Below are 68,140 nucleotides of genomic sequence, written 5' to 3' on the forward strand. Positions count from 1 at the left end.
AAAAAATGCAGTTTTGGTACCTAAACTTTGACGCACGAGCGGTTTTAGTTCCCAAATTTTGGACGAAAATAAATTTGGTACCCGAACTTTATTGTTGCATGGACTTTCAAATATAGCCTGACCTTTTCTACTGGTTGATTTTATGGATGTAGAGTTATTGTATTGTAACTTAAGTACATCCTACTATTTTAATTTTTTTCAGAGTGATAAGATAAAAAAAATTGTGTAAAACTTTACAGTGAACAGTGGCCCAATGTTCTTAGATATTGCCCACATGCTTCCTCCTTTTGGCAAAGCCTCAACATTCCCACTTCCTTTGATGTGGATTTTACAGTTTGGCTTAAAAATGGCTGTCTGTCCAAGCATATTTCTCCATTTTATGGAATCCCCTGGGGTACTGTTATCTCTTTTGCCTGCTGGAATCTTTGGATTGCCAGAAACAAGGCTATTTTTGAACCATCTAATCTCTTCTCCATTCTGCACAATACTCTAGCAATGGTGGCTGAATACTCCTTTTTAGGACCTATTCAGAACATAGTACATCCTAGAACAGAAGTGCTCATTAACTGGATTCCCCCTGAACCTTCCTCTTTCAAAATCAATACTGATGGATCTTCCATAGGGAATTCGGGTCCAGCTGGATCAGGTGGCTTGATCAGAAATCACCTAGGACACTGGATAGCTGGATTTAGCAGAAAACTGGGATACACTACCAATATTCTTGCTGAGTTGTGGGGGATAAGGGATGGACTATCCTTAGCTTCCTCTCTAAACTTGCAAAATGTTGATTAGAAGTTGATGCTAAAACTGCTCTACACTTGCTTAAATCTGCAGATACCTCAACTCATGAGTATGCTTCAATTATCTCTAATTGCAGGTTCCTGATCTCTGCTCTGCCGAAAGTCACACTTAGACATTTTTATCGAGAAGCAAACCAGTGTGCTGACAGATTGGCAAAACTGGGTGCTCAACAAGACGGGAATTTTGTATGCTATGAAAGTATCCCTTATGCTTTAAGAGGTCTAGTAGATGCAAATCTTAAGAGAATTTATTTCCTGCGTTTTGTACCTATACCTTAAGTTTGTTTAATACATAGTCCCTTTTATTACCAAAAAAAAAAAAAACAGTGGCCCAGTAAACTATACAGAATGTTTAGACAATGAACTAACAAACTGCGATTCCCTCTTTGGACTTTTGCCTCGTAAAATAATATCCGCCTGCACCGTGGGCCTTCCTGTCCGCTGTAAATGACGGTCCACCGTCCTTCCATGCCCCACACAATGGCTCACATCTCACATGTCACTCTCGTCTTATGCGGTGGCGTCTCATAAACCATAACAACTTTAATATATTAATATTTTTCATGTAATTAAACAATATGCTCCTAATCTTGTGCACAGGAATGCACCACACAATAAAATATTTAATGAGAACAAAAAAAAGTCACTTATTGAATAACTAATTATGTCCTAAAAATAATTCTAACATATTACCAATTAATTTTAGTTTGGCTTGAAAGATCTAAAGATGAATAGAAGAAGATGTAAACTGAAAATTTAATTATAACGGGCATGAATTGGTACTCCAACATTTGAGAGATGGGATGCTATATTAATACAGTTAGTGACATTTTTTAAGTTTAACAGTACTGATTTTTTTTTTCCTTTTGTAGCTTAGATTGAGAATTTAGAATTTAAGAATTGATGGTAGCAGTGGTTATTATGATAATGGTACTAATTTGAGATGTAGAAATATAAAAAATTTAAAATAGTAGAGATGAGGATTGAAAATGAGTTTGAGATTTTGAGCATATTTTATATTTTTTTAATAAAATTTCATAAGAAAGTAAAATAAACTTCACAATTTCATGAGGGCAATTTGGATTATTCATTCAAAATTTTGACCACTGAATAGTTTTTATTACCAAAATGGTAAATTCAAAGGAGATATGTGTAATTTTCAAAACTTCAAACATACTAATAAGTGAAATTATTAAAAACCTCAAGAGAGGTTTCTGAAATTATCCCCATACACTAATAATCCCTCCATCCTGTCGTATCCTACAGAAGGTGTTGTACTTTTTCTTTTGCTGTCCCAACATTGGTATCACCTTGTGTATATGTGGCAAATTATTTTTCCTTGAATTTTCATTTCTAACCTTTGTTGAAGGCCTATTAACTTAGCGTTTAACTTTTGCTAGTTTATAATGTAATATATCTCATATTAGTGCGTCTATTCCACAAGCTGCAACATGTAACTGAGCATCTGCTGCTTTTGAAAGTACAACAAAACAATAGTAGTCTTGTTGTCCCACTTGGTTGTTTAAACAAAGGGGCAATCAAGAGGTGTCGGATTAAAGTTTACAAAAGTTATTCAATTGTTATTCTTTTTTTTTTTTTCGCAACGACAGGACATTTTCATTGCTTTAACGAGAAAGAATACATATACGAGCAACGGCTCGAGAGAAGCTATACAAGAAGTGTTCTAAGAACACTGAGGAAACGGTCTTTCCTCATCAACAATAACGCCTAAAGCATCATCACTTAGTTATTCGAAAACACACTTTCCAAAGAGTAACCTGCTGAGTTTTTGGGAACCGGGGAGTATTACTGCTATTATCTACCTAGTACTATGATCTTCACCAAAGATCAGAAAAGAGAAATTGGTCATCGACCCATCATTGGGAACCCGAGGGACGTTGAACCAGTCCTCCATCATTCATCTTCTTCATCAACCTGCCTACCTCCTTTTCCTCGGTTCTAATCAATATATCATTCATCATTTCCAATCACTCAACATCATCAGAAGCGTTAAACTCCACCAATCATCCATTCCATAAACTTTTCGGGCAAAGCAGAGCAAAAAGGAAGGGGGAACGCACGAGGAGTTGAGACCACCGGAGTTGCTGCTGTAGAAGTCGCTGGAATGCCGCCGCCACCACCACCACAATATACCTGAGAAGGACGGTAAAATCCCTTATTTCCTTATCCAAATTTAAATTGAGTTTGGTGCTTGAGTCTTGTTTTTGAATTGATGTAACCTTGGATTTTTTTTTTTTTAATGTTAATTAAGTGCATGTTAGTTTTAGAGCTAAAATTTGCTCATTTTGACATTAAAATGGTGTCCTTCGTCTGATACAAATGTAATTCCTGAATTCATTTCTGTGACTTTGAAACAGTTGTAGCTGTCTAGTTAAAAGATTTCCCACCTGTTTGATTGGAGGAATGACCATTGTAGAACGAGTTTAAAGTTGTCAAATCCTTTACCTAATCTTTGATTGGTCCCTATAGGTATGGATCTGTCATTCTAGATTAGATGACCCAAAATTGGACGAACTTCATTCCTGAGTCCTGAGCAATTGGCACTTTTGCTCCCATTCCGGAATTTAGCATACAAAACCAAAAAAAAAAAAAGATAGAAATTGAAAAGGAACAAAGCTCCACGTCCAGAGCAGCAGACTAACAAACTTGACTGTTCATCATCTTCTTGACCTTCATCTTTCTCTTCCTCCTTTGGCCCCTCTCCCTTCTCTTCTTTCTCTCTCCTCTCCTTCCACCATGTACTCTTCACTCCCCTCTCTCTCTCCATCACTGCTCTTGCTCTTCTCTCAATCCATTTTCGAAACAGAAGAAGGCAAATCTGCTGCCATGATGGATTTCTTTTTTCTTTTTTTTTTTTTTCTAGTGATTTGCATTCAAAATTGTAGTAGATCCAAAACACTTGCAGTCAACTATGTCTAATTCTGGCTGCCATGATTTTTTTTTTTTTTTTAATGGCTAAGAAAGATTTGCACTTAGGGGGGCTTCTTTTGTTATGCTGATTGACCATGAATTCAGGTGCATAATATGAAGAGAAATGTTTCGATAATATTGAATCATTGAGGTTTTGATGTTGATTTGTTGCGATTTGCTACTGGTTCTGGTTTGTTTAATTTGTTATATCACATGAAATCAGATAAGAAATTCGAGTTATGATCATGGAATTTCTTGAGAAAGAGACCTAGAAATTCTCTTGAAGCAGCAGGACACGAAGAAAATGCAGGAAAATTTTTATAAAAAATTGATTCCTACAACAAAGCAATCACTACCAAACACGTGTTTACACCAAAACCAAAGGAGATCCCTCAAAAGTCCATTGTCATTGCGGGGGTTATAGTTATTGCCATTCCTGTGCTTGAGCCAAACAGGTGGTCAAATTACATTCCAAAAATTGAAAATTATTATTTTTATCATAGGTGATTTGGTACCTCTAAATTCAATATTAAGAGTAAACTCTAATTTAAATGGAGCGCGACATTAACCAATTCTTTATTCCGTCCTTGTATACACCATATATTATTTTGAACCATATATTATTTTTATTTCTTTTTTCGGATCGACGGGCTTTTTTTTTCCTAGTTAATCTGTCCAACACTAATTTTGGGCGTGACAAAGACTTGATGGAATTGGATGGATGCATCTCTTATTCTAAAAACAAAACTATATACACAATTAAACAGAATAATGGCCTCTAGTGCATGAACCACTAAAACTCAAAAAGTATAAATAACACCTTTCTTGTTATATTTATATACATTTGCATCCAGAGAAGGAAAGAAAGGAAGATGGGGGACCGGAAAGGAGGGTTTTGGTATAAAGAGCTATTTCCATTCACAGCCATGGTTGCAACACAATGCATCAATGTCGGTGTGAGCATCATCTTCAAAGCAGCCACATTGAAGGGCTTGGACTTTCGTGTCTTCATGCTGTATTCCTATTGCATTTCAGCTCTTCTTTTCCTCCCTCTTTGCTACTTCTCCCACAGGTAATTTAAGATTCTAAATAACAGGCCTTCTTCTTAATTTCCCTCTTCCTATATAATAATCAAACTAGCACCTTTGTTCATTCCTCTTTTTTTTTTTTTTTTTTTTTTGCCGTTAATTAACAGGAAATCACAGCTTCCTCCATTAACTATTGGTCTCCTTGGTAGATTTCTCTTCCTCGGGTTTCTTGGGTATACGTGGATACACACTTTTATCAAGCTTAGTAATATCAACCATGATAATTTATTTACTTCTTTGTTTTAAAGGAGCTTACCAAAATTTTGTTTTGGAATTGTAATTTCAGCTTTTCCGGTCAATATCTTGGATACATCGGAATCGAGTATAGTAATCCAACACTGGCTTCCGCCATGACCAACCTTACCCCGGCTTCCACATTTATCCTGGCCGTCCTCTTCAGGTCCTCTCTTATTTTTCTTCTTAATCCATTTAGCCATTGATTTTAGCAAAACATCATGATCACCTATAAAGCAAACGAGGCATGATGATCAATTTTCTATGCTAATTAAAGTCACCAATGATTATTCCATCAAGAGTTTTTTCTAATTGGGATTAATGCACCTAATTTTCTATTTAAATGTAAATGCTCAAACTTTATTTCCTCTACTGTTGTAGTAATAACCAGAACCAGAGGTCTCAGGTTCGAATCCTCCCGTTTACACTAAAAAAAAAATCTATTTAAAAAAACTAAAAAAAAAAAAAAAGAACTAGAGTGGATTTAGTGAACTAAATTGGGGAAACTCAAATCAACTCCATTAATAGATCAAAATTACAAGAGATTAGTGATGATTAAATGGGAAAAAAGAAGGTGACAAAGGAAGAAGAAGAAGGAAAACTTGAGGGGAAAGAAATAATGAGCTCGGAGAGCAAATCAATCTCTGCAAATTTGGTTAAACAATTCAGGCCTAACAAATGAGTTCCCAAATAGATTCTTCAGCTAACAAGCTACAAAAACAACAAATAGGTTGAAAGCGTGGTTGCCAAGAGGAAAGCGTGACTCCAGTAGCTTGAAAGCGTGCTTCTGCCTTCATGACCCAACCTAATTTCTGCTACAGTTCCTCAAAAACTCAGCTTCATGACACCTACTTTTAGACACTTTCCTGATGCAACTGTACTTTTTCTAACCCATGATTTAAAAGTATAATAACACTTGAAACTCTTTTCTTTTTTGTTTTCCAAATTATAGATGAGGAACTTGACCAATATTCATTGTCATGATCAGGATGGAAAAGCTAGAAATGAAGAGCTGGACCACCCAGGTTAAGATAATTGGGAGTGTAATAACGATTGCAGGAGCCCTGCTGGTGGTTCTGTACAATGGCCCAGTGCTGATAAGGAGCTCTACATCTTCAGCTTCTGTTCTTGCACAACACCCAGCACTTGTTACCATCGCCGGCGGAACCAAACACTCGGATTGGGTCAAAGGTGGTGCCCTTCTCGCTGTTGAATATGTAATTGTCGGCTTATGGTGTATTTCTCAGGTAACATATTGAAAACACAAAATTGGCTTGTACATTTTGAAAGGTCATTAGTTTTTTCAACAATTGCACCCACTTGAATCGCTCTCTCTCTCTCTCTCGGTTTCCTTCATATTGCCTAGGGGTGTCAATTGAACTTTTTGAACTGAACCTCATAAATTATACCCGATTTTTGGATTTTGGCCTTTTAAGTTTCAGGTTCCAACAAAAAAGCTCAAGCTGAACTAATTGAGCTTGGCCCGAGTTCATAATTATATGCATAATTATATATATTTTATATTTTATAAATTACTATAAATTTATATAAATTTTATTATAATTTATGTCATAATATGTATAATTATAAATTATACATGTTATTATCTATATATATATATATATATAGGGTCTTAATCGAACCTTAGTCTAACATGACACAAACTTGACTCACATTTAGCTGCGACCTAATACTTAGATACAAACTCTATTTGACCTAATTAAAACTTAGGCTCTACAAGCTGTATTCGGCCAAATGAGTCGGGCTCAAGCTAGCCCAACCTCATCAATAGCCCTATCATCGCCCCTTTATATTCTTGAACCATTTGCTTTTATTTTCCTACTTCTTGAAAAAGATAAAAATTTCAAAACAAAATAAGATTTTGTACTACTTTTCCTACATGAGTATAATATTCAATTCAAACTCATCTTTTTATTACTACATTAGTCTATATTGCAAAGAAAAGAGTTCTTATGCAGTTATTTCTATAAACTCCTTATAATTTTGTAAAATTAATGCAACCGTCACTCTAGTTTGTTATACTTTTCGATGGAGCTTTTAATTACATAAAAGAATTATCTCATTTGGTTATTGTGTATTGCAATAAAAACATTCCCCTATTAATTTTAGGGTCCTGACTCTGCCACTGTTTCTAGGCCAAGGTCATCGCAGATTACCCAGCAGAGCTAGCTGTGGTCTTCTTCTACAACTTATCATGTCTGATCCTAGCAGCTCCTGCTTGTTTAATGGGGGTAACAAATTCAAGTGCTTGGAATATACTAAAACCTGATGTCCGGCTGTACTCAGTAGTGTATTCCGTAAGCATGTAGACCTAATTTATGCTCAGTACTTCTGGAATTTCAAACTATATCTATTACCCACTGCTCATATAGCTAGGGAGTAATCTATGCACTGAATAATTTTTCTTTTTTTCTAGGGAGTAATGGGATCAGGCTTTGGTATCCTTATTCAAACATGGGGCGTACATATAAAAGGACCTGTATATATAGCTTCATTCATGCCATTATCAATTGCCATTGCTGCAATTATGGGCTTCATATTTCTTGGGGATGACCTCTACCTTGGAAGGTAGGTATCAATTGATCATGAATTTAGATTTTGGTGCTATTGTGCAATTGTTGTATTTCTTTTCAAACATATTTTGCTGTACACTCGTATATGAGAACAACAATAGATACAAGTATACATCATATTTTAAAAGATTTACATCAACCATATAATACTTGACCCCCTAACCTCACTTGACCCATTCCCACCCCCATTCCCCAAACCATTCATATACATAATACTTCCTTGTTTTATACACACACACATATGATATACACATATATAAGGTTGCTTACCAAATGTTTTTCTGATTTGCAGTGTGATCGGATCCTTGATCATATCTTTAGGGTTTTATGCTCTAATATGGGCAAAAGCAAAAGAAGACTGTGAAAAGGGTGATGAGTTTGGGGCATCTTCCAGCCAAAATGCTCCATTACTAGGCCAATATGATGATTCAACAAATGAAGGACGTGCATCTGCCATTGCTTGAATAATAGAAAACGATTACTTTCTCAACCACTCATAATTTTTACCTTGTTCAGAAATTTGTATTGTGTCGATAATGTTTCAAAAATTTTAAAATATGGGAGGCAATTAATATTTTTTAAATTTCAGTGGTGCTATGAGTAATAATGTGAAGATTCTCAAGGGAGGCTTTTGAAATTAACCCTTTTCAATGCTTGGGGCATGGCCCACGCTAGGAACGGCAATTAATATTTGCTTTTCAGTTTCTTTTACAAAAGTTAATTTTCGAATTCTTGAGAGCTGAGTACAAAAGTTTTTTTTAGGGATAATTTCACAAACCTCCCCTGAGATTTCTCACAATTACAAAAAGCTCCACTCAAATTTTAAAAATTACATATACCTCCCCTATTTTTACTGTTTAGTAACATTGTAGATCCAAGAATTTAGATTTTCTTTCAAAAATCCAAAATTGCCTCTTTGTACAAAACTAGGAAAGAAAAATATATACACCCAATCATTTTCTTCCACACTTTGCATAAATCAACAAGCCAAATACCTAACAACCGTCCAAGTATAAGTTCTAAAATCAAGTAGCCATTTAAAAGATTCCAAATTACATATATAATATCAATACTTGTCACAATAAAAAAACACATACACAAAATCCCGTTGACAACCAATTTTATACTCCCAAATTAAATATTAATGCTCAAATATCTTTTCAATATAAACTAATTTGATCTAGAACCACCATTACAACTCTCCTATAGTCTTAAAAATATTAATATCTCAAAAGTAGAGAATAAATTCTATCTCCACAATAAAATCATAATAAAAAATTTCAAATCCAATGAAAGAAATCATTATGTAATTATTGACATTTTATAAAAGTTTTTATTAACAACAAACAATGACAAATTGACATATAATCTACTGCAATCATCAATTTCCTATTTCAATCATCAATTTCATTATTTTTTTTCTATCACTACAATTCTCTTCATTTCCTTCTAATTTGACATATAATCTACCCCCTTTGTAGATTTTGTAATTTCAATTTACTAATATCAACAAAACTGAAGATAATAAAAAGAGATTAAAAATTAACTAGAAAATAGACAAGAGACAAAAAAAATAGAATTTTTTTTAGGTTTTGTAAATTTATTGCCTTAAATTTAAAATTGTCTACTAAGTGGAGGACATTATAGGTATTTTACTGTATCAAGGGAGATAAGTATAATTTCTTAAATCTGAGGGAAGTCGAATGAAATTGTTAGAAATCTCAATGGAGGTTTCTAAAATTATCGCTTCTTTAAATGTGCGAGTAAGGTTGTATTATTCAAAGACATAAGGTTACAAAATTGATAATAAAAGGTAATGGTTGTTGAAAGCCACATAATTTTATTGGTTTTCTCACGTCTTTTCGTGATAATTGTGGTGTCTTGTAGTTCATAAAAGGACTAGATGGTAAAGACATAAGGAGATTTGTATTTCATAAAAGTTTTTTGGTAGTTCAATTACTAAAGGTGCTGGACAAGTCATGATTGTACAAATAGGGACCTTATTAAACTAAGGAAGTGCTATGACACAATTCTTGAATTTTTTTTATTACGGGTGGAATTTAAATCCTAATCTATAGTCCAAAGAGGGACTTAAGACCTTCCTGATGGCCACTGTCTCAGTGTTTTACAAACAGAGGGACCTGAGATCAACAATAATAAACTATTTAGTCAATTTACAAATAGAAGGAAAATATCGATACAGAAGAAAGAGAAAATGGTGATAAGTACTGACGCAGCAAGAGGGACCTGAGATCAACAAAGTCAAAATCAGCGGCTAAGATTAGAGTCTCAGGAATTAGAGGTGATCAGTTCCATTTTCTCATTTTTCTCCTGCTTCTTAAATTCAACTATTCTCTTGCTTAAAAAAGAATTTTTTAAAAGATCAAGATTCAAGCTAAATAATAATATAACTACAAGATTAGGTAGAATTTGATAACTACACGTCTTTAGACCTTTTCATAGATAGAGAAATCTAAAAGATGGCCCTTCAATCTTTTTTAAAGATCAAGCTAGAGAATATAACTACAAGATTAGGTAGAATTTGATAACTATACATCTTTAGACCTTTTCATAGATAGAAAATTCTAAAAGATAGCCCTTCAAAGAAATTTTGCTAGGACTATAAACTACTTGTATTTTGTGTTCTTTATAAATTCAAATTTTCGTCCCTGCAAAAATTTGAAATTGCTATCTGATGTATTCGCAACTTTAGATATGCTGAACCTCGTTTCCTTAAATTAAATTTTCTAAATTCTATCTATGGTTGTATGCAGGATGGACATAAAGCCATTTATATGACGCTTTTACAGCTTCCATTGCTAATTTTTCCTTCCCAAGTACAACTGCATTCAAACTGATGTTACACAAAGATTAAGCTAAAGACGCTCAAAGAGAAAGTATGGTGCATTTGGAACATGAGCTTTTGGGCGGTGGTATACACAGACTGATCACAGTCGTTTTAATCATCATATAAATCTTCATGGGTTCCCTTAACATACCAAGTCCACCCTTGTAGTAAACCTGCTGGATAGGGTACGTGATCCAAGGGTTGGAGTGGGCCTTTTGGTCAAGGTTCAAATTTATGTGTCAGATTTGTAAGGCTTGATGATGGGAAAGCAAAGCAAGCAAGTTCAACCTGGTTTGACAAGTTGTGGAGTTGCCATGCCCAAGTTCACATGATAAAGGTTTGGCTTTAAATTATTTGATTGCATCGCAAACATAATTTCTAATATATTTTTTTATCTTACGAACATTATATAACAACAAGTGTTACACTAATTATTTCAAATAATTTTTCAAATAATCTCCTCTCCCGTCCAAACACAATGTCATTTTTCATCAGAAAAAAAAAAAAAAACATGAAAGGTACTCCAAGTGGGAGTAATCTGAAATCCCATTGGGTTACAATACCTCCTAAACTACAGCCCCACCATACACAACACTTGTGGGGACAAGGGGAAGGAACTGTTGTAGGTGCAATTGTTCCTGACGATTTTATGCATTTTGCACACCGTGTAATTTTATTTACATACGGCATAATTTTAGTACAAAATTTTATGAACCCCACATATATTATGAAAATCGAGATACAAAAAGTGATTTGAATCGCATATTTTTTTTTTTTTATCAAAATCTGGCCTTGAACAGCTCAGGAGCGGTCCTTCTTATGACCACTCCTGCCCCTCATCCCACTTGTGGTGTCACTCTTTTCACCGAACGCACGTACGTGTGTCAACATCAAACTTAATTGCTTTTTTACCAAGTTAGGTGCACCTTCATTCTCCCTAGCCGCCATCAGGGTCTCTTTCAAATTCTCAACTACTCTAAACAGCAAATCGAGTTCTGCAATGAATTGACGCATATCCATTTTCAGAGCTGCATAAATCCCCAAAAATACGATTTGCTTCATGCCACAGTCCCTTATGATTCTGAAAAATCCTGCCATATATCTTATGTTTGCCATTTTTTGATGGTACACTTGACTCAACATTGCACGCTTATATTTCTACAAAACGTAGCTTGGTGAGCCCTACAAGTGTTATATACTATAGGTAGAGGTGGCAAATCAACTCATTTAATTAAATTATTCATACCCGTCCATGAATAGATGGGTATGGATATCTTAAATTTTTGTATATGGGTATAAATGGGTTACCCAATAATACCTATTTAATAAATGGGTATTATTGGATAACCCATCAAACCCATTTAAAATTCTCTTCCCCCAAGTTTCTTCTTTTCCCCCACCCATTTTTTTTTTCAAATTTTTTATTTTGTCATGATGTTAACTACTTTTGTTTCATTATTATTATTATTATTATTTGTTGGTTTTATCTTATTATTTTATTTTCTCTTAGTTTGTTAACTTGCTCATTTTTCAGCATTACTAATTTATGATAAATTTTAGCCTATTTTCTTATCTTTCTAAAATGAAATTTTAAATTTATTATGAAAAAAATGTTAGGGGTTCAAAATTTTTGGATTAAGTTTTTATATTAATTTTTATAGTACTTAGTTCAAATTTTTATATTCTTATTATTCAATTATTAAATAATATGTAATTTTGTGACATAGAGTATAAATGAAAAAAATTGATAATTAAGTTTATTGAACATTATAAATAAATATTTAAAACTAATGATGGGTACAAAGAGTGGTATAAATTGATAACTTAGTTTGCAAAAATGAATTTAAATGAGTTTACAAAAAGTTAAAATAAATGGGTTATAAATGGGTAATTGGGTTACCCAATTCATTTTTTGACTTGTCCATTTATACCCATCTAATTAAATGGGTATAAATGAGTTGACTCACTTATACCCATTATCCATTTTACCCAACCCAAACCCGCCCAAGTCACCCATTTTGACACCTCTAACTATAGGGCTGTAGTTTATGAGGTATATGTAATGCACTTATACGTATATAAAAATTCAATGTAGCAATTTCACGTGTATGCAACATTCAATATTTGAATAAAAACTAGGTGGGGAATATCGTGCATCAAACGGGTGTTTGGTGCTTCTGGTTAAAGAAGATTTTTCATTAAACAAATAATTATACATTCTGAAAAGAAACAGTCATCAAATATGACAAATTTAATAATAATACATTCTGATTGCAACACACACTTGCATATTTTATTTTATCAATACTTTTACAATTTTACTATTCCCAAAAGGCCTCTACAGATATCAGTTGAAAATCATCCAAAATGAGATATAAGTTGTTTCAGACAAAGAAATACCCTTCCTACGGCTAGTTATAGTAACGTGTTAATTGCACAGCATGTTAATATATCTTTGTGTTAATTGTACAATAAAAACCACACTTCAATTAATTATGTCGATAACATCATTTGAATAATCATACCAACATATAAGTTTATATGAGTTGTATTCAATGCAAAAATGGTTGCAAAATAATTCCATATTTCAAAAATATCTAGATGTTTTCATAAACCAAAACTATAAATGTATCAAAATGAGGACATTTTGGTAAATAAATCTAAGCACATACTGCCTTCAATTGTACCAAAAGATTTTAAAAAAATTACACAACAATTCACATTTTCAAAAAATTCATATTCATGCGGTTGAAATTTAAACCCCCATTTAACCACAACTTATTCTTATATTATATAAGAATATATTAATCCATTTCATCTTCAAATCCAATATATACAAATTCGAAAGGTACATCCTTACAATTAAAGTCATGCAGTGGGTAGTGAATTTTTCTGAGTCAATTCCTGACATGTTCAGCCGTGTGAGGTTCATACGTCTTAAAAGTGGCCAGTGACCTCCGACCACGTGGTAATAAGCTAGCAGCGCATGTGCCTGTCTTCAAAAAATCCTGATGGACGATTTAGACCACATGGCAAAAGGGTGTAGCGGCTCACGTGGGACAATGGGGGGACAACACATAACCCTCCCATCCACCATCCACGTATTCGCTTTTAGCATCTTGGACTGCTAGACCCTTTTTGCCACGTGGCCGAATTTTTAGACGTATGGATCCAAATGATTGAGCATGTTAGATGGATGACACGTGACTCTCTATCTACCATCCACGTGTCCATCTCGAGCACCTTCAATCATTGTATGTGGATGGCTGAGTCGGTGAGAGATTCTAGTGAAATAATGAAGATAAGAAGTTGCAGCTAAACAAGATTCCATGAATGAGAAAGAAGGAATTAGGTTTTTATTATTTAATAGCTTTTAAGGACCAAACATGTTTGATATTTTTATTTCAGCCCCTTGGTTTTAAGGAATTGTAAATCAAACCATAAAAATTTTTCACATTATCTTTACTCCATTATTTCGATCCCAACTTTTCCTATTATGTAAGGCCACTCTTTTCTCTAAAATTGCCACACAAAGGGGGGAGGGATCATTTGATGTAAACAAAAACAAAATTTTGTCACTTTATATTTTTTTCAAATTACCCTTACTAACTATCTAATATAATCAATTATCAATTATGGTTATGAATTATTTTTAAATAATTATCTATTTATACACTTTGTTTTGGTTAATTTTTTAATATCTATTGTCGAAAACATAAAGCCAAGTTTTCTGAAAATGATACTAATAATGTTTTCCTATTCATTGCACGGACACAAGTATAGTTTTGTGAAAGGGAGTCTTTGTATTATGGGTAAAAAAATAAAAAAAAGTCCCTTGTGGTTAATCTAATATACAGAAAAGCCTCACATGGTTTCAAAATATACAACACGACCCCTCATGCTTTGAACTAAATTGTAAAGGTGACAGAATCCGTTAAACTTAACGGAAATGCACGAAATGACCAAAATGCACTGATTAATTAAGCAAAAGACAGCTCAAAAAAATCATTTATTTTATTCTCTAAGTAGAGAGAATTGAGGGTTAAGGGGAAGAATAGGTATATTTGATAAAAATTAGGCATAAAAAATTATTTTTAGGTTTCAATAAGTCATTTCCATTAAGTTTAACGGATTCCGTCACCTTTATAATTTAGTTCAAAGCATGAGGTGTCGTATTGTATATTTTAAAATCATAAGGAACTTTTCTGTGTATTAGACTTATCACAGGGGAATTTTTTGTTTTTTACCCTTGTATTATTTGCAAACTCACAAGCTTACCAAGTCTAGGGGTATATTTTCTTACCATTTTATTTTTATATACAATTAAAATATAATTACGACACAAATATGACATTACTTTATTGGACCTCATTTAATCTATCTAATACATTGACTCCTAACTCTTGAATTCGATCGAATTCACTCTCTGATCCAAGTTTGAAGACACCAAGACGTGCTGTCAGGAAGATGGGTCTGCGAATCACAAAAAGGCTATAAAAAAAAAATGCATTTGTATAATAGAGAAAATACCGGTTGTTAGAGGCAGGGGACTTAAATGAGAAGACATGAGCAAGATTGGGGACCCCAATGAAATTAAGGAGGAACGGATTATGAGAGCCAAATGATGATATTCGTCAACTGTCTGCCACAACATTGACGCCATGTTTTTGCTATTGTCCAGTTTTACTTCTACGTTAATCATTTTTAGTTGCCCAGTTATGAGAGCCAAACGATAAAAAAAAAAAAAAAAAAAAAAAAGAAGCTCCATCTGCTTTACTTTTCTCATTATTATTAAAAATAATAATATAAACACTCATAATTTAGACTATTGAACAATTTAAATGCTGAAAGTACCCTTAGGGCATATTTAATAATAAATTTTTTATTACTTTTTAGGGATACCTTTGTACTATTAATTATAATTTTTTTAAATTTTTTCGAAGAAGAAGAGAACAACATTAATTTAAAGTTGTACACTTCCATTTAAAAAAAATTGAATAAACCCAAAAGTTATACACAACCCTAAAACAAAAGGTCTAGCACTTTAGTCAAGGACTAATGAACAATTGATCATCGCTTTTAAAAATTTCATCCGTTATTAGTTATACAAAAATTTAAATCATTATTATCAGGTTCAGGGATCGAATTTTATACTTGACAATTAGAGGTAGGAATGTTGTAGAGAGGGACGGGAGGGATTAAAAAAAAAAAAAAACTTACTAGTAAATATCAAGATGGGCAATTTCGTCTCTCCAAGTATTTTGTAGTTGTTTTCTCATCTCATTAAGAAAAAAAGAGCCGTGGAGTACTTGGAACATTTTTAGACTTACGCATGCACTTTTGGACTACGAACTTAGTGAGTTTGCTAATTAACCCCTTATTTTCGAACTATTACAACACCCTTAAACATTCTGCCATTTACAAACGTGATTCCTCATTCACGAGTTTTTGGCCACAATAACTCTGTTCTCGAAAATTATTCCCATTGTAACATAACATGAAATCAAATATCCATGCTGATTTATTTGTTGCGCCACGTGGACTTTTGATACAAATATACAATCTTGAATTTTCCCCATCTTTACTGTTTCTTTTTTCATGGCATTATAGTGTAAGCCTTTTTTCCTAGATTTTATTTTGAGCAAGGAAGAGTTGGAACTTAAACAGCGCAGAAGAGTTAGGAAATTTTGAATGTAAAACTTTTAATTCTTAAAATCTCAACCTTAGCTACTAGTGAAAATTTTCATTACATGAGATACATCATAAAAACTATCTCAAACTCTATAGTCTCGATTTTTTAAGAATTTAGTAGGTAACAAATATTATTTTCATTTTGCTGTTGATTATCGTATGATCAATATATAATTTTTTTTCAAATTTTTTTAATTGTTGGCATCTATTTTCCTCTTTTTTTTTTTAAAAAAAAAAAACTAAAGACGGCACTTCATACTATATAATCATGTGAATTTAGGTATCTTGGAATATTTTCTTAAATTTCAATGTGTTAGTTGATCAAGTAATTAATCCTTGATTTTTAAAAAAAATTACAAAAATATATGCCATAGAATTTTAATGTTTTGATTTCTAACTTATCTTTTTCCCTTATATTCTTTTGCAATATAATTTTTTTGATAAATTCTTACGTTAACTTATTCTAATAATGTTTTGAATAATAGATATAGTTATTTATTTATGCGTAGAAGTAATTTAACAAGAAAAAAAAGTATTATTGAGATGCGTATTTTTTTTTTGGAAAAGAAAAAAAGGAAGGAAATATTAGTAGTTTTTTTTGGCAAAAAGAAGAAAATAGGAAACCTGAGTAGGGATGGCACGGGCACCTGCCCCATGGCCCGCCAACCGTTAGAAAAATTAAATGTGTGTGTGTGTGTGTGTATATATATATATAAATGGGTATATTAAATGTGTGTGTGTATATATATATATATTAGGTTATTAGTATATTAAATGCATATTAGTATATATAATATTAATAATTATACATGTATACTGATAGAAATTATTAATTAGTTATACTAAATTTACTAATACATTTATATTAAATACCTAGTGGTAATTGAAGAAGGAAATTGAAAACTTGATGACTAACAGCATGTTTTGGCAGGATGATTCTTAAAATTCAAAATTGATAATTTGACTACTTTAATTGTATTTATCTCGTCATGTTGGATTGTATTTAAATAAATTTTGTTTAATTATTTTTATGAGTTTTAATTGTCAAATTATAATGGATAATGACTTGGTTATGTGCTAATATTTTAAGTAATTGATTTTTGACAAAATTTTGATTGCAATACAAGTATAGGACAAATTTTTAAGAGCCCTTATGAGTGCCCTAACGGGGGAGGCGGGGTGGGGGACCCCTCCCCACCCCACCCACCTCGCCCTATTGCCATTCCGGAACCTGAGAGTCTTATAGGGTCAAATAGGTTATAGAGGAAATATGAATTAAAATTGTATTATTATGAGAATTCTTTAGTAAACAAGGTTGTTTTAAAAGAAAAACTCCTTCATAAATTTCAACCCTAATCTTAATTTTATTTATGCTTCCATCCTCCTGACACCCTACCTAACAATTAACATTTTTTAATTTAGCCAAGATGTGTGTATAAATAGCAAATTATGTACACAAATTTATCTACTTATATCATAAAATTTTTTTTAACCACTTCTTTAATTTATATATATATCACATAAAAAAAGTGTTAAAATTATTTTCATAAAATTATGGTATAATTTTATAAACCTCCCAAGAGGTTTCTGACAATTTTACTAGCCTCTCCTGAATTTTGCAAAATTACATAAACCTCCCATGAAGTTAAGGTTTTGATAACAAAATTTGTCTAATTAGAAAAAGTAACATTCAAAAAGTACTTTAAGGAGAGAGATGAAATTTTTATTCCATAAATACCCCTTATGCATGTATATAAGTTGTATTAGTAAAAGAATATAAATAATTTAAAGTTAAAAATAATTAATACATATATTTCACCACTCAAAAAGTTCATATTTAATAAATTAAACAACATAAATAAACAACAAAACTACACTAATGATCACAAGATTTAACAAAATAAACTAGTCATCTCTTTTGATATGATGTCTGCAATGATTCTTGTGATTTTGAATAGAAAAATTTTTGAATTTTCTTTTCCCTCCATTCTCCTTTACTAATATCTAATGATTAAGTAATTAGAACATAATTAACTATTAGTAACTAATTAATGAAAATAACTATTGAATTTTTTTTAATGATGAACAATGACTTGTATTTACAAAATAACATCAATTGATATACTTAATGGAGGAAGGAGGGAAAAAAGACAAAATTTGAAAATTTTTTCTATTACAAGATTCATAGCAAACATCATGTTGAAAGAAATAACTATTCTATTTTGTTGAATATTGTGATCACTAGTGTAGTTTTATTGCTTATTTTTATTATCTAACTTATTAAATGTGAACTTTTTGAATAGTGAAATGTGTTGTTTAATTCCTTCAAAAAAAATGTGTGTATTAATTGTTTCTAACTTTTAATTATTTTTATTCTTTTACTAATACAATTTATATATATGCATAAAGGATATCTATGGAATAAAAGTTTTATCCCTCTCCTTAAAATACTTTTTTAATATTATTTTTTCTAATTGGACTAATTTTGTTATCAAACCTTAATCTTAGGGAAGGTCTATGTAATTTTATAAATTTTAAAGGAGGCTAATGAAATTATCAGAAACCTTGGGGGAAATTATCCCTAAAATTATTCCAAATAATCTTTTATCTAAACACGTGGGTTTGTTTGGATTGAAGATTGTTTGAAATATTTATTTGTGATAATTACTGTAACACTTTTTATGATGTGATATATATGAGATAAAAAGATGATTGAAAATTATGTATATGATGCAAGCAAAACAAAATTTTAAATTTTTTTTTGAAAACCTCTTAATCCAAACAGACCCACTTATTTAACCTCTTTCTCTTTTAAGTGTGGGATCCGCTTGTCCCAAGTCCCAACTTGACAAGGACCGGTTAGCCCCCACACGTTTGCAGTTTGCACCCACCACCTTGATTGACTTAAGAATTTGAACATTTACCTTGTTAGAAAGGGATAATTGCAGAAACCTCCCCTGAGGTTTCTGACACTTGCACTGACCTCCCCTCTAGATTTAGAAATAGCATTCAGCACCCCTAAACAGGAACAATTCGTTGCAGAAACCTCCCCTGAGGCTTGATGTCCCATTAGAAAATTATTTGTAGAAGTGATATTAGAAATTTCTTCCAATTTTGCCTTGATCTTGCTTGACAATTAGTATTAACAAGGGAAGGGCGTAGGCATTAAGGATCAAGCAAGTTCAGGAGGTATAAATGCAACATATTTTTCATTCCAATATCTAGCTTGGTTTGACGAGTGTTTCGGAATTAAATGCAATTAAATTTTAAATTTACCCCTAATATAACAATTCTTATAAAACAAAAGAATTACACATACAACAAATTAACATCTCCATAATTATAACTACAATAGTTATTAACTTTTTTGATAAAATATAAGAAAATCATAAACCATAACAAAAATTAATACTAGAAAAGAAATATAGTGGTTGTATTAATAAGGAGTAAATTCCCAAAAAGAGAGTTTTTAAACTAACTTTCTAAAGGGTAGCGATTTTTGAGTCTCTTCCCAAAGGGTGAAAAACGCATCAATGGAATGCGTTCTTCTAAATAAAAATGCAACTTTCAAATACGTTATTTTAATTTTCATAAATTTGTTTAAATATGAAAAATTGGTTAAATAACGCATAACATACCAGCTCTTTATGGAAAAAATTGGTTAAATAGCGCCCAAAGGAAAACTAGTATGTTTTGTATTTAACATAAATTAAATATGTGAAAGTTAAAAAAAAATTGCCCATAATATACCAGTTCTTTATGGGAAGCTGGCAGATTTTATATTTAATACGCTATTTAACCAATTTCGTTGGCCTGTGGAGCTAATTAACCAATTAGCGCATTAACTAATTAGTTAATTAGTTAAACAGAAATTAGTTAATTAGTTAATTAATTAATTAGATAATTAGTTAGTAAATTAGTTAAGCAGTTAATTAGTTTATTAGTTTAACATGCAAATAGTTTGTTAGTTTCGGACAGACAACAGCTTTAGTTAATTAGATAAATAGAAATTAGTTAATTAGTTAATTAGTTAATTAATTAATTAGATAAGTAGTTAATTAGTTAATAGTTAATTAGATAATTAGTTAATAGTTAATTAGTTTAACTATGCAGAAATAGTTTGATTTGTTAATTAGTTAATTAGATAAATAGAAATTAGTTCATTAGTTAATTAATTTAACTATGCAGAAATAGTTTGATTAGTTTAATTTGTTTAACAAATTAAACGTTGGTTTTGATGAAAGTACTCAAACCTTTCACCTGGTAAAGTCAAATACAATTGGGGGTATTCTAGTAAATTTATACACTTTTACCTTTTAAATTGGCCCCAACTTTTTCTAGGGGAGGTTAATGCTATTTCAAAATTGATAGAGGAGGTCAATGCAAATGTCAGAAATCTCAGGAGAGGTTTCTGCAATTTTCCCTGTTAGAAAAATATGGACCGTAGACCTTGAGGTGCGAGTTGTAACTTAATAACACTGCCGGTAATTACTGACGAGTCACGTCCGTTCGTGCCTTTAGGACCACACAAAGGCACGTGCTCAGAGCGCAAGAGTCAGGCCACTCCCATCCACCTACCCCAAGTGTGTGCCATCACACAAAAAGGCACGTATCATATTCTTGTACTATATAAGATTGAGTTTTGATCAAAAAATAGGTTGAATTTCAACCGCATAGGTGGAGGATTTCTGGAAATGTGAAATATTATGTATTAGTTTAAAAACTTTAAGTACAAATTAAAGAACCATGTATTTGGGTATGTTTACTGAAATGATCCCATTTTAATACATTTAAAGTTGTCATTGATGAGTCATCTGGGTATTGATGGAATGTTTAATTATGTGCAACCATTTTTGCATTTTGTACAACCCATATATGCTTGTGTGTTGGTGTAATTACCGAAATATTCCTTAACTACCAATAATTCCCCTTTTCAGCTGCAAATAACCGTTTGAGATGTTGCTTTGTCTGAAGCGTTTGAATGGCAATCGAATTTAGGAAATGAGCCAACGATTTCTCTATCAATGGTAGGAACCCATTTCTCTATCATTTATAATCTGCATTTATGAGCCACAAACGTTGGTCAGTTTATCCCCTTTCAGTTTCAGGAGTTAAGTTTTCCCTTTTTGTCTTTATCTACAACGATTTGCCTCATCGTTTTCTCTTCCATCCAAGATCAACTCTGAAATTATCTATTATTTCGTCATTAATTACACCCAATTCAATTGCCCAACCGTTGGTATGTTAATTAGGGGTGGCAATCGGATCCGTTTCGGGTTGGCAGGTCGGGTTAAGACTCGGGTATAACAGAAAAACCCACTAACCTGAACCTAACCCGCCAACCAGAAACGGATCAGAATACTAGACACAAACCCAAAAATTTTGAATTGGCGGGTTGACGAGTCGACCCAAAATGATTCGAAACTTAATTTTAATTTATTAATTTATCACTGTAATTTCTAATAAAATCAATTTTGTACAAGACTAATTAAATAATCAAGTAATAAAAATTTAAATAAATAATCCCAAACCAAATCTAAAATAAATTAAAACACTGTAAAAGTGTTTTATCCCAAACCAAATATAAAATAAATTAAAACAGTATAAAAGTAAAAAATAATATAATACATTATTTGTCCAAATATAATAATTTCAACTTCACATAAGTTAAATAAATTTATTTAAGACTAAGTGATTAATGCCTTTGAAAAAAAAGAATAACTTAGTTTAGTTAAATAAAATAATTTTTATGTTTGTTGAATTATTTTTAATTCATAAAACCGGTTATCGGGTCATATCATGTCACCCACGGGTTAATCCGAATTCGACCTATTTTCTTTTTGGACCCATCGGGGTTCGATCCGATTCTGACCCGAACCCGCGAAACCTCAACCCAAATCCATTAATTTTGTGTTAGGTTCGTGTCATGTTTTCAGGTCGTATCGGAAATTGCCACCCCTAATGTCAATGCCTAAATGGTTGATTATCAGTTTCTCCCTATTCGCATTCTAGGATTGGAATAATTCTATCTGGCTTCATACTAATCAGCTTAAAATGCTCTTCAGTTCCAGCTACTCCTGGTGGTTCAACGTGAGGTTAGATTTCACCCTCCCCCAATTTTTCAGCTCCTCCCTTAATTATGTCGGTGTGTTCTTAGTACCTACAATTAGCGACTCTTATTGCGTTGTCTAACCTCAAATGGTCTGGGTTGGTTATAATCTTATAGGTTTGCAGCAATAGCAAGCAAGAGCTCTCAATGGAGATTCTGCAATAAGGTTAACTTTCTGTGTTGCTCTGCCTTTCTGCATTACCAACGACCTTCAATTTGACACAGTTTTATTGTAACGCTGTGTGAATTGATTGATTATATCGTTTACCTTTTCATACTAAGTTTTATTTTTTTCTCACCATATACTATTGTTTGTTCAACAAAAAAACCTCCTTCCCCCCTAATATTCGGTAGAAAATTGAGGTCGATGTTCAGAATTGCGACGGCATCAACCTCTTGGACGATTGGTACCATCAAAACATTTAAGTCTTGCTAGGATGTCTCGACGCTTAATTATTATTGTCACTTAATTATGATTTCCAACGAAATTCCTGGCTTTTCTTTTTTTAGATTATGTTAAAATAAATTATACAAATATTATTATTATGATAAAAAAATTTCAAAATTGCGATGCATTTACCAAAAAAAGAGCGTTCAAGTGCTAAAGTATTTTTAGATTCGTTTAAGGGTGCGGTGTTTTTGATTAAAAAAAAAACTTTTGAGTATTAAAGGTACTTTTAAAACTTTTGATGAATATCATCTTATAAAATTATAAGCAAAACTTTTGATGCTAAAAGCACCTTTAGTAAAAAATTCAAATTTGATACTCTTTTGTATCTTAAAAATAAATATTAAATTTAATTATTTTATCCTATATTATGAACTAAATAAAGAGATAAATATATTTAAAAATTTTTAAATTATACATTATTTAATATAATAAATATTTATTGAACTATGTATTTAAACAATGTACTTAAAATCACTCAAACATTTGATAAGCACTTTTTATTAAGGGATAATTTGAGAAACCTCTCATGAAGTTTTGACTATTCACTAGCCTCCCTTTAAATTTTAAAAATTATACTAATCTCCTTTGACGGTAATTATTTTATAACATTCAGACCCAATTGCTAATGAAAAAGTAATATTAGAAGAGAAAAGATAATATGATTCTATCATTGCCCTTCATCTATGACATTATTTAATTAATTTAATATCAATCCACATATTAAAGAAAAACACTTAAATTTGTTATTTATCATTAAAGATCAAATCATCTATAATATCAAAAATAGTATATTATATTATATTTTTCACTTAATACAAGATTCAAATTACTCTTTTCAGTTACATACCCATTGTCAAACATGATTAACAATAAATAATAAAAAAATTTACACCCAAAATATTAAAGAGAAACAAACATTAACATCATAAATAATCTTGTCAATATATTTAGGTTGGTTGTTGAGAATCTTATGGTATTAAAGTTCATTTTTTGTAATATTTTGAATACATAATTTTTGGATTATTTGTTAAAGATAAACAAAATTCAATTTATTATAACTTACAAATAAAAAATTGCATAATCATCCAAAAAATGAGTAAGAGAGAATGTTGGAGAAAAAGAAAAGAGAAAAAAAATGACTTCTGTTTCTTTTTTTTTTAAAAAAAATTTAAGTTTCATTTATTTGATATATCAATTATGTATCAAGTGAAAATTAATATAGTTTTTTTGCAATTACTAAGGGAAGTAAGTGATATTTTTAAAACTTTTGGGTGTCAGCTGATATTAGGAGAAACCTCAAAGGAGGCTTTGACTGATATTATCCGAATGGAAATTGATCATCGACCCTCCATGAGGGAACCATCCATCATTCGTCTTCATCAAGCAGTCCTTCTTTCCCCTTGCTCTAATCAACGTATCATTCACGTTCTTCATCGTCTCCGCTCAGTCATCATCATCAGAAGCATTCAACTCTACCAGTCCAAAAACCATTTTTTTTCCTTCCTCTTGAAAGTTTTCTTTCGAAAAGTGCCCATTAAGACTTCAGTCAAGAGAAATATATGTATATAAAAAAGGGACAAAGCAGAACAAAATAAACGGGGAACACAGGAGGAGTTGAGACTACTGGAGTTGCTGCCGTGGAAGCCGCTGGAATGCCACCACCACCACCACAATACACCTGACAAGCACGGTGAAATCCCTGATATCCTTTTCGTTTTGCTTTTTACAGCTGTAAATTGAATTAGGCACTTGAATTTTCTTTCTGACTTGAAGTAACCTTATGGGACATAGAATTCTTCTATTTTTTTTTAATTTTGTAATTTATTTTTCTCCTTCCTTTTTTACGTACTATTTTTTTTTTTATTGTTATGGAATGTGATTGAGTAAGTCAAGAGCGCATTATTCTATGATTTTTCTGAAAGAAGCTTTGGAATTAAACATCTCCTTATTTTATTTGACTTTTATGTGTGTAGATTTTTTTATGTTAATTAAATGCATGTTAGTTGTGCAGCTAAAATTAGCTCATTTTGACATTGAGATTAGAAGAGTGAAACTAATCTCACTACTGATTTTACTGGATGTAGGGAGGTGTTTGAGGGAAAATTCCTGATCTTCCTCCATCACAAATGTAATTCTCGAATTCATTTCTTAGACTTCGAAAAACCTGCAATTGTTTAGTTAAAAGGTTTAATTTGCATTTCAAAAAGAGATAATTGGACAAACCTCCCCTGAGGTTTGCCTTAATATCACTTAGCTCTCTCGTGGTTTCAAAAATCTCTCCTATACCTCCCCTTGATTGACATATTTTGTAGCATCATCAACTCTTGTGCGTTTAAATATTCATAAAAGATGAGAGATAACGATTTTCTTCCATTTGTACCCATTTGTTGTCCTTTTTATATATATTAGAGCAGCATTTAAGACCAAAATAAACCTAATGGGGAAAACTCAAATTGCAAGTGAAGTAAGTGCAATAAAGAGAGGTTGAAGCATATAAGTAGTTTTACAAGTTTGCAATGACTAGTACTCCAACTCTAAGATTATAAAGGCAGCAAGACAACAAAATAAGAAATACAAGTTAACGCAAAATGAGCAATTTCAAAAAGAGGAAATTAGTAGAAGATATTGTAACAAATCGTAACAAGTTCTAACATTCAAAGGGGCTCTTATAATTCACCAACATCATTTAATATAAAGAATTTATATTATGGTTACAACAGGAAAGCGACAACCAAGATTTCAGAGAATGAAAGAAATCCAAATGAGCTATATTTGCCTCCAATGTCTGTTTTATGTGTTAGGTAATAGTAACGTCAGAAATTCTTTGTCTTTTATTGCTACAAGGAAAAAAAAGTCGTTATTATAATTAGTTTTGTTAATTGTGTCTTGATTTTTTTACTCTCCAAATTCGTTTTCTTTTGTGCAAATTTTAATTAATCAATTAGGGGTTTCTAGTAGAGTAATGTGGTCAGTTTACCACCCGTGATGGAGACATCTTGTCTAGTCAATCTGATAGGGGAGGTAAGAGAGATTTTTAAAAATACAAAGATGTTAAGTGACATTTAGGTGAACCTCAGAGGAGGTTTGTGAAATTATCCCATTCTAAAAACGAAAATTACTTTTTTCATAGGTGACTCAGTACACTTAAATTCAATACTAAGTGGAAATTTTAATTTTCTTTTAAAAAACCCTTTTTCTAGACTTTTACTCGGCCGGACCTTTACCAAGTCGGATATTAGTTCCTTTTCTTTACCTACCTTTTCTTTTTCTTTACTTTTATTTTTTAAAAAGTCCACAAAAAAATCATTTTCAAATTAGGTTATTATATTTATTTGTATTTTCATGTTTAGTTAAAAAATAGGGCGCAACATTAACCTATTCTTAATTCCATCCTTGTATATACTATATGTTCATTTGAACCAAAATAAAAATTGCACTTGATTCATGTACCATATTTACTAAATGTACCCTATTCAACAAGATTGCAAGATGATCCTATGACATTATTTTCAGCATTAAAGTAGTGTGAATTAGTTCTGATCTAATCGAATCTTGTAGGCTCTTTTTTTTTTTTGGGGATCTATGAGCTTTTTTCCTCAGCTAATCTGTTCGACACTAATCTTGATTGGTTTTGGGTGTGACAAAGGCTTGATGGAATTGGATGCATGCATCTCTTCTTCTAAAAACAAAAATTCATATATAACCAATTAGAATAATGGCCTCTAGTGCATGAACCACTAAAACTTAAAAGCATAAATAGGAGCGATAATATACATTTGCATCCAAAGAAGGAAAGAACGGAAGATGGGGAGCTGGAAACGAACTTGTTGGTATGGAGAGGTTTTTCCTTTCACAGCCATGGTTACAATGGAGTGCATCAATGTTGGTATGAACACCATCTTCAAAGCGGCCACAGTGAAGGGTCTGAACTATCACGTTTTCATGCTTTATTCCTATGGGATAGCAGCTCTTCTTCTCCTCCCTCTTTGCTACTTCTTCCACAGGTAATCTACAATCCTAAATCACAAGCCTTCATAATTTTCCTCTCCCTGTAATAATCAAACTAGCAAGTAGTAACTTATGCATTCTTTTCTTATTTCTTAATGTTAACAGGAATTCTCGGCTTCCTCCATTTACCTTTGGCCTCCTTGCTAGATTTTTCTCCCTCGGGCTTCTTGGGTCTGTGTGTTTGTGTCTATATATCAGGGTTCATATCAGAAAGCATTACACACACATAAAGCAGAATGCTTTCTGATATGAACCCTGGTAATTTGTTTAAATGTTTGTTCTAAAGGAGCTTATCAGACTTTTGTTTTGAAATGTAATTTTAGCTTTGTAGCTCAATATCTTGGAAATACAGGAATCGAGTATAGTACACCAACATTGGCTTCCGCCATGAGCAATATTGCACCGGCTTCCACATTTGTCCTGGCCGTCCTCTTCAGGTCCTATTTTGCTTTTCTTTCTAAAGTGATTAGCCATTTTCGCTACTCTTCATGCCTGTTTTGGAGCAAGCGAGATGTAATAATGGATTTTCAACACTAAGTCATAAATGATTGTTCCATCATGAGTTTTTCTAATCATTGTTAATTCAACTAATTTGCTATCTAAATGTAAATACTAAAAATTATTTCCCCACTTTTATTTGCTTTCAATGGTTGCCTTTGTTTTTTCAAAATAATGAGGGAATACTTGGGCCAATCGATATTTCTTGTCATGATCAGGATGGAAAAGCTAGAAATGAAGAGCTTGAGTAGCCAAGTTAAGATAATAGGGTGTGCAATAACGATTGCAGGAGCCCTTGTGGTGGTTCTGTACAAAGGCCCAGTGCTACTAAGGAGCCCTGCATCTTCAGCTTCTGTTTTTGCACAGGCAGCACTAGTTACACTCACCACTGGCACCAAACAGTCGAATTGGGTCAAAGGGGGTGCCATCCTCGCTGCTGAATATGTAGTAGCCTCCCTTTGGTATATTTATCAGGTAACATGTTAAAAGCCAAAATTGTCCGTTTCAATTTTAAATTTTATTAAATTTGTCCTACTATTGCACCCCCTTGAATTTCGATAGAATCTTTTTTTTTTTTCTCTTCACATTGCCCCGTTATATTCTCGAAGCCTTTGCTATTATCTCCCACTTTTCGAAAAAATAAGAATTTCGACACGAAATAAGAATTACATGAGAATGAAAGCTTAATATTCATTTGGAACTCTCATTTTTTTGTACCAGATTGCTTAATATTCTTATGGTGCAGTTGTTTCTGATATTGTTATTGTCTTAAAACTCTTTACAATTTTGTAAAATTGTTGCAATCATCATGCTGGCTGGCTATTGTTTCTTCATAGAGCAACTTGTTTTATTAAAAAAATTATAGCCTTTGTGTAGTGCACTTAGAGCATTCACCTACTAATCTTGGGGTCTTGAGTCCACCACTTTCAGGCCAAGGCTATTGGGGAGTACCCGGCAGAACTGGTTGTGGTCTTCTTCTACAACTTATCATGTATGATCATAGCAGCACCCGTTTGTTTAATCGAGGTACCAATTTCAAGTGCTTGGAATATATTCAAACTGGATGTGCAGTTGTACGCGGTTTTGTATGCGGTGAGCACATAAACCTAAATTTTTTTGAGTTACTACTAGAATTTCAAAATAGAAATGTATCTCCCAGGCTAGTTACATCTGCTACTTACTGCTCATGCAGCTAGTTGGAATGGAAATCATATCGAATCGATGCACTGAAAATTTTTCTTTTTTCTCTTTGGCTTAGGGAGTATTGGGGACAGGCTTCGTTATTCTTGTTCATACTTGGTGCTTACACGTAAAAGGACCTGTATATGTAGCTTCATTTAGGCCATTATCAATTGCCATTGCTGCAATTTTGGGCTTCATTTTTCTTGGCGATAATCTCTACCTCGGAAGGTACATCTCACATGATCATGATTTTAGATTTTGGTGCTGTCGTGCAACTTTTGTACTTTTTTTTTTTCAAACACATTTAGATATACACTCCTATCAATATTTGTACTAATTCTCAATTATGAGAACGGCAAATGTATAGAAATATGCATCGACCATTTAGAAATATACAGAATCCCAACCCACCTTCCTCAATCCCTTTACTTGGCCTATATATATATATATATAGGATTAATCTTTCCTACACTGACAGTGTATACACTGTTAGCGTTGGATGAATGACAACTATGTAAAATTTGAATTTGAAATTCAACTTTTATACAAATATCATAAATTTAACGATGATAGTGTATACACTTTCAGTGTATATAAGATTTACTCATATATATATATATATATATATATGCACACTTCCTTCTTATATATAAAAGAGCATTTATATCAGATGTTTTGCTAATTTGCAGCGTGATCGGATCATTGATCATATCGTTTGGGTTTTATGTTCTAATATGGGCAAAAGCACAAGAAGCAAGTGGAGACAAATCACAAAGTGGTACTATTTCTAGGGAATCTGCCAGCAGAAATGCTCCATTGCTAGACGAATATGATGATTCAACAGATGAAGGTCATGCAACTACCACTGCTTGAATAATCAAACACATTTATTTTTTGAACTAGTGATTTACTCCCACCTTTTACCTTGTTCAGCGATTTCTTAGAATCGAAAAAAAAAAAATTTTCTCTTGAGATGTTGGACACTTGTTTAGATAGCATTTGTGCATCTTCCACGGCATATTGAAGCTGTTCTATGGATACATGTTGTATGTTCTCCACAGAAGTATTCCATCGCAAAATAATCTTTTGGCTTTGTATGGTCTCACACTTTTAGTTGGATCATTTTTTGTTTGGTGACTCCTTTCACTGGCGTGATATATGGTTAAGATTCCCTAATCTGGGTTTTTCTAAGCAGCAATAACTTGAGAAATGAAATGTCAGGAAGGTTTGTGATGGTGTCATTCAGCATTCCTGAAGTTTTTTTTTTTTTTTTTTAAATTCACTTGTTCCCCTTATTTTCAAATTTTTGTAACATTTTAACCAAATTTAAAATATATTATTAAAGTACTCATTTTAGGAAAGGGAAAATAATTTCTTTTCATCATTGCCTTTTTGTCTCCCTACCATTTTACAATATTATAACTACATTAATCAAAGGTGGAAAACAAAGTCAAAAAACATATTTAACTCTGATGGGGCAAAATATAACAGCTGCAATGCTTTTAAAGTACAAACAAATGCTAACAAAAGTTCATTTGAGATGTTTTCAAATTGCAAAAGAATTTTTTTTTTCATTTGGCGGGTTAACTGGTGCTTGAAGGTCACAAAAATAGACACATGAGAGGAGTGATATACTTAAAGGGAAGTGTAATGTTAGTATTGATCAATTCATCATGAGAGTGAATCTTGATTAACCTTGGAAATGCATTGCTAACAAGACAAGAGTTAATAATAAGAGAATGATCATTTTACTTATATTCTTGATCATTAGTGGAATCTATACCCTAGAACTTTGTATTTAGTAATCTTTCCTCTAGGATTTTCATCTTCAAGTTTAGTTTACAATTTTAGTTTGTTTGATATAATTGCTTTTTATTGCTAAATTTGATTATTGTCTAAATATTAGAATAAGTAAGGTCCTAGTAATTGAAATTTAAGCTCTTTGTGGGATCGACCCTTGTACTCGCTAAACTATTATCACGGCCTATACACTTGCAAATAAATGGGAGTATTTGAAATTAAATTTGAGTGCATATTTGAAACTCGTCAATAATATAGATTAAAATTTATACCCATATATCAAAATTTATAATATAAAAGACATAAATTATACCATTGAGGAGGAAAATGAATTGAAAATATATAATATACGGCTATAAATTTTAATCTATATTATAAATTTAGTATAATTTTTAAACCTTTTTCATACACTTTATCTTGTACTACAATATATAAATATATATCATAGTTTTGAATTGAAATATAAACCTGTGCATGCACGGGTCAAAATGCTCGTGTAAAAAAGTGGAGTGGAAACTTTCCAGTTTGGATGCTTGAGATTACTCAAATCTAGAAGACCAGTTGCTCTATCAGCCTTGTAACTATTTCTAAAAGTAAATGAAATGCTGTTGTTTTGACCCAAAAAAAGCAAAATGTTGTTTACACTCTTATTTTTATTAATCACACTCCAACCATATAGTTTTCATTTATTAGAGTATATAATAAAACAAATAGTGGAAATGTAAATAATAAAAAAATAAAGTACAAATAACATTTTTCAAGAAAAAATATATTATCTTGATCTCTTCCATTAAGTGCCTCTGTAACGAGTAAGACAAATAACTCTCATACAATTCATGACTTTTATATAAATGAGGCTCAATCTCTTACAAGTACCCAATTAATCCGTTAACTTAGCATGGTCTGAACTGCTTTGGGATTTGTTTTATTAAGGGACATATGGCAATATTAGAAATGGAATAGGAAGTGAGACAAAATTAGAGATGGCAATTGGGGCGAGTGCCAGCGGGAGGTTAAAGGGGTGGGGGCGGGTAAATTATCTCCCTGTTAAAAAATGGGACAGGGGGTATGGGAGTATACCCTCGCCCCATCTCCCGTCCCGCCACTGTTAAAATGTGAATATATATATATATATAATTTAATTAGTTATAAATTTATAATAATGATATTATTAATTACAAGTATTATATAATGTATATTATTATATATATATTATATATAATATTATTACTGTTAAAAAATAGACTCCCCCATCCCCCGTCCCGCCCCCGTTAAAGTGTGAATATATATATATATATAATTCAATTAGTTACAAATTTATAATAATGATATTATTAATTACAAGTATTATATAATGTATATTATTATATATATAATATAATTAATATTATTAATTATACTAATAATTATACATGTCTACTAATAGAAATTATTAATTAGTTATGCTAAATTTACTAATACATTTATACTAAATTCTTAATTACACTTAACACAATAACACTTTTTTATCTAAAAAAAAGAACACAATAATGGGCGGGTGACTTTATTTATCTCAAAAGTGAAAATTTGACTGTTTTAGTTATATTTGTCTATTCATGTTGGATTGTATTCAAATAACTTTTGAATTATTTTTATGAGTTTCAATTGTGAAATTTAAGTGAATAATGACTTGGTGATGAGTTAGTATTTAAGTACTTAATTCTTAACTAAAATTTAGCTATAATATAATTATTGGACAAATTTTTATTAGTTCCCGTGAGATAGGGTGGGGTGGTTGTGGGTCGGGGGGACTAGTGGACAGCAGGGCGGGGAAAAAGGGAGGGGTCCCGTACCCTCAACCCACGGCCATTTCTAGACAAAATGTGGGGCAGAAGATATATTGCGCTGCACTTGAACCAGCATTTTTATTTTCCTTATAATAAACCTTACACTTGTACAGAGATTTTCAATTTACAAACACTTATACAAATGAGATTTTAGTTTTTTTTTTACCAAATTTAGATGAAAACTTGAGATAAGTTATATAATGTTTTATTTAAGGATAAAATTTCTTTACACCATTAACTTAGAGAGATTTTGACACCGGTAATAGGTTAGATGCATGTTATGTGTGCATAAAGTGACTTTTAAATTTGTATTACTATGGAATGTTTTTATTTAAGGATAAAATTTCTTTACACCGTTACAGTTAGAGAGTTTTTGCCACTAATAGTAAATTTGGCAGCATGCTACATGTGCATAAAGTGACTTTTAAATTTATAATTTTATTATTTGGCATACATATAAACTAGTTAGGGTACTAAAATTCTTACATTAATAGTATATAACAAGTTAATTCTTACATTAATAGTGTATAACAAGTTAATCCTATATTTTTTAGTACCCTAACTAGTTTAGATGCATGCCATAGGATTAAATTTCTGTAGACTAATTGGATGCGTGAAATTGGTTATCACGCGTTTAACTTGATAGTATTATACATCTACTCTATCCAAAAGTGCATAAAAAATTAATCTTTAAATATATAGATTTTGTTCCCTGTTAATTATGTTTTCTAATTTTTAAATTCTGATTTTCGATAATCAATTTTTTTAACATTTTGAACCGCCTTCATATTTAGATCCTAGACTTTTTTAATAAGCAAAAAAATTAAATTAAAATATAAAATTTACCCAATAGTAGCTCTAGTTGATTATTATTCTTCTCTATAATTACGTTTTATAATAAACATTTACAAAATATACAACAAACCTCAACAAACCCACCGGATTTTGGTGTAATGGCTAAAATTGAGATTCTAGAAATTATGACTTTTTTTTTTTTTTGCAAATACGTCTGTAACTTGTAAAATTACACCTCTTTTGTATAATTTCTTTTTTACAGTTTTAGTTGAACAAAAGAGGAGGGGAAAAAAGGGGAAAAAAAAACTACCGTTAATTTCGGCGGATTCTTGCGTGGTGTACCTGGCTACATTTTCTTAACAAATTTGTTGTTTGGAAGAGCCATGGCCATTGCACTATCATCAGCAGCATTATCAGGGAAAGGGACTATAAACCCATTGACTAGAGCTCTGCATTTCGACCATAACTGCTACTATTCCTCAACACCCAAATTAAAACCCATTTTCTCCCTTTCCCCAAAAAGGCCAAGATTTTCATCTAGAGCTGCTGCAACAATGTCTTATGATAAAGAACTTGCTGCTGCCAAGAAAGCTTGTTCTCTTGCTGCTCGCCTCTGCCAAGTATAATTTCGTAAAGCCCTCTTTCTTTAGTTGAAATTCTTGCTTAATCTTACATGAATTTATCTGAATTTGCTCATTTTTTTGTGTTTGAATTGAGAATTTAAGCAGAACCCAGATGCCAAAATTGCTTCTTTAGCATAACCAATTTGGCTAATTTGATATGAGTGTTGGTTTTAATTACTTCACCTGAAACCCTTTTTCTGGTTGAGTGTATTGAGGCGGAATGTTTTACCGTGTTAGGGATTGTCTTAGCATTGGCTTCAATGGCTTAATGTGGATGCTGCATTTTGACACCACGGCTTTTCAAGTATTACTAAGTTTGTTTTGAGGTTTGAGGATTATTACATTTCAATGTTGACTTCTGCGTCTCAGTTGCTAAATCTCTGTTTTGGAGTGATATAGGAAAAAACTTTGAGAATCTGATAATCTAATGTTAGTAGGATGTGCTGTAAAAAATGAGCCTGTTGATTTAGAAGAAGATTGTTTTGGTTTGTGAGGGAAATGATGGAGAGTTTGGTGATCTAGTATTGTCAGTAGAGAATTAAAGTGCCTTTAACAGCAAAAATTTGAAAGGCAAACTAGTTGCCACTAGACTGAAGCTGGTCCTGAAACAGCTGTAGCAGTATTTCTCTCCTGTTGCTTAATTTTACTAGGGACAGCCTTGTTCTTTATCATCTTCAGCATTTGGATATTGCGCCTTAGGATAAAACTCCATAAAGCAGTTGATTGTTACCTTTTACAATTCAGACAGGATTTTACAACTCGAGTTGAGAAATAGTAAGTCATTTGGTACTCAGTCGTTTGAAAGACTATGGTTTAGTCAAGCTATTGATAGAAGTCATGTTCAGCTTGACTCCATCTATTATGAGCTTGTGTTTAATTAACATAACTTCTCTGCTCATCTCTATTTAATGGAATGAGCCTTTTCATGAGAGCTTATTTAACGTAATCTTCGCTCTTGACAATTTTGTTCTGAGATTTAAATAATTATGTTTCATTAGACGCTTTAAGTCTCTAAAAGTAAGATTCTAAAGGATATGATGACTTATATGCACCCTGCATTAACAAGAAAACTATACTTGAGCATGGTGCGTGAACTTTTGTATTGGACATTTTCATTCTTTATCCAGGCTTAGTGATATGGGTATTCTAGGAGCAAGTTTTTGCTAGAGCTTCACTGAGCTGAAACCCAGGAAATGAGGGTGAATGTCGTTGTTCTTCTTAAACATTTTTAAGTACTTCTGGCAGAACACTTATTGTAGTAACACTTCCACTGGCATAGGGAAAAACATAGCCTTTTAAAAACACTGCAAAGTTTTATCTTTTTATTGCTTCTAGCTATCTGTGTGTAGACCATTGGTTATGTAGATACATTCTCCATAGAGCTGCAATTTTGTAATAGCCTATCAATTTTTAGGAATGAAATAGCACAGATAGCTCATTTAATATATTCTGTATTGCATTTTCTGCAAATTAATTTCTGGTATGTTGGAGAACTCTACTTCTCCTTTCTAATTTCTTAGACTGACTTGCACCAGGAAAATAATTCTTTTCACTGTCTAAAAGTAACTCATTACATTGTAAGACATATGAAAGTAGGCTATGTGTTTGATTTCCTCTTCTGTTTTCAATACGGCAACATCAGAAACTTACATGAGCAAAAATCCCTGAGTTTTGCATTATCAAATTTTCAGTTACCGCGAATAAGTGTTATACGCATCTTCATCAGTCAAAGTTTTATGTGTTTGTACACTTCTCTGCTAAGTTTTGTCTGAGACCTGTGTAGCACTTGGAACTCCTGTGTGCAGAAAGTGCAGAAAGCATTATTGCAGTCGGATGTCCATGCAAAATCTGATAAAAGTCCCGTAACAGTAGCTGATTATGGTACGTAATATTTACTTTAATATTAAGTCCTTGGAGTTGTATTCTTTTACGAGACTGCAATTAATCCAAACATTTCTGTTTTTTATTTTTTATTTTTTCTATTTTTGGTGTGAACTTACTAAGAAGACACTAATCATTGTTGCTCCATCCACAGTTCATTGACCGACATTTGTGATTGCTCTGTTACCTGTGGGTTCATCTATTGGATACTTATTAAGCAAAAAATGAATTAGTTTAAGAATTCCCATGACCAACTCTGTGCTTAAATATTTGTCCTTTTCTTTTGGTTATTGGAAGTTGAAGAATATCAGTCTGGCCAATGGTTTTATGGCAGCTTTCTTGTGTCCTTGTTGACTGGTCATTACTTGCTAGCTGGCTGCAGATTTTGGGGATAACTTAACATGTGTCCTTTTCTCATTTCTTTGTTCCTTTTGAGGAGAAATTTAAATTTACTAGGTCTAGGTGTGAGTGTGACTCACTAACTTCTTTGAGCATATTACTTGACCTGTGATTCCTTGTATCGGAGGACAAGCTCAAAAGGATGGTGACCTTTGAACTGATTTTGGAAGAAAATCGTTTAGAATATTTTCTGAAGTTTGGTCGAATTTTCTGTGTCTCTTTTATAACCTTTCCAAGTTTGGCTGTCGTGTAATCTATTCTTAAAATTTCTAGCACCATTCATTTTGTTATTCCTGCATCATTTTGCTTGGTTTTTCATCATAAATACTGCCTAGCGAGCTTTGGCACATGCCCTTGCACAGACTTGGCTTCAGCAGTTCCCTATAGTGTTTCTGTTCCCCTCAACTACTGAGGCAAAGCGTTGCTGCATTCTCATGTCACATTGCCAGTATCGAAAGTTTTTAGGATTTGCATTTGTGTAAAAGGATTAAGATTTCCTTCCGCTGTTTCTTTTGTATTGTCAGGCTCACAGGCTGTGGTAAGCTTTGTTTTGCAGAAAGAGCTGTCTTCGAGTCCATTCTCATTAGTAGCTGAGGAGGTAGTTTTCAACTTAGACTTGGTTTTTGCATGGTGGTACTTTTATTGTGGCAAGGTGATGGATGAATTCTTAAACACAAGGGAACTCATGCTAATATTAAATCAGGTCATGTAGGAGTTAGTTTTGAAGTGGAATCTATTTTAACTCCTGAAGCTAAGTGTTAAACTCAGAAAAAGGGAATGAATTTTTCTTCTCCTCTTTTTACTCATCAATCATAACGGTATATATACAAGTATAGACATATCTAGTTCCTATTATTTAGCCTACAGATCAGCCTACAATCTGTAACTTATCTAATCCCTACAAATCAGCTATCTAATCCCTACAAATCAGCCTACATCTGTAACTATCTAATCCCCACAAATCAGCTATCTAATCCCTACAAATCAGCCTACAATCTGTAACACTCCCCCTCAAGTTGGAGCATAGATATCAATCATGCCCAACTTGTTACATAGATAATCAGTACGGACCCTGTTAAGAGATTTTGTGAATATATCACCTAATTGTTCCCCAGTCTTCACATAACCTGTAGTGATCAAACCCTGTTGGATCTTTTCACGAATGAAGTGACAATCAATCTCAATATGTTTCGTTCGTTCATGAAAGACTGGATTAGAAGCAATGTGAAGTGCAGCTTGATTACTTCATTCGTAGCTTTGCAGGTACCGAGACCTTAATTCCTACTTCACTCAGGAGCTGATATACCCATATGATTTCACACACAGACTTTGCCATAGCTCTGTATTCAGCTTCTGCACTTGATCGTGAGACTACATTCTGTTTCTTACTCTTCCATGAAACCAAATTTCCCCCAACAAAAACACAATATCCTGAAGTAGATCTCCTATCAGACTTACACCCTGCCCAATCAGAATCTGAGAAACATTCGATCCTAGTATGACCATAATTGCCATATAGGATACCACGTCCAGGAGCACCTTTTAAATAGTGTAAAACTTGTTCTGCTGCTTTCCAATGGTCAATAGTTGGTGATGACATGTACTGGCTCAGCACACTCACTGAATAAGCAATATCAGGACGTGTCACAGTAAGATAATTCAACTTTCCAATAAGTCTTCTATACCTCTCAGGATCTGCAAACAACTCACCTTCTTTGGTTAACTGTAAATTAGGAACCATTGGGGTACTACATGGTTTAGCACCCAATTTTCCCGACTCCATCAGTAAATCAAGCACATACTTCCTCTGAGATAGGAAGATTCCTTTCTTACTCCTGCTAACTTCAACTCCCAAGAAATACTTTAACATCCCCAAGTCTTGGGTATGGAACTGAGTAGTAAGAAAGGACTTCAGAGACGAAATTCCTCTAGGGTCACTACCTGTGATGACAATATCATCCACATATACAACTAACAGAATAATACCCCCATGAGATTGTTTATAGAAAACAGAATGATCGGACTTGCTCTTTTGCATCCCAAACTTTTCAAGAGCTTGGCTAAATTTTCCAAACCAAGCCCGAGGACTCTGTTTCAAACCATATAGAGATTTGTTCAGACGACAGACTTTCCCATACTCCCCTGGAGCAACAAAACCTGGTGGTTGCTCCATATAGACCTCCTCCTGAAGATCACCATGAAGAAAGGCATTCTTGATGTCTAATTGATGCAGAGGCCAGTCATAAGCTGCTGCAAGGGAGATAAATAACCTGATAGAAGCAAGTTTAGCTACAGGAGAAAAAGTATCATGATAGTCCACGCCATAAGTCTGAGCATATCCTTTAGCAACAAGTCTAGCTTTCAATCGAGAAATGGAACCATCAGGATTCATTTTGACCGTAAACACCCATTTACATCCAATAGCTCGTTTACCTGCAGGTAGGGTAACTAAAGTCCACGTACCATTGACATCTAGAGCATTCATTTCCTCAATCATAGCATTCCGCCATCCGGGATGAGCTAATGCCTCTTGAACAGTTTTGGGTACAGAAATAGTGTCTAGGGATGTAAGAAAAGCACGAGAAGAGGAAGACAAATGATTGTAGGAAACAACTGAAGAGATTGGATAAGTACATGCACGTTTACCTTTTCTTTGAGCAATAGGGAGATCAAGATCATCATTGGTAGTCGGATCTGATGACGAAGATACTGGTTCATCAGGACATGATGTTGGAGACTCCAAGACCAAGTCAGAACTGGGCAGATGTGGGCGACGCGAGTAGGTGTATTTGATGGGAGGCTTAACTGGTGTAGAGGGAGGCGAATCCAAATTTGGTATGACACTATAGATTAACAAATCATCATCCTCCCCCGGACTCACACAACCTGAAGATTAGGAGAAAGGTGTTTGTTCCAAAAAAGTGACATCGGCAGACACAAGATACTTACCAAGACTAGGATAATAACAACGATACCCTTTTTGTACACGGGAATAACCCAGGAATATACACTTTAAGGACTTAGGATCAAGTTTTGTAACTTGAGGACGAACATCCCGAACAAAACAAGTACACCCGAATATCTTTGGTTCTATAGGAAACAATTGTCTATTCGGGAATAGAGTGTGGAAAGGAGTATTACCAGATAAAACAGAGGAAGGCATACGATTGATTAGAAAACAAGCAGTAGATACAGCATCAGCCCAGAAGCATTTAGAAACCTTCATTTGAAATAACAAGGCTCTAGAAGTTTCAAGAAGATGTCTATTCTTTCTCTCAGCAACCCCATTTTGAGAAGGGGTGTCAACGCAAGAAGTTTGATGGAGAATACCCTGCTCAAGCATGTATTTCTGAAAATTTCCTGAAACATATTCTTTTGCATTATCACTTCTTAAAATTTGTACTGGTTTACCAAATTGGGTTCGTATTTCAGCACAAAAGGAAGAAAAGTGAAAGAATAATTCTGAGCGATTTTTCATCAAATAAAGCCATGTCATTCTAGAATAATCATCAACAAAGGTAACAAAATATCTGAAACCAGTTTTAGAAGTCATCGGACAAGGACCCCAAACATCGGAATGGACTAACTCAAAGGGAGCAGTAGCTCGTTTATTGATTCTAGGACTAGAACTAAGACGATGGTGTTTAGCAAACTGACACGACTCACAATCTAATGAAGTAATGTTCGAAAGCTGAGGACAAAGTTGCTTTAACATAGAAAGCGAAGGATGACCCAATCGACAGTGTTCTTCAAGAGGAGAGACTGTTCCAGCACAGGCTATAGACCCTGGTTTCTGTGTATCAAGAATGTAGAGACCGTCAGACTCATGTCCCTTACCAATAATCTTCTTCGTCATGAGATCCTGAAATACACAAGAACCAGGAAAAAATGAGACACAACAATTAAGGGCACGAGTAAGTTTGCTGACAGAAATCAGATTAAACGATAGTTGTGGTAGACTCAGAACAGATGACAAATGGAGAGATGATGTAGGTTTAGTGGTTCCAGACCCAATAACACTGGATGTTGAACCATCGGCTAAAGTAACAGGAGTGATAGATTTATGTGGCTGAAAGTTAGAAAGTAAATTGGGATTACCTGTCATGTGATCTGTAGCACCAGAATCAATGACCCATTTTGGAGAAGAGGAAACAAGGCATGTATTGGGTTTACCTGTCTCAACAAGTGCAGTAACACGACCGGATGGCTGTTTCGCTGTTTCGTGAAACTGAGTCAATCTGGCATACTCATCTGCAGAGATTGTAACAGACTTTTCAGAGGTCTCAGAACTAGATGCAACATGTGCAAATTGAGCTTTCTTATACTGCAGCTTTCGACAGTCCCGCTTGATATGTCCTGGTTTATGACAGTAGTGACATACAATTTCTCCTTGCTCCTTTCCACGATTTTCAGTAATTTTATCAGAGTTGTTGGACCCCGACCCCATGCTCTTACTGTTGCCACTACTCTTGTAGTGTTGTCTTCCTGAATCAAATGTGGTAGTACGGCTAATAAGAACACTGTTAGGCTGAGTGGATAGAACAGGTAACGTATTCTCTGTACGAAGAATCCTTCGAAAAGCATCTTCTAGACAGGAAATTTCTGATCCGGAAAGAATTTGAGATTTGGCAGTCTCAAATTCAGACGGAAGACCGGCGAGAAAACTCATAACAGCCATCTTCTCTCGCTGATTCCGTTGTTCCTCCACATTGATACTGAAGGGAAGCAGCATATTGAGCTCTTCATATGTTTTCTTGAAGTCCATAAAATAACTGGTGAGAGACTTATCTCCTTTATCTGCCCTGTAAAAATCCTTGCAAACATCATAGATACGAGAGAAGTTTCCTTTTCCCGAATATAAGAACTGCAAATAGTTCATTAACTGTTTCACTGTCTTACAATGAGTAACCAGGCCCACCACCTCACTATCAATAGAATTACGAATTTGTATATACAAGCGAGCATCTTCTCTCACCCAAGACAGTCTAGAGTCATCCGTAGGTGGATCATCGGTCAGATGACCATCCATAGAAATACTGAGTAGATATAATTCAATAGTATGGTTCCAATCAAGAAAATTAATTCCATTTAATTTGTGTTCCGTGATTTTTGAAACCAACGGAACTATATCAGAAACTCCAGTCTTTTTGTCAGACATAATTGCTAAGAAAATTCAACAAGATAACAGATTACCCACAAGAGAACCTGTCGTAGCCAGGTCCCACGCCTAGATCGATGTTGACCCAAAAACGTACCTCCCTGAGTTGGCGGTGTCTTTAGAGGAACCTTTAACGCCTGCACCTTGAATATGGCAGCAGCCTCCCTCACGCCCAACAGCCCAGAAAATTTTTTTTTTTCTCTTAAAAAAAAACTTATGAACAGAACTGTTCTACACAGAACTGCTCTGATACCATGTTAAACTCAGAAAAAGGGAATGAATTTTTCTTCTCCTCTTTTTACTCATCAATCATAACGGTATATATACAAGTATAGACATATCTAGTTCCTATTATTTAGCCTACAGATCAGCCTACAATCTGTAACTTATCTAATCCCTACAAATCAGCTATCTAATCCCTACAAATCAGCCTACATCTGTAACTATCTAATCCCCACAAATCAGCTATCTAATCCCTACAAATCAGCCTACAATCTGTAACACTAAGCTTAGTTAGTATATGAAAAATGGCAAAGAAATTTGTGAACATATGGAATCTGAAGTAATCATACAGTTCTGGACCTTCAGTGGTTCAGCGGAAATAGATTTGTGAATTGACCCCGCTTAAGGGCGTTTGGAATGAAGAAGTTTCCCCATGCTGTTTATCATCTTGGTGTGTGAAGACTTCATTCCTTTAACTTTTGAACATGTTAAAACCATCAGCTAACCATATTAGCCAGGTTCAATTACCAGAAGTTTCCTCCAATGACCTACCATCCATAGCCAGCTAGGTAACCACCACTGACTGTTACCGTGCCCAATACTTAGTCCAGAATCAACAACTCGTTGTCAGTTGGAAAATTACTGCTCTGGCTCAATGTTTTCACTGCAAATTGTTACAACCTGGCTAGCCAGTTGGCACTTAATATCTTCAAACCTGCCACAAGAACCATCACCTCTTGCTTTGTTTCTATGACCACCACCAGCAGTTAGATACCAGGAGAATGTGATAATCCACTGACTCATATATGGCTTTGTCATCTCTCATTATTCAGGCTATGGACTTCAAACTTTGGTGGTCAAGATGATTAGTGAAAGAATTCAATTCATAGCTCATTACCATTGCTATGTCTATAAATGCTCTAGCTCAAAGTCATCCTACTCATAACAATATGATCTTTGATTACATGTTTCTTTCTATCAAACTTTTATATTTACAGGCTTTTCAAGCTCGTGGAGTCCAGCATTCATGTGGAAATCTTTTCCTTTTCTATTTTTTAATATAATTGTTGTTGTTCTTGTATCTCTAGGATTCAGGAGATCTTCGTAAAGAAGATGGCCAAGAAACACTGCAACGAATAACAAAACTTGTCAATGAAACTCTTGCTAATGGGGGAACAGCATCTCCTTTATCTGATCAAGATGTACTTGCTGCCATAGACTCAGGAAAATCTGAAGGAGGTTCTCTTGGTCAACACTGGGTTTTGGATCCTATAGACGGTACTAAGGGGTGAGCTTTCAGCTGAATGGAAAGTTAAATATCAAAATATGGCATGCTTGTAATTGCATGGGGGTTTATTCGTGTCTTTGTATATCTTATGTGCTGCGTGTATGGATTTATTTAGTTAAAATGCATGCAATAAGATTAGAGACTTGAGTTTTTACTCAAGTTCTTTGAAGGTGGTCCTACATGAGTATGAGATTATTTAATTGTCTAATTGTTTGCACATCCTTTGTCCACAACAATAGGAGTTTGTTTTATTTTATAATTGGTTGAATGGTCCTGTTTGGAGGCTTTATATGTTTGTCAATTCATAACATGTATTTCTCATGCTCATTCGCAGAGAGTGAGTTTTATGTGTTTGGATGCCTATTCTAATCTGATTGAGTGGCATATCTTAGGCAACTTAGTGGCACCAAATAATATGTTCCACTTATGTTAAACTCACCTACTTCTCGAAAAGTCTGCACTAGCAACCTTTGATATAGTGCTACCAGCTAACCAGATAACAAATCTTGTCATCCCGTAATCTCTTGCAACAAGATGCAAATAAATGCTTTCTAGGGCTGTATGTTACTTGTGTTCCGGGCCCTAGTGTATTATCTGCTAATTTTGTTGATTACGATAATCTGGTAACTCTTTTATACAAGGGGGTTTAGCTTTTATAAAAGAAAGTTGTCTGATTGAGGTAATTTTGGTTCATCATTATGCTGTCATACCTATTCTGATATCTGAAGATGTGTTGAGTGGCACAAATCCTGACACGTTGAAATGTCAGAAATGTGCTTGATGATTGCATGAAAGGTTTTCTATCTGATTTCTAAGACAATGATACCTGGCCTTAAAAGTCATCTGGAAACCTTTTTTTTTTCCAGCAAATTTTCAATATATGCCTTTTAGAAATGCAAATATGCTTTTGTTTGATAGTCAAGGAACTCATTTTTTCTGATGTCATGTTGATGGGTTGTTAGAAATACTTAGATCAGCTGGTGTTATGTCCAGAATAGGATTCAGAGGCTTCTCATGGTTGGTTTTGAGTGTAGAATAGATTGGGAATACAGTATGAGAAGCTACTACCATATCTCCTGTTATTTTCAGAGCTAACAAATCCCATGGGATGATAATTGATAAACCTGGAGGGGTCAATGGATTATTGCTGATAACCTCTGAAACAAACAGAAGACTAGTGAAGTTCTATTGCAACTCAATTTAGATGCTTGCTTACAGATTCTCTCTCTCTCTCTCTCTTCCCCCCCCCCCCCCCCCCCCCCCAACACCCACCCACTCACCCACCCTCTGGCATATGTGCACAGTTATGTTTATATTACTTGAGAAATTTTCCGAAATAATTATGTGCCTGACTATATGCTTTAAGACTCATTAAGCGTACACCCTCTACTGTTCTTATTTTTCTGTTGAGAGGTAAAGTTCAATGACTAAAGAAACTGGGATTAACACCATCACGTCAATTCTAATTATTCTAGTGTTACGTGAATCCTAAGAACTGCATGTGGGTTACTTTCCCTAGATACTTCTAATGTCTGCCTTTCCTTGCTGAAGGTTCCTAAGGGGAGACCAGTATGCTATTGCATTAGGATTGCTAGATGAAGGGAAAGTTGTATTGGGTGTTCTAGCTTGTCCAAATCTTCCTTTACAATCTCTTGCCTGCCATGATCAGCACACCATCCAAGGCAAAGCTGGTTGTCTTTTCTTTGCCCAAGTTGGTACAGGAACCTACATGCAGTCTCTTGATGGCTCAGAACCTAGAAAGGTATACTCCTTTTCACACAAATACAGAGAAACACTGTGTGATTGTTCTTGACTTTGCTTTCTTCATGTTTATATCAAATTTGATTCAGATTTGTTTTTTCTTTCAGGTGCATGTCAGTTCTACTGAAAATCCTGAAGAAGCATCATTCTTTGAATCTTATGAAGCAGCTCATTCAATGCATGACTTAACAAGCTTGATAGCAAAGGTACAAAATGACTTTCTTTATTCTCCTACCACTATCTGTTTTTATACCATCTGTTTCTTTGACATCTATTTTGATGCAGTAAAACTTTTAATCACTGTTATATACAGAAATTGGGTGTTAAAGCCCCACCAGTGCGAATAGATAGCCAGGCAAAGTATGGAGCTTTGTCCAGAGGAGATGGGGCAATTTATATGCGTTTCCCCCACAGGGGATACCGTGAAAAGATCTGGGACCATGCCGCTGGAAGTGTAGTTGTTACAGGTCTGGAATCTGTTTTATTTTATTTTTCATTTATTTACTATCAACTAGGGTGAAGCATTATATCATGATTCAATGTCATTATTCACTACCACCACCTACGGAAACTTGTATGACATAAAGTGAGTTGTCTTTTAGTTCAAAATAATCATTGATGTTGAAGAACATTGGGATTTTGTGAAAACAGTTCTGCAAAGCATATAATATGGATTTATCTATAAAGATTCTGTAAGTGTTTTGTTTCTTTTGTTTAGATTCTTTTTTTGATGGCTTAATTCAATTTCACCTCATTGCAGCCCTGCTATGCTCATTCTACTCAAATTCAATTTTAGCACTTGTCTTGCAAAAAAGAAATTTGATTGAATATTGTCCCCTGTGAACACTATCCTTTTGCAAATTTCAAAACTTTAATTTGAATCCAATGAATATGCTTTTAGATATTGGAAATGAAGACAATTAGTTGAAGCAAGGACATACCATGAACCAAAGATAAATTTATTGAGAAGAAGAAACCGGATGACAGTTATCAAAGGCACTTGTTGCAAAAGATGTCAATGTCTAGACCATTCGTGATCCAATTTCCTAGAGTCACAGCTCTTGAAATATCTGCATAAGCTAGCAATTTTTTGTCATTTGCATAAAAAGAACGAAATGGGAGAGAATGGGATACTTGACATGTCTAGGGTGGATAAGAATGAGGAAAATATGGGAGAGATGGAGAGAGAAGAGAGAAGATTTTACATTTGAGAGAGAATTCAATTTTAGTTGATCTAGATGGAGAAAAGCGATTTTTGAGGTGGGGAGGGTGAATTGAAGATAGATAGCTGGAGAGAACCTTGAATGTCAGCTGATCTGGATCCAGACAGGAAGTTGATTGTTCTGTCTTGCGTCTTTGTTTAACTAGAAGGGTTAAATGCATGATACATGCTGTACACTGTTTTTTGCATTTAACTACTTTAAGGTAAGCCAATTGTTATCAAGAAGATAAATAGTAATAAAATCAACTTGGAAATTTAAGAGTCATATGCCTCAAACCCCATGCACCTTGAATCTTAGCATACAAAGCATGCACCTTTCATAGTTGCTTCACCTCACAGCGCTGAGGCATTTCAATTAAGTCCTATTTTTTGTCAGATCTTTGCCCATGTTTCATCTATGCATATGTTTCACCTATGCATTATTTCAGATTGTAGTCTGTCGTAATCCCAGGCTTAGTTTTTGTTTGTCTTGGAAGGGGTCATCATGCTACATCTTAGGGATCTGATCATCCACCTGGAAAGGTGGGAATAGAATAAAAAATAATTTTTTCCCTCCTTCCCAATTAAAGTGACTTCGTGGTTGATGTGTAAACTATGTTCTTTCCCCCTAAGAAGGTAATAATCTCAATAAGATTACCAAGAGGGTGTCTCAAAATAGACAAGTATGTATATTCTTATGCAATGATAAGCACCATCAAAAAGAAAATCAACAAAATATAGACTACTGGTATTGTCCTCTCTCCTACCATGTAAAAATAAATTAAAAATTGATCGGTCAGAAACATTATTGAACTTTTGAATTGATCATTTGTAGATTCCTTTACTTTTTGATCAAGTCCATTAGCTGAATTAACCTGTTGGATATCTACACTATAAAGTTGTTCTAGTGAAAACATAGAAATAGTTTGATTTTAACAGATAATCTGATTGCACATCAATGCATACTGATAGCATGAGTACATCCTAAAAGGACCTTGAATGATTAAGGTGTGAAATCCAAACATAAACATATGTAAAACCAGCTGGAAATATTGCAAGTAGCTTACATTGTTGACCTTCTTGAGGATGTGCTTAGAGTTCTTTTGTATTATCCTCTTGCTGGTTTTGTGGATAACATCACTGTTCTATATGAGGCTGTACATCAGGCAATCATTACGCTTGCATGGTTCACTTGGTAGATCACCCTATTGCATTGTATTTCTCATGCTTGAGAAATCTAGTAATTGTAATTTGGGAACAAATGATTGAAAAAAATTTGAGCTCTATTGCATTACTGACCATTTTTGTCAAATATGCTGTGCAGAAGCTGGAGGTGTTGTCACAGATGCTGCAGGAAAGCCTCTGGACTTTTCTAGGGGAAGATATCTAGATCTAGACACTGGAATAATTGTTACAAATCAGAAGTTAATGCCAACTTTGTTGAATGCTGTCCAAGAATCTCTAAAGGAGAAAGCTTCTTCCTTGTGATTTTTTTTTTGTGCATTTATCTTCCATAAAATCTTCCTTGTAACTGAATGTATCATGAATCACCAACTTAGAGGCTGTTATAAGTTGAAACTGGTGCATCTTTATCTTCTCATGCCCACAAGACATTACAAGGAACTGTTTTTTAAACCTTACAGTATTCACTATTTCCTGGCTGTGCATGTAGCATAAGATGTCTTACAAGATGTAGATTATTATTTGGTGAGATTTTTCTTGCAATGGTAAAGTCAAAAGGAAAGCTGCTAAGTTACATCTCCCTTAGCAGCATTAGGCCTTGCCAACAGTCGAACTCACAAGTCAATGAGAGTTTGGTGCCATCCAAATCTCCAGATTTGTTGTCTTTCTTACCACTGAACCACGATGACTATATATAGCCACCCTGCTTTAAAAAAAATGGCATGAGAATCTTGAAGATAGCAGAATTGGAGCTGTTCATTAATGGCAAATCCAAATAATTCAGGCATCTGTCACCTCATTGCATTTATAAATACCCCATCTTGGTACCATAAGTGGTAAGAAGAAATCTTTACTCACCCACCCTTTTCATTTACTACTACCTACTCTCTTTATACTAGTTTGTTGGGGCATCATGCGATGCATGATGTTGCCCAGATGAAAGTCATAAAAAAAAAAAAAAAATTTGTGGCTATAAAGAATGGAAGAGTATTTATCGATTAGTGATGCTTGTAAAATAATCAGAGAAAATCCAAATAAATTTCTGAGGAGTAATAATTGCTATAGTGCAAGTGCCTCTGCTAGAATTCCCAATTGCTTCTGACCTATCAATAGCACGACGCTCTCGCCGTCTCCTATTTCTTTCCTGGTATCGTTCTTGAAGAGTAGCATATTTTCTTTTTGGTGGCATTGTTTATTTGTTAAACGATAATCATAAATATACTTATGCAGGAAATTTACTTAGCTCTAGTCTAAGAAAATGTAAAATTATTCATACAAATAAGCATACAGGTAGAAATAATCAAAACTGATCCCAACCAAAGATATGAGCCAAAAGCTTTAATACATCAAACACAAGAACTCAGATAACAAAGCAAATCTAACCGATCAGCCATTGATAATGATCCTTGAACAATTCGCACCAGCAGCAGACTTAAACAGCTAGCTGCAATTCGAGACAGAGATAGAAAAACATAGAAACGAGAGATGAGCAAGTCATTTTATAGGAATCAAACTTCCAGACCACATAGAAATCAAACTTCCAGAATACAATATGTATATACTTGAACTTATTTGCAGACTTAGAATGGTTTTCTGTTTCTGCACTTTTGAACAAGTCATTTTATTGAAAGCTGCGACAACAGAAATGAGCAAGAAAACTACAAAACAGAACAATTTTGTACTTATATATGTATATATGAACTGCCAAAACTTCATGCATGCAACAAAAGAGATGGAATCGTGACAAAAATGAATAAGAAGGAACTCACCAGTAACTTCAAAGCTCCGACAAAAGAACAAAGCAAGAAGACTGCAAAAGTGAACAATTTTGCACTTTATATATATGAACCGACAAATGTCTAGAACAGATTTGCACCTTGAAGCTTCGTTAGTGGACGTTCGCACTGTTTTTAACAGAGACATGCAAGACATGCAACTTCAGAAACTCCCAATTGCTTCCACGCAAGCTAACAACACCATCGTATCTGTCTAACACCCAAACATCAAAGTGAAATTCCATAATTAACCACCTACTGATGGTGCCCATACGGGACCATCACTTCTTATGAGATATCAGCCAACTCCCCTTTTTATACTTGTTAGGATATGTAAAACAATTTCTACCTTAACTATTGGAGTGACTCAGAGATTTCGATCCCAATCCTTCCTTTGTCCACTTTTTTGTGCATTCCATATTTATCTAGCTAGTAGGACTTTACCAGTACCAGAGGGGAGTTTGAGATGAGGCCGGGGGGAGGGGGTGGGGGGGTGAGGGATAAGGGCTGCAAACGATTAGAATCGAGCCGAATTTTGGACTATATATTGTAAAAAATATTTTTTTAAATAAATAATAAAATATTAAAAATATATATATATAATTTTACTATTAAAAATATATATATATCTCTAACTACATAAGGCGCGGAAGGCCTTGCTACAGTGATTCCGCTGGTTATTTTGTAATTTGAGCGTTGATTTTGTCTTCATTTGTCTTTGTAGGTGTGATGGAAGTCATTGTGGGGTCATCTCTGTTTCATGCTTGTCGGCTACAGGTTCTAAATTTTGGTCGCCTTATTCCAATTTTACCCTTTTACACTGGTTTCGTTGTTGTTTCTCTGCAGATTTTGGCCTTTTCCGTCTTTTTATTGCAAGTAGCGGTTGGCCCGTTGCCTGCCCAGATTTCTTGGACCTCTCACGGTTTTTGCGAAATTTTTTATGGTCTGCCGTATTATGCAGTGTTTTGAAAATCGGACCGGACTGGCCGGTTCGACCAGTTGAACCGCGAACCGGTCATGGTACCGATCCGGTTCAATGCTAGGGTTGACTTTGGCAAAAAACCGGTCAAAAATCGGTTGAACCGCGAAAACCGCCGAACCGGATTTGAACTCAAGATATCAAGATTCGAACTCAAGATCTTTGTAATAGAAGACCAATGTAGTAACCATTGCATCATCACATCTTATTAGTTTTTTTTGATAACTTATTTATATAAAACAAATACTCATATTTCTTTTGTTCCATTTTTCTTACAAAATCTCATCCTCTCATGACTCTTTTTTTTTTTTTAAATTTTCAACTCTCTCTCTCTCTCTCTCCATCATCTTTTCTTTTGTCACTCTTTTTTAATCAAACCTCTTTATTTTTAATTTATTGATGTTTTCTTCCATCTTTTAATTTTGTTTTTGTCCATTAAATTAAAAAAGTTAAAAAAGAATTATTTTTCTTTAACCCAAATTATTTAATGCCACAACCACTCACTTTTATCTCATTTTTTATTTCTTATCAAATTTGCATTTCTATTTTCGATTCTCTAAACTTCCTTCGAATTCCAAACTTTCTTTTTTAAATTGCAATATCTAAATTCCAAAACGTAAATTAAAATTTAAGTTCACAATGTCTAAATTCTCATAAACGTGAATTTTGTATAATTTTAAAATATTGTGATATTTTTGAATTGGATTTAAGATTTTTTTAGTAGATATAATTGAAATTGACATGAAATTTATTTGTTTTAACTTATAATTTTAAAAATTTATTTTTAAAAATCCAAATTATTCGAAAATAGTAAACTTTTCATCATATAAAGTATTAAATTATCCATTACATGTCTTATTTTGTACATATATATATATTTATATAAACTATTTTTTTAAAAATTCATTGAACCGAAGTTGAACCGGTCCGACCGGTTGAACCTCGACCCTTTTACTTCACCGGTTCAATTAACGGTCCGATTTTTAAAACATTGGTATTATGTTGGTTCATTGTGTTTGGATTTCAGAAACAAAAAAAATGCTACTGTGTCCATCCATAGCTACTATATCCATCCATATATAGCCAAAAAAAAAAAAATGATAGGCAAACAAATCACCAACTTTGGCTGCCAAATTACTCTTTACAAGTTTCTCGCAACTTTCGCTAGCATAAAATTAATTAGAACCAATAATCAAATCACAATTAGACAAAACATATATATACCGTAAACAATAAAAATACCAAAAAAATTGCAAAACAATTACTTACTCTACCAATAGAAAAACATATCAAAATCATAATCATTCAAAATAATACAAAATATGACAAATCCATACTATATTACAAAAATTATATTACAAATCTCTACACGTGTTCCAATATAGAATACTATGTCTTCTGCTCCCAATATGTGCCCATAAAGCTCCAGGTGTCTTTTGCTCGCAATATGTGACTGCCACAAATTTGGTTTTAATATTAATATATACTGAATTATATTAGTTTAAAGCTTCCCCTCGCGCTCCAGTTACAAGTTAATTGTTTCCTTTTGCTATTATGATCGTGTTTTATTTTCTAACATGTCTATATCTAATAAATATAAATCGCAAAATAAAATATCTCCATATCTAAGAAATATAAAATATAAATCAATTATGAACCAAATATACATGTCAACAAAAATATGGATTTTTTTTTTTTAAAAAGGTACACATCAGGACAAATTGTGTGTGTATCTAATACTATTGATTTAAAGCTTTTGCGTTTTAATATTGGCAAAGTGGTGATTAATTCTGTGTTTTTTTATATATAACTGGTTTTTAGCCAAATATATATATATTGACAATAATATTTATTTCCAGAAATTTATATATATGTATATATATCGACACAAATTTAAATTTTGTTTGTACCTAATAAATGTTTATATATATGTATACATATGGACACAAATTTAAATTTCCTGTTTATCTAATAAATATTTTTTACCTTCTCAATTATTAATTTAAAGTTTTTGCGTCTGTTTAGCAAAATTAATAGCAATTCCTCTACGATGCCACCGCATGCTATCAAATTTTGCTCACGCTCACTGTGTGTGCCTTTTCCATGATCATACCAGTTCATTTAGTGCACCCAAGTTTTCCGCGATCCTATTAGCCGTTTATTATTCAGGTAAAGCAATCCTTTCTTCGCTTAATTGCTTCTCCTTTGCTTACTGCCCAGTCTATTCTGCTTTGTTCTATTTGATTTTGCATACCATGTTTGTTATCTCTTTGCCTATTGAATAGCGATCATCTATATATAAAAAAGGCACATGCTTTTTGCTTTCATATTCATGATCTGCAAAATTTCCAGAGACTTTTACATAGTATGGGCACCCCGCGACAGCCGCGAATGCCTAGTATATATATATACATACATACACTTGAACTCGCAAGCGAACGAGTTTAATACTTTTGAACTCCAACTCAAGTTCGAGTTCGATTTGACCGGTTCGAGCTCCGTATTAATTGAACTCGAGTCGAGTTTTGACGCAGGTGACTCAATTTGTTTGCAGTCCCAATGAGGGAAGAGAGTTGGGATAGAGCAAGCCTCAAGCCTCACCCACAATTCAAATATTGCTCATTGGAACCATATATAGCATGTTCATTCAATCTGACAGGGAAAAGTACCAGAAATCATATTCAATTTGGATTTGTTGGTTGGTTTTATCATGTTGACGAAACTTGAAAAGCATGGGGGATGATTCATACAGAAGTTAAGATGAATTGGCCAAGTAAATCACGTGACTCACACATAACCAAGAACCTATCATAACAAACAAGAAGATTTATTTACCAAAAGCAGTTTGAAATCATCATGAGATGAATTTGAAATTGAAAGATTAGTGCCCTGTTGAATGAATCACTAAAGTTGACCTAACATGAAAAGTTTGGAGGATATTCCTTAGGGTGTTTTTCGATCGCCTCTACGAGTGTTGTCTCTTGCTCATGGAGATTGGACGGGGGAGCATCATATACATCTGTAAAAATATCTGCAACAGGAGGCTTTTCAACCTGTTCTGCAACTTGAATTGCATGCAGTACCTGAAATAATGTACAACTGATTAAAATCTAGGAGCCATGAAAAAGGCTTAAACATGGATGCTGAAACCATCTTGAAAACATAAGATGAAGAGGAAAAATTTAGCTAAGACCCTCGGGTTCCTAGGATTATTTTGTCGCCAACACAATTGCAGCTGAATGAAGTAGTATCGTTTGAAAACGAATGCTTCACATCCGTTTTACATATCCTTTATTCTAAGTCACATTAGACCAAAAGAACATAAGGTAAAAGGAAAACCCTTTATTATCCTTCACACCCAGGATTATGTCCGCGATCAGTCAAAGATGATGCGAGAAGCAATCATATCATTATCGTGCAAACAAAAAATTTTAAGACCAAGCATGTCTATGCATTCAATGTGACTTTATTCATAAAGGAATGTATGGAGTTGAACATGGTAAAAACAAGAAACCAAAAGATTTCGTTGAAATTGATTGCTAATGACAGGTTCTTCTCTCCATCAAACTAAAAGGGCCGCCATACTTAATACTAGACTTGTTGAAGAGATTAATCAAGCAGGGCAAGCTGTGCTTAACAATGCAACGAGGAAACAGAAATAGAAAAGAAAAAAGGCATGGTTCTTCTCTCCATTGTTTAAGGCAAAATTCAGTCATGCTGCAGCAAGTGTTGCCGCATAGACTTGTAAGCCTTTCCCATAGCATATTGTCAGAAAAAGTCCTAAGCAAATTTCCCATGGCATATTGTCAGTAAAAGCCCCAATTATTCTCCATCTAAGGCACCCATCTATCCCATCAGCTGAACAAAGAGGAACATGAGAAGAAGAAGAAGATAGATTGGTAGATACGTCAACCAGAATCTTGGAAGACCACAGAATGATGCAGGTGCACTTAGATAATAACAGGAGAAAGGTGTAAGGATAACTATCACTTTTTCTCGATTAGGACTAAACAACTAAAAGAAAAGTAAAAGTGACAATTCCGGAACAAAAATATTAAAATTGTAAAGGGTTAAGGATTTTACCTGCTTTCTGAGGCTGGCTCTTAGTTCAGTTTCAGCATCAGAATTCCACCAACCTTCCTTTTCAAGCCATTTCCTAAACCTGCTTACTGGACACTGTGCAACTCTCCACCATTCAATTTCTTCAGCGGAACGATATCTGGTTGAGTCATCTGATGTGGTATGGTGGCCTCCTCTGTATGTCAGCGCCTGTTGATATAAAAAGCTGATAATATACCATTCTGGACACAATAAGGGGGAAACAACTCCAGATCACAGAATCACCTCAATCAGAACAGGTCTCTGCTCAGTGATGGCCATTTGGCGCGCAGCACGAACGGCACTATAAATAGCAAGAGCGTCATTACCATCTACACGGATGCTATGAACTCCATATGCTTGCCCTCTAACAACAATACCATCACCTTGTATATTCACAAAAGTGCCTTTTAGATCCAGAAATTGTAAATTACCTATGATTAGACTAAGAGGAGAAAACCTACTCCGAAACTGATCTCCAACAGGGGTACTGATGGCCCATCCATTGTTCCGGCAGAAAAAGATCACAGGTGCCTCCATAACTGCTGCAAAGTTCAAAGCAGCATGGAAATCTCCCTAAAATTGATGATTGAGTCAGAGAGCTATAAAACAGCAGTCATTGCAATAGGCATGAAAACAAAACAAACATGCTCAATATGTTTGCATTTCCAACATCCAGGTAAAAGTGAAATTGTCTCACACTCCGGGTAGATTTGGAAAGAAGAAATGGAAACCTCCAAGAACACTACAGGTATAACTGAAACTGTCTCATACTGAGTTCAATTCTAAGCTTAATGAGGCGCTCCGGAAGCGTTGAGGTTATGGCTGTTTATATGAGAACAAACAAACAAAAAAAAAACACTATAAATTAGGATGAGGCTTTTATTTGATGCTTGTGTTCTGTATTATGGTTGTATTAAAACTACCAAAGACTGAATAAAGAAACAGGAATGCTCTCATTAGGATATAATCATGTATGCCCTGTACAACTACTTGTAAATTCCATTCACTACCATAAACTTTAGAAGAGATGTTCCATCTTTAAATAAACAATAGAATCACACATAAGCATAGAGGGATGCCATACTCTCCTATTGCCATCATAACTGCTAAGTGGTGCAGCAAAACAAGCCATAGAATATAATATCGACATCAAGGAAAATACTGAATAGACAGTAAGGAGTATTATTTCCGAAAGGCAGGGAATCAGATTCGAATTATATTACACAATGAGCACTAGTAATAAAGATGCAAAGAACTAAGATCAAAATATATCATATGATGAGATAGATCAATTTAATTTATAATGACATGATGACATTGATGTCAAAGAAAGGAAAATAATCTTTGAAAGCAGTAAGGCTTTTACTACCGTACTAGTGCCTCCATCTCCAAAATAAGTTATACTGCACGCATTTATGCGATCCATCTTTAGAGAATAAGCAGCACCAACAGCATGTGGAACCTGAGTACTGGAATACAGACACAATTACTAGGAACTATGATTACGATACTCAATATAATTCTATATACATGTAAATACAGGCATGAGAAAGACGAATATCTTACGCAACTGTTGATGCCACGGTGAAATAATTATGTTTGACAGAGCCATAATGCGCTGGCATCTGCCTTCCTTTACAATTATCATTCTTGTTTCCAAAACACTGGTTTGCGAATTCTTGCAGAGTAAATCCCCTCCACAACAGAACTCCAGACTCCCTATACTGCAAAGGATGTAACCAGTTCAAATAGCAGTTGCCTTTTAGACGCATTTATTTTATTGACCATCATAAGATATAAAATCATCATATCACAGGTGGATGTGTCAATTGGGAAGACGCTAACTAATTAAAAACAGGTATTGAAATGTATCATGCAAATTTTGGTAAGTTAAAATAATAAGTTTATAAATAAGATCCTTACATCCAGAAGTGAATGAAATAAATGAAGGAAACCCATCTGATACTAAAATTACCAAGAATGAACTTCAGAGTAGCAAACATAAAAACCACTAACTAGTATAGCAAAAAAAGACCCATCCTTTCAAATATTGTGAGGAAAATGACAAGGATAAAAGTTACTTCTTTCCTACAAATGCACCTCAAGGATTGTGCTCAAAGATAAGTAGTGTGGAACCTGATTGAGGTCTTTCCACTTGTTGGCAATGAATTTTGAGGTATTAGCACTAACAAAGTTCCATATCTGGGTTCGTGACAAGTTCTAAGCCACTCCCAAGATTCAACTTTATCATATTCCCCCAACTAATGCCAGGAATGCTTCTTCCAGAACCAAAATATTTGCACCTTTCTGTCATTGCAGTATGGTTACACTATGTCCTTCACTGTTCCACACTTGGCCTCTTATCCTTATCCATCTAACCCTCCAGTCAAAACCTCATTTTAGGAATTGCCAACTACTATTAATTCTTGTGACATGTCCATGCAAATATTACATGAGCTCAGCTTCTTTCCTCTTCCAAGTTATTATTACTCACATTAAAAGAAAAAAGAAAAAAAAGTCTAGCTATGGGAATATATTGTACCGTATTATCTCTTTTACTTTGGATGTGTAAGAGTACTTTCACACCTCACAGCTTAAAGAATTAAGTTCCCTTTAAGGAAAAATTTAGCATGTGATAATTTGAAGTTATATTAGTCCAAAACATTACTTCTTCAATTGCAAAATGGTACATCAGAAAGCCAGGTCGACACTAATGCAGCTTCTGGAAATGGTCAGCCATAAGGTAGTTAAATTTAAGCTAACTAGAACTTAGGGCTGCAGTGCTTCAAACTTCAGCAACTCAGTTCTACATTAAACATATTTTCACTTCAAATTCATCCTTAAGAACTTTTAACACGAAAATCGGTATATACACATTGATCCAACTTATTTACAGCTCGTTCCCATGACAAATGTTCGTCCTTCACATTGCTAATCAAGAGAGTGTAACTGTGACATCAAAGCTTTGAGTGGTGAACTACTAGCTAGTACCAGGAGTTCCCCTAGGGGCTGCAATATTCCAGATAACTCCCCTTTAGGCTCAAGATATCCATTGACTTCCATCTTGACGGCTCTTTTGCACTGCCATATACCATCCCATCATTATTAATACTGTAATATTTTGTTGAAATAAGATAATATACAAAGTACTCATTATTTTACAGTCAAATAAATCTAGCTTCCTCTGTTTTATTTATTTTTCTTTTTCTTTTGTTTTTTGTTTTAATTTACTAGGACGTTGTTAAATGGCTGACCAAGAATTTTAATGTCATTGCAGTATGTCTTCTCTTTCACTTTCTGTTCATTTTCCTTTTGTTTATTCTGATCTTTTCCCTTTCTTTTATATCTTTACCTCTCCTTTTCTTTGCTTTGTTCTATACACTGTCTTTCCATAAATGCAATGCCATCGGTGACTCTTGCTGGCAATATCCAATCACAACTTGGCAAATCCAAACCACCACCAAACTCGTAGTTCTGAGTAGATTATGAATCTAAAGTCACATTGCAGAAAAATATCTACAATAATCTCAAAATTAAAACCCAATTTTGGGTATATTTTTGCAACTCCATCGCACCTCCAATTACAGGCCAAACTCAGAACAAGACACCCAACTCCAAAACGGTCCTACAATTTTATTTCACAGAATTTGATCAATAACCCTTAACTTAAAAATCTAACTTCACTGGCAAACTAGAGACAGTACGCACAATTCGTTAAGTAAAACTAAAATTAGCGATAAAATCAAAAAATTCCGGGGGGAGGGAATCTAAGCTCAAGCTTAACCATCTTATCTAAATAAAAATCATCGTGTATAGATCATTGTGATACTACGGAATAGTGGGACAAAAAGAGAGAGAAGACAGAAAGATAAACTAAATGAGAAAATAGGAGAATGGAGGTTACAGAGGGTAGCAGAGTAAGCAGAAGACAAGAAGAGGTGATTCAAGTAATTATCAATTAAGAATGCATGCTACGATTTGACAACAGATAAATTTATAGGTTCTAAACCCCAAACTAGAGTCCGAACCAAGGTAAACATTCTTTTCTTACAAGAATCTAAACCAAATAGGTGAAATAAACTTCACTAAGATCCTAAATCAACTAATTAAAGGAAATACTAAGAAATTCTGAAAATCACTAGCCTATGGTACTGTTAGAGTTTCATGAACAGTGCTGATACAGCATTTTGGATAAGGATGCTACAAGGATAATAAACAATGCTTGTGAAAGTGTCTTTTCCTTTTGCTTTGCTGCATACTCTACAATCACATTGTTATATAAATAGAAGGGAGATTAAAAGCCTCAAGCTGTAAACAACCTACTCAGATTTATGCCAGTGCTTCTCACAGAAGATGTCAGTGTTCCAATATAGCTTGTAATTCAGACGCAGCTTCAAATTACTAGTATCGATATTTGCTAATATGAGGATATCCTACACATGTCATCCTTAACAAGACATGAGCACAAACTGCAATGCCATATAAATTTAGATTCTAGTCAGTTCTTCAAAAGGTACTACAAGACTTGTAAGACTAATGAAGCAAAGGAACTGCAAGTGTTTACTTCATGAAATTAAAATTTAGGCACACAAATGATGCAAGGGATCTGCAAGTATGGATTTCTTGAAGAGTAGGAATTCAGTAAGGTTGTCAATCTCCTTGAGGAAAGGTTCAAAAGAAAGCATAGATCAGAGGGAGCAAAATCATCCCGACATAAGGTCATGCTTTTAGGATGGTAAAAGAAAAATCCGTCTAATCCTCTGCAGCCTTCATTAGTTTTCAGCTCAATCTTCCTTGCTGTTTGGGAAAATAGCGACAAATCAAATCATGGTGAATATGAAAATTCTCCACATGAATGAGAACTCATACTTGAGAACAAACCAGCTTCCAAAGTAAGTTCAAGCATAAGCATTACGAATACATAAAAATGCTTGCAGAATGGCTTTATGCTCAATAACCTGAGGAAAGACAGGATCGTCCAATTGCAATGCAGCTGCAGATGCTATATTTATTGCCTCTTCTCCTATTGCGGTGACATAGAAGGATATTCTTCCTTGTCTTTGAGCCTCATAGAAAATGGTATCCATAGTCTGAAGCATGGCCATGTAAGTATACATCCTAACGGCAAGTTCATCTGATATCTGAAAACACTTAGAATCCATAAGAGTAAGTCTGTCGACAATGCAGAAAGGATAAGTCATTTGATATAAATACATTCCTTTAACAACCATACAGGCATCCATTCATATGATTTCTATAAATGTACCATTAAATACCTGTACAAAATTGCTAGAGGTTAATTGACCATTCTCATCAAGGATCCGATAGCAGTGAACTCTCTCCTCAAGACCTTCTGGTAAGAAATCTAATTCCGAGGTGAACTTAACGTTTCCCCCAGGAAAATTCAGGACCTAACAATTATACACAGATCTACATGATTTTTCAAGTCTAGCAAAAGATATTTAAACATAAAACCTGGGAAAAATAAAAGCTGAATGTTTCACATATTAGCTTGAAGAACATGATTGGCTAAAATGAACTGCTAATCTAAATTGCCCTTCTAATTCTCAGTCAGAAAGAATTTTAAACTTCAATCAGAATAAACTATTAAGGATCCTAATTTTCAAACTATATATGGTACACAGATATGCATGTGCAGATATATTTGTAGAAGTCCTCTTTTTAATTCAAAACCCATGTGAATAAAGAGCATGCACCAGAAATATTCATCGAACACTTGCTCATGAAATTATATTAAATTAGTCTAATGTTACCTCAGGGGTCAAAATTAAGATTATATGGAAAAAATGATTAAGCATCAAACACAACTTAAACCTGTAGTAATGTGTTAAAGGACTGAACTTGTAAGATTACAATTTTTCCTTTGTTTCTGTCTGCAATTTTGCATCTGTAAGAATAATTCATAGTAGCATGATATAGTATGAGTATTGTGTTAGGCGGGTAAGTTTTTCCATTGTTTCTTTAAAAAAGACTATTTCAGGCACAAAAGAATTTCTTTCGAAGGTTTTGGTAGTCAAGGCCCTAGAAAAAGGAAAAAAGAACAGAAAAATGGGCATAAAGCATCTTTAACCACTTTGGGCTCATGGAGACAGTTATGCTACCAAGAAATAAAAAATGTCTGGAGATTATAGTGATTTCTTTGTATCGTGTCAGAACTGTCACCTAGAAACATATTGCTGTTAGCTGAATATGACTTTAACAGTAGGATTATTAGAAACTGTCTCTAGCATCTTTTGATGTTGCTCCTATTGTTTTTAAGTTCCCCTTTTACTTGGTATTCAACCCCTTGGCTCACATCGAATTCTGTATTTGACAAATCGAAGTAAGAACAGAATTAAAATAAGTAATTCATACGGATTGAAAAAGCTAATGACATCTGGGACGACATTCAACATATGGAAGCTAAACAACACAGAATACGCAAATACTTTTTCAGAATTTCCATTCAATCCATAGACACACAGTACAATAAGTCTATTTGCGCATTCGATTAAGTGAATGGTAGTGCTATCAGTCTATAAAAGGATAAAAATGAACCAGATACTCAAAGGTGTTAGCAAATTTCGCATTAATAAGTAGCACAAAGGTAGAACAAAGTCAAAGCATTACTCAATGTACATTCCCGTTTGCGGAAATAAGGACATAAAAAGGGGAAGTTACTGCTAAGGTTGACAAATTTGAGCTCACAGCTCAATCTATTTTCAGGAGTTAGGTAAATTTTTAACATCAATCAAAACCAAAGAACAGTAATTAGCAACTGATTGCCAAGGAACAAACAAATGTCGCCAAGTTAAACTATACCGCAGATAATGATTTGTAATTAACTCAAAAGTAGTGTACAAAACTGCAGTAAATACCTGAGGTCCACCACAATTTTGCTTGCAATCCAACTGTTTTTCAGCTTTGAAATGTTCAGAACGCCAAATGGTGAAAAGGGTCGGTCTATTACATGAACCCGCACCCAGGTTTTTGATTAATCCAGATTGAGATTCCTGATGATGATAGAAAGAAGCAATCCCAGAACTCTGATGAAACATAACACCAAGAGAACCCAACTTTGGTTTGAGATTATGCATTACAGTTCTTGATTTGGACAAGTAAAAGCCCATAATTGGAAGTCAAGAAAGAATCAAGGTAGATAGTAGTATTGCCTTATCAGAAAGATTGTTATGGTCTGACAAAAATGTAGTGGCCTTTTTGGCACCGAATATATAATACTAGATTACGAAAGATAGTGGTACTCTCTTTTAAAGGTCGAAGTGACGAGGAAAACACTAATGAGTCAACACAAGGTGATCATGACTTGATTCAGGGTTCAAGTGTGTGTTGCAAAGGTACATGCCACGTTACTTCAAACCGTTTCGGGTTTTGGATACATGTCATGTAATGTAATTTTAAATTTTTAAATTTTTTTTAGCAAAAAAAAATATATATAGTGATAGTGCATAAAAACTTGATTCATTTAATTAAGAATGATTCATTAAAGGGCAAAAGAACTTTTCAGTTTGTACAATTTTAGCCCTCTAACCATTTGGTATATGTGTTTTGTCATGTGATTTTAAAATTATGCAAGCAAATGCCTACAACCCTATCATTGATATATATATATATATATATATATATATATATATATAAGTTTTGTAGGAATAAACGAAAAGGAAATAGTGGCTGATTACGCATTTTCTCTTCGGTGATGAGTGCTAAGATTTTGTAACTTTAAGTAGTGCAAAATCTAAGTAAATCAAGTTTACCGTGTTGACACTCAACACACATTGGTGCAGAATTTAAGTAATCAAGGTTAACTAGAGTGAGTGTGATAAATCTGAAATTTGAAATTTGTATTCATTAAGTCGTTGACTTGTAAATATTGAAAATACTAACATTTGAACACATTCTACATTAAGTGATAAGTAAATAACTTATCACTTATTTTTTGAAGTAAGTTTTGCTTACACAATTCAATTCAGACTCACTTAATTAATTAATATGTTCTATTTTTTGTTATCAAACGCGTCTGAATATGTTAAAATCTAGATCTATTAAATTTAAATATTAAATTGGGTTATCAAATGGGGTCTTAGCTTTATTTAACTAAGGTATCTTATCAAATGGGGTCTTAGCTTTTTGTTATCAAACACGTCTGAATCTGATGTAAACATTTTATGATTTTAGTGGAAATCTGTTATCGTTTGGAAAAAAAAAAATGGGGTCTTAGCTTTATTTAACTAAGGTATCTTATCATTTGACTTAATTAACCTATTCTTCTTGAATGTTTTGGTTGCATTAATGCATGCTTTTCTGGCTGCCTAATCTATGTTTTATCATGTGCTATTAATTTTATTTTATTTCTCATAAATAAAAAAGCTTGTAAAGGCCAAGTGAATTTCATGTTTGATCAATTAACACGTTTATTTCTACTATTTTTAATGGGTGATTTGTTTCTTAGTCTTATTTGATTGACCATCTGGGTTGATTATTTTTCTCTTTTCCCTATTCTTCTTTGATGACTATCTATGTTGGCTCTGTTACAACTGTTTAAACAATTTTGCTACTTAACTAATAACTACATTTATGAGTAAAATACCTGAGTTTATTTCTGAAGTAACCTTTTTTGGAAAAAATTTTTCCAGTACGATGCTCTTTTATAAATTATTATCATTTTAATCTTTTTTTTATGCCATGTAAGCTTCCATTTTAAATGGAGGAAGACCTCACTAAACTGAATCTTGTCATTGTAGTAATCTTACTCAATTCATGCTCAAAGTTCAAACACCAAAAAACCAAATCCAAAGCAAAAATAGGTAACAAATATAAGATTCCACATTTGATTAATGATAAGATATTATAGTTAAGAAGTATTTTATATTTTAAACTCTTCAATCATCCAAGTTCCTTTATATCAAAACCGATAGGATTCGACATTAGGTTTTTAGAAATAATATAGTCATATTACTCCCAAGAATTAGAGATCCTGAATTTTGATCTCCCTGTCCTCTTTTCGCTTCTTAAATCCTACCATTTCCCCACTAATTTGTTTTTTTTAAAAGGGTAACTAATAAAAAATGAAAAAGAAATACTATAATCATTTTATAATATTTTAGTGTTATTCAAATATAGAGTCTTTTCCTATGTTTATTGCCTTGGTTTGTTTTTATTTTTCATCCTTAAATTTTGCTTTTTGCGTTTGCATTTCGAGTGCGAATGTGGAAACCAATAATAACAAGGTAGAAAAAAGTGGTTAGTATTACAACAAAGGATAATTACGAAAACCTCTCCCAAGATTTCTGATAGTTTCATGTTGCACACCTCTACATTCAAATATTGTACTTACCATGCTTTTTTAAGATATAATAATCTTCCCAAACTTTACAAAAAATTCCAGTGACAATTTTTTGAAAAAGGGAAAAAAGTAATGAAATGCTTGTCAAACTTGGAAAATGTATCACCAAGAATTTTGCCTATCACCAAATACTGTATCACCCCCATGCTACTTCCTTCCTATAGCTTCAATCCACCCTTTTTCCCCCATTCAAGTTTTCTTGTCCTTTTCATAATCCAAATCTCCATGCCTCAAAAATTTCAGTGTTAATCATGCTTTTTAATTGACTCATCTCTCGTTCTTTTCATTTGTCCTCATTTTTTCTTTAACCAAAGTTTAATAAACAGTTGCAAACACAAATATAAAGTTGTAAATTTGGCCAAAGGAAAATGGAGAAATTGATTTATGCCTGAGGTGAGACTGTGAGACCCCGTAAATTTTCTCATTTTCTAGGTTTTATTCTATTTAATGGCATGCTTTTCTGCATTTTCTTTATTAGAAAAATTTTTCTAGATAATTTTTATGAGTAAATATAGTTTTAAGATGATTTTTCTAGTATCGGATAGTTTTTTAGAAATTAAGCGCGTATACCGGATGTGGGACCCGCTAGTGCGGAAAGTTCGGTAAAATTCGGCCAGTTAAGTTAAGTTTTGGATACCGGATTTATTTTACCAGGTGTTAATAGATAATTAGAGGTTCCCAAATGGATTAGTGTGAGAGGGACAAAAGGATAGCCATGCATTAATTGGAGTGACAAGTGTCACTTGGAGACTTAATCTTGCTTTGACCACTATTCATCACTTTACTAATTTACCAAAAATTGACCAAGAAATCTTCATTTTTCTTCACTCCTTGGGCGGCCCTCTTAAGGAAGAAAAGAAAAGAAAAGCTCTCAAATTTCTTGCTCCAACCTTGCTCAATCTAAAAAACCAACCGATTAGTTTTGAATTTTCTCCATAAAAACCCTTAGTTTAGTGATTGTGAGGTGATTAGTGAAGTGGTTTGGAAGACTAAGGTGCTAAGTTGTCTCCTTTCTTTGGTTGATAAGGTGAGTAGCTAAGGAACCTCTCTTTTCTATTTAATGATGTTTAATTAGTGGCTTGTGGTAGTCTAAGAGGTGATTTTGTGGGCTATTTCATGATTTTTGTTGAGATTGGTGAATTTTTCTATTTATTCATGATTTTTTTTGTTTTTATATGTTTAATATTGTGTGGCCATGGATGATGGTTGGGAATGGTTTAGAATGAAGCTATAGTGCGTAAATTGTGGCTATTTGCGGAAAATTTTCGCTTTGAAAGGAAATTTCGGAATTAGGGTTTTAATTAACCCCATTCTGCCCGGTACTGTTTCCCCTAGTTAGAAGCTGAATTAGCATTGGGTTAAAATATGAAAGTTGTAAATAATGATATTTTATAATTTCCTGCAAAATTTCAGCCCAATCGGAGCAACATAGTCTGTAAAAAGACCAAAATACCCCTACTGCCCTGTTTCTGTCCGAAACTGATAATCCGCTTCTGTAATTGGTTAGTTTGACCGGGAATACTACTGATTTGGTTGTTGATGTCTTCTTAAGAAATATAGCCTGGTATCTTAGCTTTCGGATGGCTTTGGAATCACTTGAATTGGACTTTGGTAGCCTGAATTATGGTTATTTAACCAGAATGCGGTTCGCTAACCTGTTTATGCAGTTCTGGTTTGGTACATTGAAATTTTAACCTAGTTTCACTACAAACTGGACTGAGTGGCCTTCTTCAACATTGTAGCCCTTTCTTTTAGCTTCGAAACGGTGTATATTTTACATCCATCCGATAATCATAGTGCCGGTTGTGTCCAATACGCTAAACAACGTCAAAACTGTTTTTGGGTTTTAGGGCTTAACTTTCATTTCCGGACTTTACCTAGCTTACTTTAGTACTTATACGTTCTAATGAAGCCTTATTTTTGGTAGTATGTGGAATTGGTTTATGACTTGTAATCAAGTCTTATTGTGCTTGTTTGAATATTTTAGGGTGTCACGGTGATTCAAGACGCTCTTTGGGCGGAAGTTTATGAAATTTCATTTGCTTGCTTGGTGAGTGTACTACTCACTTACTTGTTACTATGTGGCTTTGTTATATTTGAACTTGATGCCTTGAATGCTTATTTGCACCGTTGAAACTGATTAAAGTGAGGGTGTACTTGATCGCTCTCACCCTTTTGTATTATATATGATTGTTTACTGTAGTACTTGAATGGTACATGAAATACTAGGTTTGGTGTCGTTTGGACGAGTATCCAACGGCCATTACTGTTACTACTAAGCTCAACCCTATTGGTAGTCGATTGAATCGAGTCAGCGAGGGCTTGGTCGTGAAAATTGACGAGCCATGGGGACTGTTATATGGAATCTTGTAGTATGAGACTCTCGATTCCGATATACTCGAGTATTACCAAATTTAAACTGTTTGGAATCCGGGCCCGGTAGGGGTATGTTGGGTGGAATGAATGGCAGTAAAGTGGAGTTTACGTTTGGTTACACTTTGTACATTGACGGAGGATCAATGAGATACGATCAAGTATGGCGAGCGAGAAAATGGGCTCTTGAGAGCCATCCGTATCCTTTTACCATTGTTATCGATATATGACTTTATTTAGCTTTCTTCTTGAATGATTTAGGATTAATCGACTTCATGCATAATTGAACTTCCTTACTTGAGTGAAAGTATATCATTGGGCGTAAGCTCACTCCATTAAATTTTGTTTTCCTTACAGGGAACCACTTTTGGGGACTATGATGTTTTGAAGCATGAGTTGAGCCAGTTTTAATATATTTTGTAAAGCTTCTCGATAGTTGGGAAAAAAAATCCTAAATGTATTTTTATCTAATTATCTTCCTTTTGTTTTGTAAATTACAAACGTATGTGTATAACACTGTTTAACCCTGTTTATGTGTCCTATTTGGTTTGGAAATGTTTTTCCGAGTTATATGACATGGCACTCACTATTCACCGACGATTTGATTTGCGTTTTGCTATTTTGCGATTTCGACTTGTTTGAGCGCGCTTTTATTTTCTCGGAACGTTTTAGATAGTGTTTGCCTGCACCGTTAGTCCTGGCGAGAGTTGGGCAGGCAGTCCGCTAACCTCTTTGGTTCGCCTTAGGGGAAGGTGGAACTGTCACAGAGACTATTTAAGACTAGGAGAAAAACAAGAATGTATTCATTGAATAATTTGATTTAAATACTATAAAAAGTCCTTAAACAAAATTTGAGTTATTAGTATGATTTTTTCCCTTACATTAGTCAAATAAAACCCACAACTACTATTTAGGAAAGGTATGCATAATTTCCTAGAGGTGAAGGGAGCTAAATGAAATTGTCATAAATTTTAGGGTAAGGTTTGTGAAATTATCCCTCAAAACAAGGAGGAGTTTTGTTGATACAGATCTCACAACATTTAAGATAGAAGTTTAAAAGATATTAAAAAGGTAATAATTTGTGAAAGAGCATCACATTGGGAATATTTTTTCTAAAGAATGTTACTTTGGAAATAAACTCTAAAATACTTGTGGTGGAATGTTTCAATCATATGCTAGGTTGATTAGGTTGCTTATCCTTGTTAATTATGCATCTTTTTACGATTCTAAGCACTTCGTTTCTTGGTGATAAAACATTCTTGTGTCCATAGCCTAGATACCTGAACTACATTCTTTCATTTAATCTTATTTATCTCTCCTGGTATGATGGACATGTAGCAATTTGTAAGTCTACCATTTTATGTGTATGAAGAAAACAGAATTTTAGGAGCAAATCAAAGAAGCTCCAAAGATATTTTTTGACAAGGATCAAAATGGCTTCATTTTTTTTTCTTTGAGACTTGAGAAACGCACACAAAGTCTGACTTTTACTTTGGGGTGAACGCCTGGTTTAAAACTTTTCAAAATGTCACACGCAGGAGTCAAACTTGCGATCTCTTGTTGTCATTAACAACCCGCTTACCAACTTTCCCAAACTCATGGGTTAAATGGCTTCATTATTGTTGCGGCAAAGTTATGTAGTACAATTTTACTTTCTGTGCTAAATTCATTTATTGTCCTGTTTATATTCTTTTCTTTGGAAATTTTCTAGTTGTCATGTGATGACAAACCTTGTGGAGAAGTTAACTGATGTCTGATGAATTTTCTTTTTTTTTTCGATAATGTGATAAAGAAGTTGATTACATAAAGTAGACTCAGGAATTTTAATTCTTGAGACGTCAATCTTAATTATTTGTCCAAGGCCTTCTCTACTTATGCTTCATTTTTTTTAATGTGAAATAAAAAAAATTACGCAAATAAAACATCACTACTAACGAAAGAGAGAGAATAGTTTATGCCATATATTTTCTTTAGTGGTATTAATCATTTGTTTGGCTGCAGTTGCTTTACTGTTGTCATCATCGCTCTCAATTAATAAGATCTTGTCGGCTTCACACTGTGATAGAATAATAAGAACAAACTTTAAAAACAAGTTCTAAAAAAGATAAAATCATTTAAAATATTCCTTATATTCCATCAAATAATTTTTTTCATCCTTCACTTTTAAATTATTAATTTTATATTTCTTACAAATTCAAGTTAACAAATTTTAGTCCAACCTAGATTTTCATCACTTTTTACCCTGAATCTATCATTTTTACCCTGAATCTATCATGTGACTCACATACATAGTTATTAAACCCGGCCCGGCCCGGCGGTCGAACCGGTGGACTGGTCATTGGACCGGGCCGGGTTTGGAATCAGATCGTTTGTGCAAAGAGACCGTTGACTTTGTCAACGATCCGGCGGTCGAACCGGGTTAAACCGGAAACCCGGCCGGTTTTGGCCGGTTTTGTCACTAACCGGATTTTGTGGAAAAATTATATTGCTATTGTTGGAACTCGAACTTCTGACCTCTGCCCTCACACTACCGCTTGCTTACCACCAAACTACTTCCAAATATGTTAATATAGTAGCTTTAGTATGATATATAAATGTTTTTTCAATTCTATCTTTTTTTCTCTAAAACAAATTTATTTGGAATCTTTTAATAAAAATTTATTACCCTCCAAACTCTATAAGTTATAAAATGGATTCCAAAAATAACATATTACATAATTCATTTAAAGACAAATATTATTTTTAATAAATTTTTACACTTAAAATTCATAAATAAGCTAGATAATTACACTAAATATAGATAAAATTTTACACTTGAAGTTTGGTATATTAATAAATAACTTTATATTTGATTGATTCTTATATGAATTAATTATTTTATAACAAATTAAATTAAATGAGCTTTTGTTATGGCATTATTTATTACAATTTATATCATATATCTTATATAAATAATTATGAAATATAATATTTAAATATAT

General features: G+C 33.7%; 5 protein-coding genes and 1 long non-coding RNA gene across 12 annotated transcripts; 3 read left to right on the forward strand and 3 right to left on the reverse strand.

The window, feature by feature from the left end:
- Positions 1-2,456: 2,456 nt before the first annotated feature.
- Positions 2,457-8,548, forward strand: LOC113699144 (WAT1-related protein At5g40240-like). 3 transcript variants are annotated; one of them, XM_072058177.1, is made up of 8 exons: positions 2,457-2,966; positions 4,586-4,803; positions 4,927-4,964; positions 5,106-5,219; positions 6,042-6,300; positions 7,210-7,371; positions 7,491-7,642; positions 7,940-8,548. In XM_072058177.1, the coding sequence occupies exons 2-8, from the start codon at positions 4,672-4,674 to the stop codon at positions 8,109-8,111; spliced, it is 1,029 nt and encodes a 342-aa protein (XP_071914278.1). In that variant the 5' UTR covers positions 2,457-2,966; positions 4,586-4,671; the 3' UTR covers positions 8,112-8,548. The 3 variants fall into 3 exon arrangements, with proteins under 3 accessions (XP_071914278.1, XP_027075081.2, XP_027075080.2); XM_027219279.2 differs by having other exon boundaries at positions 2,458-2,966; positions 4,927-4,992; XM_027219280.2 differs by lacking the exons at positions 4,927-4,964; positions 5,106-5,219.
- A 15,534-nt stretch (positions 8,549-24,082) lies between these two features.
- LOC113698755 (WAT1-related protein At5g40240-like) lies at positions 24,083-29,527 on the forward strand. Of its 2 annotated transcripts, XM_072058178.1 has the most exons (9): positions 24,083-24,436; positions 24,831-24,874; positions 26,507-26,750; positions 26,860-26,925; positions 27,078-27,191; positions 27,471-27,726; positions 28,183-28,344; positions 28,511-28,662; positions 29,124-29,527. In XM_072058178.1, exons 3-9 carry the CDS (start codon positions 26,551-26,553, stop codon positions 29,305-29,307), a joined length of 1,134 nt encoding a protein of 377 aa, XP_071914279.1. In that variant the 5' UTR covers positions 24,083-24,436; positions 24,831-24,874; positions 26,507-26,550; the 3' UTR covers positions 29,308-29,527. The 2 variants fall into 2 exon arrangements, with proteins under 2 accessions (XP_071914279.1, XP_027074488.2); XM_027218687.2 differs by lacking the exon at positions 24,831-24,874.
- A 3,665-nt stretch (positions 29,528-33,192) lies between these two features.
- LOC113699373 (3'(2'),5'-bisphosphate nucleotidase 1-like) lies at positions 33,193-47,023 on the forward strand. Of its 2 annotated transcripts, none has more exons than XM_027219710.2 (8): positions 33,193-33,475; positions 35,284-35,359; positions 36,283-36,356; positions 42,227-42,426; positions 43,978-44,188; positions 44,295-44,393; positions 44,501-44,654; positions 46,713-47,023. In XM_027219710.2, the coding sequence occupies exons 1-8, from the start codon at positions 33,239-33,241 to the stop codon at positions 46,874-46,876; spliced, it is 1,215 nt and encodes a 404-aa protein (XP_027075511.1). In that variant the 5' UTR covers positions 33,193-33,238; the 3' UTR covers positions 46,877-47,023. The 2 variants fall into 2 exon arrangements, with proteins under 2 accessions (XP_027075511.1, XP_027075512.1); XM_027219711.2 differs by having other exon boundaries at positions 33,277-33,475; positions 35,262-35,359.
- Positions 39,486-41,117, reverse strand: LOC140010765 (uncharacterized). The gene is made up of 2 exons (XM_072058179.1): positions 39,932-41,117; positions 39,486-39,620 (listed from the first exon to the last, which is right to left on the reverse strand). The coding sequence occupies exons 1-2, from the start codon at positions 40,914-40,916 to the stop codon at positions 39,592-39,594; spliced, it is 1,014 nt and encodes a 337-aa protein (XP_071914280.1). The 5' UTR covers positions 40,917-41,117; the 3' UTR covers positions 39,486-39,591.
- On the reverse strand, positions 46,873-48,834 carry LOC113698748 (uncharacterized). Of its 2 annotated transcripts, XR_003450292.2 has the most exons (3): positions 48,695-48,834; positions 48,340-48,555; positions 46,873-48,014 (listed from the first exon to the last, which is right to left on the reverse strand). It is a non-coding gene; the product is annotated as an uncharacterized lncRNA (long non-coding RNA). The 2 variants fall into 2 exon arrangements; XR_011817885.1 differs by having other exon boundaries at positions 46,873-48,555.
- A 3,301-nt stretch (positions 48,835-52,135) lies between these two features.
- LOC113697902 (2-oxoisovalerate dehydrogenase subunit alpha 2, mitochondrial-like) lies at positions 52,136-60,736 on the reverse strand. 2 transcript variants are annotated; one of them, XM_072058184.1, is made up of 9 exons: positions 60,304-60,736; positions 58,702-58,836; positions 58,384-58,575; positions 54,992-55,149; positions 54,795-54,894; positions 53,887-53,998; positions 53,669-53,808; positions 53,408-53,593; positions 52,136-52,407 (listed from the first exon to the last, which is right to left on the reverse strand). In XM_072058184.1, exons 1-9 carry the CDS (start codon positions 60,553-60,555, stop codon positions 52,240-52,242), a joined length of 1,443 nt encoding a protein of 480 aa, XP_071914285.1. In that variant the 5' UTR covers positions 60,556-60,736; the 3' UTR covers positions 52,136-52,239. The 2 variants fall into 2 exon arrangements, with proteins under 2 accessions (XP_071914285.1, XP_027073309.1); XM_027217508.2 differs by having other exon boundaries at positions 58,384-58,566; positions 60,304-60,733.
- Positions 60,737-68,140: the final 7,404 nt, after the last annotated feature.

This window comes from Coffea arabica, chromosome 7c, assembly GCF_036785885.1.
Source record: "Coffea arabica cultivar ET-39 chromosome 7c, Coffea Arabica ET-39 HiFi, whole genome shotgun sequence".
Taxonomy (NCBI): domain Eukaryota; kingdom Viridiplantae; phylum Streptophyta; class Magnoliopsida; order Gentianales; family Rubiaceae; genus Coffea; species Coffea arabica.

Excerpts from the sequence above, each read along its gene's own strand:
- LOC113699144 (XM_027219279.2), top strand. The coding sequence starts at position 4,604 with ATGGGGGACCGGAAAGGAGGGTTTTGGTATAAAGAGCTATTTCCATTC. Across the intron at positions 4,804-4,926 it reads CTTTGCTACTTCTCCCACAG|GAAATCACAGCTTCCTCCAT; the intron begins GTAATTTAAGAT and ends GTTAATTAACAG. Across the intron at positions 7,372-7,490 it reads TGTACTCAGTAGTGTATTCC|GGAGTAATGGGATCAGGCTT; the intron begins GTAAGCATGTAG and ends CTTTTTTTCTAG.
- LOC113698755 (XM_072058178.1), top strand. The coding sequence starts at position 26,551 with ATGGGGAGCTGGAAACGAACTTGTTGGTATGGAGAGGTTTTTCCTTTC. Across the intron at positions 27,727-28,182 it reads CCCTTTGGTATATTTATCAG|GCCAAGGCTATTGGGGAGTA; the intron begins GTAACATGTTAA and ends CACCACTTTCAG. Across the intron at positions 28,663-29,123 it reads GATAATCTCTACCTCGGAAG|CGTGATCGGATCATTGATCA; the intron begins GTACATCTCACA and ends GCTAATTTGCAG.
- LOC113699373 (XM_027219710.2), top strand. The coding sequence starts at position 33,239 with ATGGCCATTGCACTATCATCAGCAGCATTATCAGGGAAAGGGACTATA. Across the intron at positions 42,427-43,977 it reads CCTATAGACGGTACTAAGGG|GTTCCTAAGGGGAGACCAGT; the intron begins GTGAGCTTTCAG and ends TCCTTGCTGAAG. Across the intron at positions 44,394-44,500 it reads TAACAAGCTTGATAGCAAAG|AAATTGGGTGTTAAAGCCCC; the intron begins GTACAAAATGAC and ends TGTTATATACAG.
- LOC140010765 (XM_072058179.1), bottom strand. The coding sequence starts at position 40,916 with ATGTCTGACAAAAAGACTGGAGTTTCTGATATAGTTCCGTTGGTTTCA. Across the intron at positions 39,621-39,931 it reads TACTGCACTTGTTGAGACAG|GATCTCATGACGAAGAAGAT; the intron begins GTAAACCCAATA and ends TGTGTATTTCAG.
- LOC113697902 (XM_072058184.1), bottom strand. The coding sequence starts at position 60,555 with ATGGGCTTTTACTTGTCCAAATCAAGAACTGTAATGCATAATCTCAAA. Across the intron at positions 54,895-54,991 it reads ACCGTGGCATCAACAGTTGC|TACTCAGGTTCCACATGCTG; the intron begins GTAAGATATTCG and ends TCTGTATTCCAG. Across the intron at positions 53,999-54,794 it reads GAGATGGAGGCACTAGTACG|GGAGATTTCCATGCTGCTTT; the intron begins GTAGTAAAAGCC and ends CATCAATTTTAG.